Raw genomic sequence first — 72,089 nt, 5'->3', positions numbered from 1 at the left:
AATGTATAGGCTCCAATTTGACAAAAAAAATATTTAAAAATGACTCAATCGAGGAAATATTCAAAATCATATAAAAAGTTGATTAAAGCAAGGAAACATGAACTAAAGCATTGCTTGCATTTTATTTTCAGTTTAAAATAAATAGACAATGATTTGAAGTTTAAGTTTAAGAAGTCCAAGTAGTTTAAGAAAAGATATGATTTGAATTTTTGCTCAATGGATGTGTTGCAACACACACAGAGTTAAGCTAGTAGCTATAATGTTGTGTATGGACATGAAAAAGAGAATCAGCTTTTGCTGTAAAAAAGAGATACCATAAACTGGGGGAACTTTGGTCAGCGGGGTAACTTTGATCAACATGAAATTTTTGCAGATAATCATCATTAACTATGTATAAAGTTAAAATATCTGAAAATTGTTTACTACGTTTGAAAGCCTATAAATTGAGTTACAAATAAGCTAAATTTGGTTTTTATTAGAAGATTTTTTTATACAATTTAAAATATAATTTTAAAATCTTAAAATATCTGGTTTTTTGAAGGCTCACAATCTCTCCTGATCATATTTAAGCATTTTAGCATTTGAGCAAATGGGTTGTTTAATGTGAAAGTTCAACTATTTTTCTTGATTCTGGTTAAGTTTAAGTGTTATTTTTATGGTCATTTGATGATAATTTTTTGATATTGAAAAAAACGGTCATTTTCCATTAAAAAGCCTGTATAGGAAAAAAAAACCCTATCAAATGGTAAAGTTTGTAAAAAAAAAGAACGTGGGAACAGTACGAGGACTTAGGGAATCACATGAAGGTAACATTTTATTTGTTTTCGAGGCCAAAAAATATTGAGAAATGTTTATCATTTTATCCCCTAAATGTATGCAGCAACATTGTCCATCTTTCGAGTATATTTGTTTTTGAAAGAAAACGTTGAAAAATTCAATTGAGTCCAAACAAAAATTTTATACTAATTAAACTTGAAAACAAAAATTTAATTTGATTTTTTTAAATAAACGATTTCTCCGATTTACACGCGTTTTCCCTTGACTAAATTTTGACCGTATCACCCTTTATCTCATATTTTGTTTCACATGAATCATTAGGTATTTACATGGGTGACAATTTTCTTTGAAAAATGGGATAAAAACTGTTGTCACTTATCAATGCGATGAATGATTTCAAATGAATGCAAAGACTAGCGTGTCCCATACTAAGTATCCCGAGAAACAGATTTCCTAGAAGCTCAGTTTAAGTAAATTAATTATTCCTTACACATGAATTAGCTTAACGCCTCGCATCACTTATTCATTTGAGCACCGGGAGAGGGAAAGGAGCTGAAGTATTGCCTCAGCTAACAATGTGCCAGGAAGACATGTTTTGCTTATAAACTGACTGACTGAAGTGCTCGCATACCCACACATTTTGTGAGGAAGATTGACTGACGTCCCCTGCCGACTTGCTGCTACTGACTGAATGGATGGCCCAAGCTCAGCTGGGTGACCAAAGTTTGCGGACCTGAAGGATACTTCACACCCGAGGTCAAAGTGTCGCAGTTTGCATTAATAGGCGGAAATTAATTTGCATTTAATAGTCCACTTTGCATTAGCAGCTCCTTGTGAGCATAATACCATGGAAGAACAAGGTGATAAGTTTGATCAGATCTTAGGCCAAGGAGAGAATAAATAATGCACGACTCCTATCGAAAGAGAAATTTACACTTCATCAGCAAATTTGAAGACGTATACATCAGAAGTGAAAACTGATAAAAAAACGGAATAAAATAAATCAATTAAACAATTATATGGATTGATTAAAATTTTCAATATGAGAAAATAACGTGTATAGAAAGCATAATAATTGCAAAATTTTTAACTGACAATACAGAGTGAATTTCTACCAAAATAATTACTTAAACGTTAAGTTGTTAACCGGTTGATTCCATAGAGATTCTATATCCTTTTTGTGGTTCCTTGTTCTTCTACCTTTGTAGATAAAGCTCGAATCTAATCAAGACTTTTTTCTATCTTAATTTGCATTATTTTTAAATTCAATTTCCAGATTCAAATGTACTTTACAAGTAGTTTGTCGTTGGTGCGGAATTGCTCATTTCAATAGAAGCTTCTTCCATGTTTAACTAACGAAAGGTGTCCCCTATAAGAAGAACCAAGCTGCACTATCCGTGAGGTTTTGTTGCCAAATTATCTGTCTTCTATAGTTATTCCTTAGTATAGTAAGCTTTATCATATTGTTGTTCTTAGACAAATATCATTTCACTGCGACAGCATGTGAGTTAATCATATTATCAAGAAATTTGATAATTTTTCCTGAAATCCTTTTTCCAGGACCACCCGTTAAGGGGTTTAGAGCGCTATCTAAAGGTGCGATCTCTTGCCCACTTTCGGTGCCCACTTCCTTGAGCGTGAATGTGAGTTGACAAGTTCCCATTCACACCGAAACTGAAACCGTTTTCGTCTTTCGATGGCACTGGGGGCACGATGAGACTGCATTTCATTTGAATTTTTCAGGTCCCATCGTGAGATCCTGTCCAGCTGTGTTTCGGCCCTCCAATAGTGGCAGGGAGCGTCCATTGTTTAAGTTGCATTTTAATGTTAAAGAAGCAGAAGATTTGGAAAAACGTACAATATGTTTCGTACGGTTAGGGAAAATTTAACGGATATTCCTACGTTTTTTAATAAACTTTATTATTCTTTAATGTTTTGTTAACCCCACGATATACACAATCAGAGAGTTTGCAGGAAGAAAGTTAGAGTAGATAAAAACATTGATATTTATTAAACTAATCAAAGTAATTTTGTACCCTAGCAAAATGCAAGTTTAAATAATGAAACTCGAAATTGTTCCCAGTGTAGGGAATAAAGTGAGGATAAATAACTCTGATGAAATATACGTTAAATGGTCTGCTAGAAGACTGGCAACACCTTTACATGAGAGAGCATGTCCCAGTTCATGTTCTAGGAAACTTTCGGTTTTTTAAGAACATTCGTTCAAATGAGAGGGGGTGAGGGGGGAGAGGGGTGCCAGATGGTTTTGTCAAAACTCAGGACAATGACAATTTTTCAGGACACCTTTTGATTCATGAAAATATTAAGCAGGTCTGCTTAGATAGGATTAATAAATGCGCAACACAAAACGCCTCGATTTATGTATCAGTAGTACGCTGCTACGTACGCTAGTACGTACCACTTAAATATCTTCTGAAGAAGATGACCATCTGTTAAATGGGTTTGACTATTTTATTACAGCTTCATTCGATTTTCTCTTAGTTTAACTACAAATTCGATTATATTTGAAAAGTTCTTATAAAAATCAAGTCAATTCAGGACATTGTAGAGACCAATTTTCAAAAATCAGGAAAACTCGAGTTTTTAAAAAATCAGGACGGTCTCACGCAAAGGGCTGAAGCAACTGTCAAATCACATACAAACGGACCGTACTAACTTTTTAGAACCAGAACGTCAGATCCCCTTTGATTTCAATGGTATTTTGGTTCCAAAACGTCAGTGCGGTACTGAAATTTCAGTTCGTAAATTTTCTTCTCTTTCAGCCCCTTGGTTTCACGAAAATCTGGACAAATCAGGACACCTGGCACCTCTAGTGTAGAGTTTTGCAAAGGGCGACTACAGCTACGGGTGTAAGCATTTAGAGGAAAAGTAGGTAAGGGGCAATGAGGTACACTAGATACAGAAACGCACACTATTGCACGTCGGAGAGAAAAAAGATAAATAAACATAAACAAGCCCTGCTTCGCGACGCGTCGTTGCTTCATTTATCCTAGGCAAAATGCGTCGCGAAAATGGTCGGTAGTGACGTCACTTTTGTCATGGTAACTATGTTCACGAAGAAAAAACTTTACTTCTACTTTTGCAACGTTTCTTTCTCATCACCTCTCTTTCCACCACATTGGGCAAGGGGTACCAAAAGTTTCTTAGTGGTGGCGAGTGAAGACGGAGCGCTTTTTGACAGCCGGTTGTTCGCCTACCATGCCTACTATTACGATTACCTGTCACAAGATGGTCGATTCCGTGTTTTGGTATATTTACACACCCGTAGCTGTAGTCGCCCTGGTTTTGGAAGAAAAGACGCGTACGCGGTACGCAACCAGTTTAAGGTGTACTAGGGGAGATGTTTGCCCAGAAAAACATTGCTGTTTACCACGCCTTTGGTCACCAAGCCAGCAGAAATGCGCAGAAGTGCGTAGGCGTAAACGAAGGAAATATAACTGGATCCAGATCCTACCTTTGCTTACATTCAATTAACCTTTGCCTTAATTCCGATTAGACCCAGAAGAACGCACTTTGGTGGATGGGAGTTTATGTACGACATCAATCATGGAGTTAGGAATGTTATTAAATGTTGATGTTTACTATGGACATCAACTTTGATACTTTGACTTTCGGATGTTTTATCACAAGCGTAACACAATTAGAGAGTTTATTTAACACGTTTATTCTTCTAGGGTTTACACTTATTGAAAGCCATTGGAAAGTTCTGCTTAACACTTTTATTCTTCTAGGGTTTACAATTATTGAAAGCAATTCTGCTTATCACTTTTATTCTTCTAGGGTTTACAATTATTGAAAGCAATTTTGCTTATCACTTTTATTCTTCTAGGGTTTACACTTATTGAAAGCAATTGGAAAGTTCTGCTTAACACTTTTGTTCTTCTAGGGTTTATACTTGTTGTATGCATTGAGCAAGTTCTGCTTAACACTTTTATTCTTCTAGGGTTTGCACTTATTGAAAGCAATTGGAAAGTTCTGCTTAGCACTTGTATTCTTCTAGGGTTTGCACTTATTGCGGTCTAAACTGAACGAACTAAACGAGAACGATTATACGACGGACTGAACGGCGTATTTTCTCCTGACTGCCCTTTTATTGCTTAGCATCGGAATGTTATGCGAATGATTAAGCATAACGATTCCCACGGGCTAAGAGATTTGAGACAGACGAAACAAAATGCGCGTTCGGTCGCTGTTTTGTTTATCGTCCGACCGGGTGGCAATTTTATGCTGTCGCGAGCAAAATAAATGCGCACAGCATAAGCCGCGTTCGTTTCCTAATCGTTATATTTTCACGGTCGCTGTTTTGTTTATCATCCGACCGGGTGGCAATTTTATGCTGTTGCGAGCAAAATAAATGCGCGCAGCATAAGTCGCGTTCGTTTCCTAATCTTTATATTTTCCAAATAGGGTAGGCGTGCTAACTATGGCGTAGGCTTGTGAACTAAAGACGGACCATTGGCCCGCAAAGCAGATTCCGTAATGTATGCCACTTCCCACTTTTCATCGGGTGTTCTAGAGCCATCGGTATAGATGTGTTTGCAGTATTTGTTTTCAACGAGTTGATAAAAGTGTGGCAGGAGGATTGCTGAAGCTTTGCCGGCTTTGACTACTCTGCCTAGGCTGGCCGGACAATTCTTGGCCCGGTATTGTGGAACATTGGCTACGACGAACTGGTGAGACTGCGTCTCCCCACGGGGGTGAGACTTGTACGATCAAGTACCTGGGGGTGATGATCAACGACTAACTGAGCTTTACGACCCACGTCGACTACGCCTGAAAAAGAGGGGCAATCGTGACAGCAGCCCTCTCACGAGCCATGTCGAATAACTCGGCGATCAGCTGCAGCATAAGGATGGTCCTAGTGTGACCTCGTCCATTTTGCGGCCCGGAGCGGCAGCCTAGAAGACAGCCTTGAGCAGGCAGTGTAACCTACAAAAGCTCTGCAGTGTGCATCGGCTGATGAACCTGCAAGTAATCAGCGCATACCGAACGACGTCCTCGGTAATCGCTGATGTTGTGGCGGGGGTTATTTCCATCTCGGTCTTGCTAGAGGAAGATATCTTCCGCTATGAGCACAGACACATGATCGATGTACGGAAACATGCCAGAGAGGCCTCGATGTCCAACTGACAGCACCAGTGGGACAGCTCGGAACGTGGCCGGTGGACCCATCGCTTGATCCCTAACGTCGGATTCTGGATGGATCGGAGACATGGAGAGGTGGATTTCTGCACGATACAGTTCTCGACTGGTCACGGATGCTTAATGCGGTACCACCATCGGTTTGGATACATAGCATCGCCATTCTGCCCAACCTGCGGTGACACAGTAGATACACCAGAGCACGTAGTGCTCAACTGTTCGAGGTTCGAAGAGGTACGCGCTAATATGCTTGCCGCCTGTGGACCAGACACGTCAGCCGACAACATCATGCGAAGGGTGTGTGACGATGCCAATACTTGGCTCGTGGTCAGCGATGGGTCACCCGGATCATGACTGCCCTGCAGAGAAGTTGAAACCAGCAACAGTCCGCGACCGGTGTAGAGTGACTCCTTCGTCGGGGAGCATCTGTGTGTGTTTGTGTGTAGGATACCTCCAACGTTACGGTCACGGAGTATCTGAGTCGAACGCGCCCTCTGTGACGGAGGCTGTGGGGATAAGACAAGACCTTCTCCACAGTGGAACTCGTAGGGGGAAGAGTATTCACGTCGCGGAGTACTCTCGGGTAGAGTGGTCTCACGTCGCCGTCGGATGAGCCACTCGAGTCGGGTAGGATGACATCACAGATAAATGACATCACCGTCGGGATTGACAGGTGCGAGTCTAGGATAAGCTGCTGCTTTCGATTCGGTACACGGCGGACAAAAAGTCTAGGGTTGCCAGCCCCAAAGTTGCAAGCTAAAGGAAGAAGGAAGACCGGACTACGGTCGGAGTAGATTGCCCTTTTGACGGGGGGGCATTCGAGCAGTGTGCGTCCGATCCTAGCAGTAAAGCATAAAAAGATAAGACTCTACCTTCTGCGTATTCCGAGCTGTTAGGTACGTCGCGAACGTTGTGTAGGATACCTCCACCGCCGCGGAGTGTCTGAGTAGAACGCGGGAAGCTGCGGGTATAAGACTTGACCTTCTTCACAGTTGAACTCGTAGGGGGAAAAGAATTGACGCCGCGAAATACTCTCGGGTAGAGTGACTTCACGTTGTCGGCGGGTGAGTCACTCGAGTCGGTGTAGGATGCCGTCTTTGCCGGGAATCATCCGAGTAGTTTCGTAAAGCCCCGGCCGTGTGCTATGACAGGCGCGTGTCCAGGATAAGCTGCTCTCGATTCGGCATACGGACGGGCAAAGAGGAGAGGGCCTCGAACAAAACCAAGTGGAGCCAAGATTTCGAGTCGTTAGATGAGAGGTCATTGTTCGCTTACAGTGGTCTCGAACAGAGGCGGAGCGCACGATAGTCAGGCAAACCAAGCGAGCCTAGAGTTACGAGTAAACGCCGAACCTCAAGTCGTTAGAGAAGAGGTCCTTAGTCTTGAATCGTAACAAAGGGCAGGGTATATATGCTGGAGTTTTGACTTGAAATTAAGCAGCAGTGAAGAGAGTTAGCAGCGAGAAGCAGTTCAAAGCAAACTGGCGAAGAAATTGGATAAAGTCCCTCACAAAATCTGATGGCAGGCTTCAAACGAAAGGCTCGCCAATTTGGACTAGATCGACCGGAATCTTAAGTGAGTATTTTTTTCATCTTTTATACATATTGAACTTTAAGTTGAAAGATACTTTGATTTTATTACTTAATATTATATTTTAGTACTTAATTATAATTGAATTACACGGAGACTGGGAACACTGCCCTAGTTGAGTGTAGTGTAATTCTTCCAGCTATTGAAAATTTCTACATTTTTTCCGAAGATTCAAGATTTTAAATGGTTACCGATAGATTAAGTTGTTCGTTCTTGTGCACTACAACTCGTAAATGTGAAATTATAAGTGAAATAAAGTGTAAAGTGGGATAAAATGAAAATTTCCCTAGCGACGAATTAAGGGGGCTGGTACTGCGCCCTCCTGGAGGTGCCCTGCATTATTTTTCGGAGTGCTGAGCGTTTATCTTGGATGGAAAACTCAACGTAAATCTTTAAGATGAGTGTTTTGTTTCATTATTACTATTTACTTAATTTGTTTTTTTTATTTTGACAAATATTTCTTGAAATTTAAGATAAAACTATGGATATGTTGGCAGCAAATGTTATAGCAAACCATGACATTATTTATCTTATGCAAACTTGTATGCAGGCTTGGATGCGAAAATGAGTTTTCGGATAAAATTCTTCGAATGGAAAGCATCGTTTGATTTTTTAGGTATACATTCAGGCGTTTATCTTATGCAGACAGTAAAAGCATTTAAATGCAATAAGATTACCATTCCAAACACAACGTAGGAGTTTAAAAATGGATGTTTTTTTTTTATTTCACACCACACTGCTTTCAAAAAATTATAATAAAAAACTTTTATGTTGTATAAATATAAATGTATAAATTGGAACAAATGAGCCATCGATGATTAACGTATATTTTTAAGTTGTGTGAACACAAAGAACTTTTCAACACACAAAGAAGAAGTTTCTATTTTCCATTTGCATTAAATCAATTATTAGTGTATTTAAATATGACTGATCTTTACAGGGCTTACAGGATGAACTTTTTAAGAATTTTTGCTGTGCAGTTTTTTTTTTGCAATGATTTTACAAAAGTTTTTATTGATAACTAGCTGATCCCGTACGAACTTCGTTTCGCTTTAAATCATTGGTACGTCAAAATGAGTTTAGAAAATGAATTCGAAACAATCTTTCGACAATTTTGGGGAAAAAATTCACCAGTGTTTAAAGTCGCTACTATTACTATTGCTTGAATATCAAATTAAACGGTTGATTGGCTTTTTATTGAAATTTATGTGAGAGTGTTTTCTTCTCGATCGGTTGCAAAATCTAGACATTATGGCCGAAACATGTGCTATTTGTTTATGTGCACGACTCTTTTGCTTGACCTTCACACTTAAATTGGTATGTATGTATGTATGGTTCCCCCATCGGTAGCAAGGTCCTGCCTATGGCTGTGTGGCTTGGCCTTCGAATTTCTTCTAGGGCTTCCACGGTCCGATGGTTCGTCGAAAGAAGGCATCCAACCCTCAGAAACCTACAATGGCCGGCTACCCGTGCCGCTTGCAGTGATTTCTTTAGGCTATCCCCAGATGCATTCCCTCTAATGAAATATGTATCTTGATAATAAGGAATTTGAATATTATTATTGGAAATGTACAGTGGTTTAATAACAATGGCATATAGTTATGAAATAACAGTAAAATGTTGAAATAAATGAGACATATAATGTTTATAATGTTTAGCAATAACAATAGTTTTCAGAAGGATACAAACCGTATATGCTTAGAAATAATAAGATAAAATTTATAATTAAATGCATATTGAGTTTTAAAAGGATACATTTATGAACGGATACCCTGACATATCCATTCAATGGTACATCTGTTGTACAGACTGTGGTAAGCTGAAACTCAAACAATAATATTATTCACCAGCATAATGGGTGTGTGTGTGTGTGTGTGTGTGTGTGTGTGTGTGTGTGTGTGTGTGTGTGTGTGTGTGTGTGTGTGTGTGTGTGTGTGTGTGTGTTTGTGTGTGCGCGTGTGTGTGTGTGTGTGTGTATGTGTGTGTGTGTGTGTGTGTGTGTGTGTGTGTGTGTGTGTGTGTGTGTGTGTGTGTGTGTGTGTGTGTGTGTGTGTGTGTGTGTGTGTGTGTGCGTGTGTGCGTGTGTGTGTGCGTGTGTGCGTGTGTGTGTGTGTGTGTGTGTGTGTGTGTGTGTGTGTGTGTGTGTGTGTGTGTGTGTGTGTGTGTGTGTGTGTGTGTGTGTGTGTGACCTTCACACTTAAATTGGTATCAATTAAAAAAATTATTGCACAAAACACTGAACTTTCAATGAAACCTTTTTTTTTCTTTCCCATGGCCCGAAATTCGATCATTGAAACCAATTTTACGTTCCTCAAAACTCCCTTGTGCCATTTTTTCTTTTCAAATTATTTGTAAAATAACGTCAGGAACTTGAAAACAGTGAACAGTGAATATAGACGCCCCTTTCGAAGACCCTTGATACGGAACATGCTACCTGGAGTCAATTGCTCATAGTCTATAACCCTCATCTGAACATTTTCATCTCAATCCGATGCATGATCACGACAATATCGCGAAAACAGTGAGCAATTAACATGGGCGGCCTTTGTTTTGCCAACGATTCAAAACTTGACACCTGAAATCAATTATCTTTTCTGTTAAACTCCCATGTGTCAATTTTCATTTCAATTCTATGCTCAATCAAGAAAATATCGTAAAAACAGTGAACAGATAATAACCCCTTTTGCCGACCCCTGAGTCAAGATTTGAAACCTGAAAGCAAAAGAGCGTCCCTCAAAACTCCTATGCGGAGATTTTCATCTCAATCCAATGTAGAATAACGTCAAAATCGCAAAAATATTAAAGTTGGGCATGGACGACTCCTTCAGCCGATTTCTGATCCGCAATTCGAAACTTGAAATCGATTGCTCGTCCCTCAAAACACTCATGTGCAAATTTTCATCACAATCCGGTGTATAATAACGCCTATATCGCAAAAACATTAATCAGTGAATATGGACGACCCCTTTGGCTGACCCCTGACCCTAAATTTGATAACTGTAATCGATTGCTCGTCTCTCAAAACACTCATGTGCAAATGTTCATCACAAACCAATGTAAAATAAAGTCAATATCGCGAAAACATTAATCAGCGGATATGGACGACCCCTTTTGCCGACCCTTGACCCTAAGTATGATAACTGTAATCGATTGCTCGTCTCTCAGAACACACATGTGCAAATTTTCATCACAATCCGATGTAAAATAAAGCCAATATCCCAAAAACATTAATCAGTGAATATGGACGACCCCTTTGGCCGACCCCTGACCCTAAATTTGATAACTGTAATCGATTGCTCGTCTCTCAGAACACTCATGTGCAAATTTTCATCACAAACCAATGTAAAATAAAGCCAATATCGCAAAAACATTAATCAGTGGATATGGACGACCCCTTTTGCCGACCCCTGACCCTAAATTTGATAACTGTAATCGATTGCTCGTCTCTCAGAACACTCATGTGCAAATTTTCATCACAAACCAATGTAAAATAAAGCCAATATCGCAAAAACATTAATCAGTGGATATGGACGACCCCTTTTGCCGACCCCTAACCCTAAATTTGATAACTGTAATCGGTTGCTTGTCTCTCAGAACACTCATGTGCAAATTTTCATCACAAACCAATGTAAAATAAAGCCAATATCGCAAAAACATTAATCAGTGGATATGGACGACCCCTTTGGCTGACCCCTGACCCTAAATTTGATAACTGTAATCGATTGTTCGTCTCTCAAAACACTCATGTGCAAATTTTCAACACAATCCGATGTAAAATAAAGCCAATATCCCAAAAACATTAATCAGTGAATATGGACGACCCCTTTGGCCGACCCCTGACCCTAAATTTGATAATTGTAATCGATTGTTCGTCTCTCAAAACACTCATGTGCAAATTTTCATCACAATCCGACGGAAAATAACGTCAATAACGCGAAAACAATATTTGTCTTGTATGGACGACCCCCTTCGGAAGGGGTCATCCAAAAATCTATAACATTTTTCATCATTCCTGGTCCTAATGAGCATCCATGCCAAATTTCAGATCTCTAGCTCTTAAGCCGGCTGAGTCTATAGAGGACAAACAAACAAACAAACAAACAAACAAACATACAGATAATTGCTTTTTATATATATAGACTAGTCTTTCGAGAAGTTCAAGCTTGAAAATTGTATGAATATAAACTGTATATATGTATAAGCCCGAGATATCTTGTAAAGATCCATATACTTTAACAAAACTCGAATTCATGAATTATCGTTTTAAAATATTACAATGCATTAAAACAAACATTTTCATGAATTGTTTGACAATCTAGGATATAATAGTTTTAGTCTTGGAATCAATAAATATTGGGAACACTTGTTGTGGAGTGTTAATATGCCACCATATGAATATGAGAATGATATTTCAGCATTAACAGAATGTATCCTCTAATAGCCCATTGTCAGTAGAATCATCATTCGCTTCCTTATCCCATTGATGTCGAGACACAGAGCTACTCAATCACTCGAAAGAGAACTCATTGATGATTCATGATTGCATGCGTCAAACGGTTAACGCATCTCGCTCTCGCACATGAGAAACCACATACCGATAACGTGCATGATGTCACCTCAGGCATTTCTGTCGTATTCATACAAACTTCCAGCCAGTCGTCCGTCGGCAGTTGAGCATATAAGCAGTGACACTTAAGTTCCGGCAACGTTGGCATTTGAACATAAAAGGAAACACAAGAGTCCTCGCCAATCGGGAAACGAGAGTCCGCCATATTTGGTACGAGCGCATCCTGAGTAAGTGAACAATAATTCGGTGTATTTCTGCTATCCCGTAACCGGACCGCACAATTGGTGATCCTGCCAGGTTGTTTCTTATTTTAAGGAACAATAATGTGAATGCCGACAAGAGGAAATTTAGCTAACTTCTTGTTTTCGTCGCCATTTTGGATGATGCGTAAAGAAAAAATATTTTATATGTGGTATCCCTATTTACTATTTTTTTATGTTGTAAGAAAGAGAGATAAGATTTAAAATGTATCCTATTTTTAACGAAGGTATTCTGTAGATGGATAGCGCAACGGAGACCTCCGACAGTGTACGTAGATGAGGCGCGATGACTTCCGCCATGATACAGCCGTGATGAGTGACTCCCGGCTTAACAGAGGCGCGATGAACGACTTCCGCCGTGAAAGATCTGCGATGCATGACTTCCGACATACATGAGGCGCGATGAATGACTTCCGCCGTGGTGAGCCGCGATGAATGACTTCCGGCTTAGAAGAGGCGCGATGAACGACTTCCGCTATGGTAGAGCCGCGATGTACGACTTCCGGCGTAACACAGGCGCGATGAATGACTTCCGCCATGAAAGAGTCGCGATGCATGACTTCCGACAGATATGGGGCGTGATGAATGACTTCCGCCACGGTAGAGCCACGATGAATGACTTCCGGCTTAAAAGAGGCGCGATGAACGACTTCCGCCATGATTGAGCCGCGATGAATGACTTCCGGCGCAACAGAGGCGCGATGGATGACTTCCGCCATGAAAGAGTCGCGATGCATGACTTCCGACAGATATGGGGCGTGATGAATGACTTCCGCCACGGTAGAGCCGCGATGAATGACTTCCGGCTTAAAAGAGGCGCGATGAACGACTTCCGCCATGATTGAGCCGCGATGAATGACTTCCGGCGTAACAGAGGCACGATGAATGACTTCCGCCATGAAGGAGTCGCGATGCATGACTTCCGACAGATATTCGGCGTGATGAATGACTTCCGCCACGATGAATGACTTGCGGCTTAATAGAGGCGCGATGAACGACTTCCGCCATGGTAGAGCCGCGATGTACGACCGACTTCCGGCGTAAACGAGGCGCGATGTGTGACTTCCGGCATAGAAGAGGCAGGATGAATGAGTTCCGCCGTAGAAAATATTGTTCGTGATAAAACTGCTACAAAAAAAGTCTTGGCCTTTAAAGTTTTCAGGGGTCATCCGCCTATTCAATTGAAGGTTTTGTAGATTGTTAAATATGTGGATCGGTGCAGCTTCCACATTTGGGCTGAGTAAAAAAAATAATTTTTTTTTTGTGGAAAAAGACTTACGTCAATAAATTTTGACTATAGCAACGATGGACCTTAGAAGCTGGCCAGATGTGTTCGTGGAAACTTTTAAAATTAGTATGAGTCTTTGGCGATAAACTTGTGTCAACCAACAGCGACGGGAAGTCGAGCATGAAGCTTTTTAAAATTTTTGAACAATGAACTCAAATATTCATAAGTTGTGAGATTGATAAACTTATAGTTAAATTCATGCGGAATTGCGTTGATCGAAATAATCCAATTTATTTCATTAGATTGGTACTAAAGAAGTCTAATATATTGCTGTAAAAGAAATAGAGCTATTAAATTTAACGTTTTCCAAAGTTTATTGAGCATTCCCAAACAATGGTAGCAATAGAAGAACATTTTAGCATTGACAAAATGATAATATTACTGAAGTTGAGAGGAACAGAATCATGAATTGCCAAATAAACGAAACACACGACATTAGCAACAAAGGCCAAGTTGTAAACCTTAACTAGCCGCATGTTAAGTAAAATAAAATCTTTAATCAATAAAATCTGCTGCACAAGAACGTAATTGGTAAATAAATTGAACTATGCGTAGACAAACAAGAACTGTTCCGACCATGACAAAGAGTAGCATCTAATTATTTATTTAGATCATCTAAATACGACTTAATGTTTTCTTTCCAGGGTACATTCTGATAGAAAGATATCAATCGAAAGTATTAATTTCTTTAAGGGTGTTTTGAAATTGTTCGTAGTCGCAGGAATTCATGAAAACTTTTAATCCTCGCAACATTGTTGAAAAAATTTTGAAGCACAAAGCCGCTTCATAATGGACCTCAAAGATTGGAATGCACTTGTGAGAAAACATTTTTGATAACTTTTCATTAACGAAACAGAATCATACTTTGTTCAAAATTATTGATTGTGTCAACTCGGGAAATGTCTCGTGCTCGGAAATTGTTGCACACACGTCAACCCGAGGGGGTCTCCAGTTGGGAAGTCCTGAACTCTTGAATTATAAAGCAATAGCCATTGAGAAATTATTGGCATGTTACACCTATAGTCAGCCTTTTTTTTCGCAGTCTCCAAGTCATCGAATTTAATTAAGCTCACAAATGAATACTCGAATGCTACCTGAGTTGCACATTTATGTTATTAACTGCATCAATTAAGAGCTGTGCTAGTTGAAGGTTAAATTCCTTCAGCCCTTGTACTTCTTTGAATGAGTCCACTGCAGAATGTTTAAAGCTGTTAGGGCACGAGAAAATCGCTATGAAAAAAAAACCACAGTGCGATATCTTCTTGCAGTTGAAACAATAATTGTTGAATATGGTCATAATATGATAGTGGGTCGAATAATGAAATCTCCAACACATTTGGTCTGAAGCTTACCACTAGATGCTGAGCGTAAACTGTCAGCAACGTTGTTGTTCTTGCTTCTGTGGCGATGATTTTGAAAGCTCCAATCATATCACAGAGGAAATCTTCACTGGCAATTTGGCTGTTACACCGATTACTGTTGCCTTAATTCCCACGTTGAGAGCTGACAAGATACGCTGCTAATTTCAGCTTTATAATCTCGTATTTTCCGGTAGCTTTTTCAAAAGATTTTTGTTGAAATGTATCCGACAGGGTTATTTGGAGCAATTAGAATGTTTTCTTCGGATCAGGAACGCTTTAATCGCCATAAGTTGATCAGGACCATGGGGTTGTTAAGATTTTTCTCTTGGGCATTGACTTCACGGAACGTCGGAGTTTTTTTTATGAACACCCTTGACTGTATCAACTTTATCGTAGTAGGGCCGTTATCGTAGAGAACGATCAATGAGTTAAGTAGTACGAAGAGCAGCATCTCAATCTGTTAAGTATTTCTTAATGAAAGAAGGACTCATTCCAACGAACCTTAATAACTTACCCGAAAGTGATTAATCTTTATCCCGTTAAGCATCTGATTTGCGAAAGAGAGTTTAATAAAAATAAATTGCAAAAACTTTCCAGTCTCTGCCAGCCTGCCAGCTTGGTTTGTTTACATTTCGTTCTTACACGACAAAACGAGTCAATGAAATTAAGATTAATATTTACCCATGAATTCAGTGTCAATGGAGGAATGATAAGCGCCAATGAGTTGCAACGAGAGGTGAGGAGGAAAACGTTTTAAGAAAAGTGAATAGTAATGTTTTTCCTTAGTAAGCATAGTTCTCATGACAAAAGTGCTGTCACTTCACACAATTTTTGGGACTTGCCTAGGATATTTGGAGCTTCTTGACAGCAACACGTCGTGACGTAGACTTTGCTTATATTCATTTTATGTTCGATCGGATGAGAAATAGTACACTCGGGATACCTTCTTAGAAGTGTTAAAATTAAATATTAAAGTTGGATGAGCATGAGCGTCAAATCAGGAGACACTTTTGGAAAGGATATATTCGTATATCCGTATAAAAAGTGCAGAAAGATTAAATTATTCAATATAATTTCATAAGTCATTTCACATTAATGTCCATAAGCATCACTAATGAAACACTAAGTATATTTAGAATTTCTGAGAACTTTGTGATACGATTAATGCAATTAGCCAAAAACTAAAGTTTTCAGGCTAGGTTAAATCGGATTTTACCTATTCAAATGCAAATCATATCAATGTATGTGTCAAATGAAGAAAACTCGTGTTAGGAATAATTTAATAATTTACAGAGGCACGGGACGCCATATAGCAAAATAAGCTGTTATTTTTTTTTTAAGTGGAAGGTGGATGTGGAGTGTTAATATGCCACCATATGAATATGAGAATGATATTTCAGCATTAACAGAATGTATCCTCTAATAGCCCATTGTCAGTAGAATCATCATTCGCTTCCTTATCCCATTGATGTCGAGACACAGAGCTACTCAATCACTCGAAAGAGAACTCATTGATGATTCATGATTGCATGCGTCAAACGGTTAACGCATCTCGCTCTCGCACATGAGAAACCACATACCGATAACGTGCATGATGTCACCTCAGGCATTTCTGTCGTATTCATACAAACTTCCAGCCAGTCGTCCGTCGGCAGTTGAGCATATAAGCAGTGACACTTAAGTTCCGGCAACGTTGGCATTTGAACATAAAAGGAAACACAAGAGTCCTCGCCAATCGGGAAACGAGAGTCCGCCATATTTGGTACGAGCGCATCCTGAGTAAGTGAACAATAATTCGGTGTATTTCTGCTATCCCGTAACCGGACCGCACACTTGTGTACAAGATAAGTTAAAAGTAAAGGACTTTGGAGAAAGTTCCTTCCAGCGTCGATTAATACTTGGGAAGCTTCTTGGATTCGTTTTCGAACACTCAGCATATATTTAGGCGTTTTTTTCTGCTGATAGCTACCACCAGTTTCGAATAAATTTAACGAGTAAGATTCATTCGAAAGAAACGATTTTTGCGTGATGTTTACAAAATAATTTACATATCTTAAATATAAAATAATAAAAAATTTAAAACCTTTTAAGTCTCTTCGCTTCTGATTCCAGCACTTTGCTGGGTCAATTTTATTTTCCGGAATAATTTACTATTTTAATTGTATCTTTAGTGTTGAATTGAACCCCCTTTTTAATTACTTTTTTTTTTAATATCATATCATTCGAAATGTTCTTCTTTTTCTACGAAAACAAAACGTGGCCTGTATTTTACATGAAACACAATTCCCAATGTATGATGTTCAAAAAGAGTTATAAATATTAATGGAATGGCGAAAGTCTTGATTTAATTGTTCTTATTACCAATTGAAATATTTTTTTTTCTTTTCAATAATCACTTTATAAAACCAATTATTTGAATATCAGTTGCTATTGTCACTCATAATAATAAACATTTTTTGTGCTGAAACTGGTTGATATTATCATCTGCTTTATTCTTTTTATTTCCATATAAATTAGACCATGACATGTGTGTAATTTTTTTTTCTCTTGTCAAATGTTTGTTATTTAATGTTAATAATTGTTATTTTAACATATCAATTGCTGTTTTATTTCCATCACAAGATCTGCTGTTTGTTTTCCATGTTTCTCATCGAAATCATTCCTTATTGTCAAAATTTGTTTATGTTCATCAGATTTATTCCTTCATTCCACAAGTTGAATTCAATCATTAAAAAATACTGTATCCATGTTGTTTCAAGTTAATTTGAAAAAGTCGCGTTTTGTTTTGTTTTGTTTTCTCAAAAAAATCCAGCATTCAAAATAATAAAATATTCTGATTGATCAGTAGTCGCTCGAATTGGTAAATCGAAAAATATCAGATCTTTTCAAAAGAAGCAAATATTTGAAAATTACTTTGTACATGTTATGAAGTTCAACAAGAGGCAAGGAGAAGAAAAAATTGAAGAATTTTCAAAATGGTATTAATCACGAAAAGCAGTTTGTGAAGTTTGTGTCGGCATATTATGGAAAATACATTCAATTCAAAATATTGTTTCACTTCAACCATAAAAGCCTTTTGCAAATTCTTTGATTAAATAGGGTTCACTGTTAGGGGAAAAAGCTAGTTTGATAGGGATGAAATGTGGTTGGTAATAATACTCTTACAATACTTAACTCAATATCTATATATATTTATTTAACGTTTATCGAATGCCTCGTAGAAGTAGGAGTTTCCTTATGAAATGTCTAGGAGCATAGAAGGTGTAGGAAAATACGATCGCACCATTGACCAAAATGGATCCTGATCTTTACCTTTTTCTAACTAACACAACCCCTTCCTTGGATACTTGAATATAGATTCGCAGACGTACAGACGGTTTCCATAGTTGGTGATACTTACTTATTTCTGGTTCTGACTATTTCAAAATTATTTTTGAAGTATGCAGGAGCGTGAAGTTGCTAGTTGAACCTAAAGAGTATCAAACTAATATTCCTTCCTTTCTCCCCATTGACTACTAGGACGTGGCCGGCGCCGTTATTAATCATTTTAAAAAAGGGAGAGCATGGGTTTTGTACATTGAGAATGAACTGCTAATCCCAAGCACCATTCTTTTGGACTTTGTGCAAAATTGATGGCCTCGATTAATCACGGAGTAGCAACCATTGGCGACGTGGAACTTGTTCTGCTTAGCCACGCCAGCGATCATGGAATTCGAAATGCGCTTGAATTGATAAAAATAACAAGAACATTAACATTTTTTAAGTACATAATTAGATAGCATGACAATCCGCCGAACAATTAAACAGCATTTCGAGTTCAATGATTTAAGGTGGATATGAGTAGTCAAACAAGCTAAGCTAAGCTAAGCTTAATTATAATTGAATTACACGCTTAAGTTCGTCCACTTTTTGTTCAACAGCGTGACGTTCCCTTTTAGTTGCCGCATTTTGCGCGATTCCTTACCACGACGAATTGACTCAGGATTTCAAAATCGATTATTGTTTTTTTTTGTATCAGCTCACCAGTATCCCCCACACCAAAAGTCACATCTCAAGAGTAAGAACAAGAAAATCTTTTTTTACAGTTGCATACACTGAAAATAGAAAATACCCAAACTTGAGAACTGCCACCCGCCAAACCTAAGTTCAAGATTGACAACTTAAGTTTGTGAAAAAATCACAGCTTGCCAATACGCCAAACTTGTCCTTCAAGCGGAGAACTGTTTTTTTGGGGGGTTTTTGTTGTAAGCGCATCTGATTCTGCTACCTCCATCGTGGCAGATTTAGGTTTGGGGGGTAAGTTCAAAGCGAGGAACTGTTTTTTTTTGGGGGATAACTTTTATTCCCGCTTCATTTGCAGAAAGTCTCGCATATACGATGATGTAGCTGCCTCTCTCAACAACTCTCCGGTGGTCGAGCGGTTAGCATCCTGAGATGGTAAGCGCAAAGCCATTTCAGGTATGGGTGTAATTCCCGTACCTGCAGTAATTTTTGTTATTTTGATTTCCATTTTATTGCGGTATCAGATTTTGGGGGATGAGTTCTCTTTCAAAAGCTTAACTTTGGGTTATACGTCCAATAGCCAAACCTGTAGGGAGGGAATTTCATTCGGGTTGGCGGGGAAAGTTCTCAAGTTTGGGTATTTTCGAGGTTCAGTGTAGTTTTCATACACAGCAAGAAAAATTCGTGTAATTTTAGATTGAAAACGATGCACGAAAACGGAACATCGTTTATAATCTAAAATTACATCATCATTACATTGAGGCGTGTAAATTTAGACCAAAAACGATGCACGGAAAGGGAACAGCTTATTGTCGTGTAAAAATACACAGCGATGTAAAATTTTAGATTTGTTTTCGGGATACTTGCATTTTTATGGAATATTATGAGCCTTTTGAAAAGAAAAATTACACTAGTTTACTACTATTAAACATTTATTTAAAAAAACATCAATAGTGAAGAAAAACAAAGTACACCCACCATCGTGAGCACCACCAGACTGGGGCATTCTGCTGATATTCTAACCAGTTAGCGTCACTGGGGGACCAAGGGGAATTCCGTTCCGGACTGTCATGGTCCAGATCCATATGTCACTGTCGGGTCAGGATAAATTTTGCTTTCAAATGCCTCGGATTGTTCTGGCAAATTCCTCTCCTGGCAATCAAATTCCGGATCCCTGCCACTTTAAAACCTGCCCTCGCTGTAATCAAGAAACAAATAATCAATTTCAATAACATCATTCGTTTGTTTGCTAATTTAAAAACCTACCACTTTTACCATAGAGATGATTGAGCTTCGTCTTGGAACGAAGACACTCGGTTTCCGAAAAATGACTTGACTGGCAAATGGCACAAACAAACAGTTTCAGTCAATTTTAAATCAAACAGATATAATTTTACACTACTTGTGATATAAATTTCATTGGCTGCCTTATTTTTACATCACGGAATGTAAAATTATACCAAAACAATTTATTTTTATTCGCTTTTTGAAAAAAGACAAAAATTACATCAAAAGGAGTGGAAAATTACATCTTTTTTTAATTACACTTGTAAAAAAATAGATCACTCGTGTTTTAGATTGCGTATACTTTTAGAAATTTTTTGCTGTGTAAGGTTGGTGGCCTGACATGCTTTTACAGAATCTAGTAGTTACCTTACAAGATTCTCAGCAAACTCTACAGATTCAATCTGTTTTCCAGTGATGTTCCAATTCTTTATTTTTGAAGATTATTATCGTATCGTTATTTATATCTAACGATTTGCCGATTTTTGTCAAAATTTTTGGATCAAAAAAAAATGGAGGCTTACTATACATAGAAGAAGTTGCATTTATGACACAAATACACTCCAAAAACATTACCAAAACGTTACGTAATTTTCCTCCGAGCAACAGCTGCGGGAAAAGATTATCGTCCCAAGGATCCTCCTGGGCCGGCATAACAATGAAGAAGGCAAACTCATCAACAGCCGGGACGACCTTTGGCTGGGAACTCACGTAACCGAGTCTATATGTTAGCCAAGTCTCATCGACGACGGTATCGCAGGAAATCTGCTGGATATCCCATTATTGTGCAAATTGTGAGCTGATTTCCGCACTCACTTTTCTTCTAGCACTTTTTTTTTGTTTAGCTGATGCAAAACGACAGCGCCTGCAAGAAGGCTTACATTTTGAGGAGCTCATAATGGGCACCACCATACCAGAACAGGTCCATTGACATCGTCATCATCATTGACGTTCGCGAAATATCCCGGAAAGCACCCTGGAGATGGAATTAATAAAAATCCTTGGCCGTGTGGCTCTTGAATCTCTCGCAAGTAGGTAGGTATGCAAAATTTGCTGGGAAATGAAGCACACGCAGCTAGCTGAGATGGGTTGCTGGAAAGTGCCCGGAAGAAGGGTGCATAAATTTGCATAATGAAGTAGGCGCGACAGTTCCGGGATACTGCAGCCCAGCAGAAAAGAAGGTAACCCAATGCTAAAGGACTCAGTTCAGTTACAGTTCAGTTCAGGGTTAGTTATTTTAACGGAGAACTTCTCCTTCTGAAATTTGCACTTGAAGGGATAAATTTCTCTTTTGCTAGAATCATGATATGGTCAATTGACCTGTCCATGCTCCTGTCTTATCAGATAATTGTTTAATTTTATTGTTTCCGTTCAATTTACCCTGGATATGAAACTCAGAAGATTTTTTCCTTCATTCGCCTCTCAGACTAACCCAGTTAGAAAAACTCATTCAGGAGTGGCTATGTATTAGGGGCATGATTCACTTTTTGAAATATTATGGATATGCGAAAACAGTAATTATGCTTTTATATCAAGACAAAAAAAAACTTAAAAAGACTGTCTGTCTAAATGAAAGCATTGTATGGAATTCCTTGGCCGAATTCCTTATTTCTACCCGAGCAACAGAACATCACGTTGCGGTGGGGCGGAAGTGTTTTTAAAAATTTATCACTGAGACAACACCAATGCAGACGAGGAGGGTTGTTCGGAATGGGTCAAATTTATACGATTCGGAAGCAGCCATTGAACGCAGCCTCCCCCATTTTTAACCAGTCGGATATCATTTGTCGAAGGCGAAGGGAGAAAAAGGAAGACCACCAGCGACAAATGAGTCGATTCGAAGAAGACAGTAATTTTCCGGATGTGCCGTAAAAATGGCTATGAATTTTAATTGCCTTATCACGAACGACACTCAGAATTGGGAGGTTCCTGAAGATTGGTCATAAGATTTCTTTTACTGCAAGGGGTGAGCGGGCGCTTTATCAAAGTGAATTGAAATTTATTTTTTCGGCTCCTTGTCCGGATTTCGGCTACATGAGTTGGTCTCCAGAATATTAAACAGCTCCCGCGCATGAATTAATTTCTTGAAACGGAGAATGCGGGAAACATTGAAGGTATGCGAATGTTTCGATGAAAAATTATAAATTTTTACTATAATGTTTTTAGTAACAACTAAAAAGATATTGTTGGTTTAAAAATTTTTGAAGAGCTTGATGTTGAAACAATAATAAAAAAACCAATATAATTCTGTACGCTATTACATAAACGCTGCGCTACTTATGATTCACTCGTGATAATCAACACATTTTCCGATCGAAAAATAGTATTCGTTTTGTCAAAAGTATCCGTATGCTATTTCTAATGAAAAGTAGAGAGGTATCGAAAGAGAACAAACAGTGAGATTTTAAATGATTCCAGTTTGATTATAGAATTTTATAAATTTTAGTATTAATTGCTAAACACCATGCATGTCATTAATTTATAAAACACTTATAAGCCTTAGCCTAGAGATGTTCTAATTGAAAATGAATTTCATTAAAGTGGCACATACTATAAACAAAAAAGACACAATATTTCTCAATGCTCCTGACTCCGCTAGCACCAAAGACTCGTACGGTCCCAGTAAAAGATTGTTTGGATTAACCGGCTGGCCTTTGAAATAACGAGACTTCGTTCCAGTCAACCGGACGAATGAACTGTTTCCAAGTTCATATAACGCATTCACATCAACTTCCACGGTGTCGGCGGCTAAATTTACAACCGTTATCAAGTAGGGTTCGTACATTTTTTCCGGATCATCTTCTGGTTTCAAATATCGAACGAAAGCAAACACATTTTCTTCTAACGCTCGTGATTTGAAATGTCCATGGGTTAGTACTTTGTTTTTACGAAGTTTCGCAGTTTCCACATAGAATTTATAGGTACTTTCGTCGGCCTCTTGTTGCTTCCTCAAGTTGAACTGACGGAAGTAAGGATTAAGCGGAAGCCAAGTTCTATTTGCTGCGGAAAACCCAGCATTGAAGGTATCATCCCACTGAAAAGGGGTACGCTGGGGATCCCGGGATTTAAATTTGTAAGCCTCTGGTCCCACGTTACATCCTTGAGGATCCCTACTGTCTTCGTAGGAAATGTCCCGGTAATCGAGCATACCGATCTCTTCTCCATAGTATGTTACTGCTACTCCGGGGAGAGTGAGGAGCATCAGTAACATCCCGTCGATCCGTTCCGGTCCATATCGGCTACCAACTCGAGGTTGATCGTGGTTACCGAGCTGCGGAAAATTAATAAGAAAATGAATGAAATATTCGGCTTATTTCAGATGAAATGCCATACTTACAACCCAGTTGGTGATTTTTCCTCGAGGTTTGTTTTCCAGGCCCCGGTCGATGACATACTTGAAGTCCCGGGCATTGGAGCGGTCGTTCAGCTCAGTGATCATGGCGAAGTTGAACGGGAAATGGGCCCGTTGTTCCGTGCGGTCATCGGATTCGTAGAAACGCATTATCATATCCATGCTGGTATACGCTTCGGTCATCATAATTCTGTGGATTGTTATAAGAGGTCACTCTTTGTTTATAACAAATTCTGAGAAAATCGAGAAATATTTTTATGAACATCGCGAAATACGCTTCAAGAACTTTCAATAGTAAAGTCTGCTTCATTTAATATTGGAACAAATTTCTTTTGCTCATTGTGGCGCTCCTAGTGGACGGATTTGGAAACTTTTTTCACCCACGTGTCGGGAAATTCATTACCTTTCACCATGTATTTATGTCATAACACCAAACGATAGCATTTTGTAAACAACCGCCATGGAAGCCGAACGGAGAGATCAAATTGTGCACAGTTTTCTTACGAGTACGAGTAAGAGAATTTCTTCGAAACAGCAATGAATAATTTTTTTAATTTTTTTTATGAAAGAGTTAAGAAAATGCTACATTTGTATGAAAAACAAATTATGAATTCGTTAATAAATGACTGAACTACACGCAATTGTTTGTGTTCCAATATTAAATGAAGCAGACTTTACATCCGTCGAACTTGGTCAGCACTTGGTCGTACAGCTTTCGAGCACGGATTCTGGCCACATTGTTCTGCTTCAGCGTCCGATTTGGCTGTTTGCTGGCTCGGAATGACCTTATTCCTTCCCGGAGACGAATTCGTCGCACTGTGCGTACGGTGAGCGGCCTGGAACTTATTGGCCAAACCGCGGTCTGAAAGATTGGGATTCCTCTTGACGGCCTTGATGACTTTCCCACGCAGTTTCCGGTCGACAGTTCCACTCCGACGCTTCGAATGCGGCTTCCGAGCCGTCGTCAATGTTTCCTTGTACTGCTTGATAACACGCCATACGGTATTTCTGGGCATTTTAAGCTGTTTAGCTAGCTTCGATGCCGACAACAATGGATTTTCAAGAAAACTGTGCACAATTTGATCTCTCCGTTCGGCTTCCATGGCGGTTGTTTACAAAATGCTATCGTTTTGTGTTATGACATAAATACATGGTGAAAGGTAATGAATTTCCCGACACGTGGGTGAAAAAAGTTTCCAAATCCGTCCACTAGGAGCGCCACAATGAGCAAAAGAATTTGTTCCAATATTAAATGAAGCAGACTTTATTTGGACATGTTAGTCTGATATTTAGGTACATAGTGCGCTAACCGCAGCAGTTATTGGTACCGAAGATGTTGCCAGATTATGTAAATAACCGTTTTCTGGGCGGAATTTAGCTCTTAGTTCAAAAATCTACTAGAGCGCCGTAAAAAGATTAAAACCTTGATTTGGCTCTGTTCATTTTAATCGATTTTCTACATTGACGAGCTGCGGCAACACACACAAGCTTGGAACAGCTTTTATAGTAATGGAAAAGATGCAAAAGCGCGTGATCGGGTGGTGGCCGATCAACTCACGAATGTGCCGGTTGAGAATCAAGGGCCGGCTCTTCAACATCAGCATCATCAACGTGCACAGCCCTCACCTCGGAAGTACCGGTGAGGACAAAGACGAATTTTACGCGCAGCTGGAGCGTGAATTCGACCGTTGCCCGAAACATGATATCAAGATCGTCATCGGGGATTTTAATGCTCAGGTCGGCCAGGAGGAGGAATTCAAACCGACAATTGGAAGGTTCAGTGCGCACCAGCTGACTAACGAAAACGGCCTCAGACTTATAGATTTCGCCGCTTCCAAACGAACGGCCGTACGTAGTACCTTTTTCCAGCACCGCCTCCCACACAAGTACACCTGGAGATCACCGTATCAAACGCAATCACAATCACAACCTGAGGTCGCGGCAGACTACGCGCAATCGGTCGAAGCAGCGTTGCCGGCAGAGGGCGAGCTTGACGAAGCCTCTCTCGAGAACTGTTGGGATACCATGGAGACAGCCATCAAAAGTGCTGCGGAGGAGTGTAGGAGAGTGATGGACGAAGAGGAGGAGGAGGAGGAGCTCGAGGAGCTGGAGCAGCTGCATCGTTCCCAAGAAACACGAAAGTTCTATCAGAAATTCAACGCATCCCGCAAAGGCTCCGTGCCGCAAGCCGAAATGTGCCGGGATAAGGACGGGGCATCCTGACGGACAATCGTGAGGTGATCACAAGGTGGAAGCAGCACTTTGATGAACACCTGAACGGCGCACATGCAGGAGATCAAGACGGTGGGGGAAGGTACATCGCCGGCGTAGCCAACGACGTAGAGGGGCCACTCCCAACGATGAGTGAAGTTAAGGAAGCCATTCGCCAGCTGAATAAAAACAAGTCGGCTGGGAAGGATGGCATCGCAGCTGAACTCATCAAAATGGGCCTGGACAAGTTGGCCGATTGCCTTCACCGGTTGATAGTCCGAACTACCGAGCAATCACTGTCCTCAATGCCGCCTTCAAAGTGTTGTCCCGAATCCTACTCCGCCGCCTAACGCCACAAGCAAACAGATTCGTGGGAAGTCATCAGGCCGGCTTCATGGAGGGACGGTCAACGACGGACCAGATATTCACATTACGGCAAATCCTTCAAAAATGCCGTGAACACCAAGTCCCTACGCACCATCTATTCATCGACTTCAAAGCCGCATACGACACGATCGACCGTAACGAGCTATGGAAAATCATGGACGAGAACGGCTTTTCCGGGAAGCTGATCAGACTGATCAAGGCGACGATGGATGGAACGCAGTGCTGTGTGCGGATTTCGGGTGAATTGTCGAGTTCATTCGAATCGCGCAGGGGGCTTCGACAAGGTGATGGTCTATCCTGCATGATGTTCAACGTGGCGCTAGAAGGTGTTATTCGACGAGCGGTGGGCGAAAAGCGCGGCACGATTTTCAACGGATCCAGTCAACTTATCTGCTTTGCCGATGACATTGATATAGTTGGCAGATCATCTGCGGCGGTGGAGAAGATCTACCGCAAACTGAAACGCGAAGCAGGAAGGATTGGGATGATGATCAATACGTCCAAGACGAAGTACATGCTGGCATGCGGATCCGAGACCGACCGAACCCGTTTGTCCAGCAATAACAAGGTCACAGTCGACGGCGACGAGCTGGAGATAGTCGAAGACTTTGTCTATCTCGGCTCGTTGGCGACGGCAGCCGTGAGATCCGGAGGCGAATTATCAGCGGAAGTCGTGCCTACTATGGACTCCACAAGCAACTGCGGTCGAGAAGACTTAGGTCGAATTCACAGTGAGCGCGAAGCAAAGTGCGAAGCGAATTTCCAATTCGCGCGGCAAACCGCTTCTCATTGAAACACGTTGAAAAAAACATCGACCGGCCACAGTGCAAGCGAATTTTCATGCGAAGACCCGGCTAGATCGCGCGAGTTCATCCTGTTCATCCGGACAGACACTGAAAATATTCTCTCGGATATTTTTTATCGTTAAATGATTTATCTAAAACATCTTTTTCAACAGTTTATTTAGCCGTTTCTGTGTTGGTTATGAAAAATGCACGGTTTCTTAGCGCGGATTTTCGAAAAAAACGCGGTTTCAGTCTTTTTCAATTAAAACAAATTCTAACTGGCAATAAACGACCGGTGGCATGAAAGCCCCACAATATGTGTATAGGGTGAAGGGGCTGAACGGATAGAAGTTGGAGTTTGCTATACGACGCCATCTTGAAATCCAATATGGCCGCTTCCACTCAACTTTAAAATGCTGGAAGTGACTGAAAAACACATGAAACTCCCACAATATGGGTATTGGATGAAAGTACTCAATAAGTAAGAAGTCGAATTTGGCTGTCCGACGCCATTTTGAAATAAAAGATGGCGGTTTCCGCTCTATTCAAAATGCTGTAAATAAGTGAAAATCGCATGATCCATCCAAAATATAGAAATGAGTAAAAGGGATCAAAAAGTAGATAAAAAATGACTGACAAAAATTTAACAAAAAATTTGAGAAAACTGCAAAAAAGCACTGAAACAAATAAACAAAAATATGACCAGTGTTATAAAAAGAAAGTCACATTGGCAAAAATATAACAAAACTGTGGAAAAATATTAAAAATATTACTAAAATTTAAAATATGACAAACAAAAAAGAGATAAATGACAAAATTTTGAATAAAACACGACAAATGTAGTAAAAAAAATTATGCCAAAAATATGACAGATATAACACAATTAGACAAAAATATAAGAAAAAAATCACAAAAACTGCAAAACTATGACAAGACAAATGAGAAAAAATATATGACAAAATTACAATCAAAATTTGACCATAAAATGACCTGACAGAACTTATATAAGGACAAATATTTGACAACAAATTTACAAAAATGACAAAATAATAACAAAAAATTTACAATAAAATCAGAAACATCTGACAAACATAAATAAAACTATAAAAAAATTATTACAAAGGTGGTAAAAATATGGAAAAATTTGAAAAAATAATGGCAAAAATTTGACAAAATTATGAAGAATGAAATAAAAATATAACAAAATACTTTCAAATATACATGTATGTAAGAAAAACGACAAAATGATGATAAATACGACATTAAAATTACAAAATTGCAACAAAAAACATGACAAATCCGAACATAAAATGATGAATATGTTACAAATAAATGGCATATGACAAAAAAAAAAATGACAAAATATGACAAAATCTAGACAAATCTATGGGCTTGTGATATGTGTAACTTAATTGGCAAGTTAGTTCCCTCCTAAGCCAATGTCCGTGAGTTTAAATACAAGAGTAATCATCGAATACAGTTGTACCGGATAAGACATTCAGTATGAAGAGAAGATGGTAAAACAACTATATATAATCGAACGGAAAAAAGACAAAACTATCAAAAGAAACTTACAATCAAATGAACAAAAAAACTGACAGAACTATGACAAAAATACGACAAATGAAAACAGGACAAAATAATGACAAAAATTAAAATAAAATGACAAAAATCTTACAGTACTATAACAACCATTGTCAATTGTTTGTCATAATTTTGTTTTTTTTTATCATAGTTTTGTTATACATATTTCTATCATATTTTTTAATAGCTTTGTTACATATATTTTATCACATTTGTAAGATTTTTGTCATAGTATTGAAAGATTTATGTTATTTTATTACAAATTTTTGTCATATTTGTAATTTTTTATTAGTTATTATATTTGTTAGAGATGTACCGAATAGTGGTATTCGTCGAACGGCCGAATACCGAATATTGACCTTTTCAACTATTCGGCCAAACAAATATTCGGCCGAATATTCGGCCGAATATTCGGTCGAATATTCTATTAAGTTTTCAATGAAAAAATCTTAAGCGATTATTTCAATGGTTTCCATTTCTTCCATATTAATGCCCCTCATGTTTTAAGTCGATTATTCTCAACCAGATGATGTTATCGGATGATGTATTACAAGATATTTTTCAAGAAGGGGTCTTTTTTGTTGTCGTACGTTTATTTAAAGAGGGTTTTAAGCCGTAAACTTTTACCCTCAGCAGGTGTCTTTCTGATTTTTAAAATGTTATTAATAACTGAAAAAACATCAGATGACTAGTCTAGAGCGTTTATCACCAAAGAGATTGCGTTCCTATGAAATCTGGTGCAAAACATGTCGAAACAGGTGCCAAGCTATTTGAAATTGCTTCTCTGATATTGAATTTGATGAAGGTCGAATTTTAGCTAGGTATTTTTAAAAGCATAGCATAGCATCAGCATATCACTTCTTCAATACAGTTAATTGATGCGGGACAAAGAATTTAGCATGTGGTCAAGCTTCTATTTCAAATGCTCTTCGCTCTTTTCACCACCTTAGAGTTTTCTTCTGTTCTTCTATCCGTCTTTCATTTCAACTCTTTAACCCTCACCGACAAAGCCGCAAATTCATTTCATAAAACAAATTCACGGTGATTTCTCCTCTTAAAAGCATATCATACTTTCAACCACATGTATCCAAACAATCAGGCATTCAGGACGATTGTTGAAAAAAAAATTAAAAAGTTCAAAATTTATGCATGTTTTTAAATTTATGAAAAATCGTCATTGAAGACAAGATCTAAATAATATTAAAGACCAATTTGAGTTTTTGATTTGATTTAGCAAATAATCTGAATAAACCCGAGCAAATCTCGGGAAGTTGTAAACAATATCTGGACATCTCGGCCAGATTTGACTTATCTAGATTCTTTACTGGATTTATGGGAAAACCTGAATATTAGACTGAGTCGATTTGGGGTCATTTTCGAATTTCTCAAACCCTGGGGTCTCAAAAGTTTCGTTTTGGTCCAAAACTCATCCATGATTTTTTGCAGAATTTTTAAGTAATGTTTATATGAGTAAATTTGGACTTTTAGGTTTGTATGGGAAAATTGAATATTTTGTACTGAAAAATCAACATCCTTTTTTTTTCTTCTGTGGAACCGAGCCTGCTTATGGTTTTTGTGCCAATTTATAAATTTCTTACAGGAAATTTTCCGCTGAACAACTTTGTCGAAGACCGTAAATTCGTATCTTATTCGACAAAAAAGTTATTAGCTGTTCAACAGAGGTATGTCTTTTGGCATTGATAAACAATAAATTCAATAGACACCACTGCTTGTGCCCCGCGAAGTATTGCATGAAAAGTGGTCATGCAATACCTCGCAAGGCACACAACAGTGGTGTCTATTGAATTTATTGTTTATCAATGCCAAAAGACATACCTCTGTTGAACAGCTAATAACTTTTTTGTCTAATAAGATACGAATTTACGGTCTTCGACAAAGTTGTTCAGCGGAAAATTTCCTTTAGGAATTTTATAAATTAGCACAAAAACCACCAGCTGGCTCGGTTGCACAGAAGAAACAAAAATGATGTTGATTTTTCAGTACAAAATATTCAATTTTCCCATACAATCCTAAAAGTCCAAATTTACTCATGTAAACGTTACTTAAAAATTCTGCAAAAAATCATGGATGAGTTTTGGACCAAAACGAAGCTTTTGAGACCCCAGGGTTTGAGAAATTCGAAAATGACCCCAAATCGACTCAGTCTACTGAATATATCCAGAAAATCTGGAATAAACTATAATCAAAGTATGAAGCGATACTTGTCAGCCTTCTCCTGAACGATCTACAGTGAAAGATACGCGGATACATCATAGATGTTTCGCTGAAACCATAAGTTTTTAATGATTGTGTAGCTTTTACATAATTACTTTTGGATATTTGATAAATTATCCAAAATTATTTGAAAAATTTACAAGTCTGTAGTAGATATTCGGCCTATTCGGCCTATTCGGCCGAATACTTAGCTCAACTATTCGGTGAGCCGAATATTCGGCCTAACGGTTTTTCGGCGGTATTCGGCGCCGAATATTCGGCCGACCGAATATTCGGTACATCTCTAATATTTGTCATATTTTTAATTTAATTTTTCATATTATCCATAATGTTGTCAAATATTTGTCAAAGCTTTTGTTTCGGGTTTTGGCATTATTATTAATATTTTGTTATTATTTAGTAAATTTTTATTTATTTTTGTCAGATTTTTTTTTAAATTTAGTCATGGCTTCGCCATTTTAACAGTCAAGTTTTTCATAGATTTGGTATATTTTTCTCAAATTTATGTAATATTTTTATCACCTTTACCATATTTTTTATCAAAGTTTTGTCAGAGTTTCGTAATTTTTGTTGTTATAATATTTTTATATTTTTTTTTCTAATTTTGTAATATTTTTGTCATAGTTTTGGTAGATGTTTTTTCTTTCGATTTTCAGTCATTTGAAATATTTTAAAGTTGAGTGGAAGCCGCCGTATTGGATTTTAAGATGGCGATTCATAGCGTCAGACTGCAAAATTCGACTTTTACTAATTGATTCCTTTCACCTAATACCCACATTATGGGGGTTTTATGCGATTTTCAGTCATTAAAAGCATTTTGATTTTAGGCTTAAGCCGCCATCTTGGATTTGGGTGTCAAAAATCAGGTCCTTATTCCGGTCCTAAGATTCCTTTTCACAAATCCTGTGGTCCTAGTACGTGCAAGGTTTTTTTCCGCGGTTTTCCGGAATTAACGTGGTTTTTCGCGGAATTAACGCGGATTAGTTTTTTTACGCGGTACGTATCCCTCGCTCACAGTTTTGATTCTGCAAATTAAATTTGCAAAGATTTTTTCACGAGTGATTAATGTTTGCAAAACACCGAAGGTTTTTTTCAGTGTTGAACCGCTTCGCAATTCGCGTACACTGTGGCCGGCCTTCAAAAACGAACTTGCGAAATTCATCCGGTGAATGAATATTTCGCTCCGCAGTTCGCTTCGCGCTCACTGTGTTCGTACCCTTAGCCCTCGCACGAAGTGTAACCTGTATATGACGCTCATTAGACCGGTTGTTCTCTACGGGCACGAGACATGGATATTGCTCGAGGAGGATCTGCGTACACTCGGAGTATTCGAGCGACGAGTGTTAAGAACCATCTTTGGAGGCGTACACGAGAACGGAGTGTGGAGGCGAAGGATGAACCACGAGCTCGCGCGACTCTACGGCGAACCCAGTATCCAGAAGGTGGTGAAGGCTGGCTTGATACACTGGGCGTTGCGAGAATGGCGGACGACTGCCCTGCAAAACAGGTGTTCGCTACGAATCCGGTTGGAACAAGACGAGCGGGGCGCAACGAGCGAGGTGGTTAGACCAAGTGGAGCGTGATCTGGCGAACGTGGGGTGTCCGAGAAATTGGAGAACGGTTGCCATAGACCGAGTGAGTTTTAGGAAGTTCGTCAAGTTCTGTCGTGAGACGGAATGCCAATGATGCTTTGATATTGATTACTCACGATTGGCATAGAGGCTAAATTTTGGGTGTACTTTCGTAGCGGTATACTATTTTGGTTCAAATCTTGTTTAAAACGAGAATTTCATTTTGGTTCAATTGTTTTAATAATTTTGTTGTTCCTGTGATAAACCTTTATGAATGTTTGCTTAGAGTACGTTCATAGTGACATAGTGGCATAGTGGCAAGTTCCTCAGTCCAGATTAATATTTATGTCCTACTTATTACTCACATTGTTTCACGATTGTTCTGCTCTTTATATTCATCTATGACCTTTCTCCAATGCCCGATCACATTGTAAGTTTCTAACTGTCCAATGAAAAAAAAAAAATGAATAGTAAATCAATCGATTGTTAATACAATGCAAGTTACCAGGTTATTTGTATACATGTGATTGGTGTATCCATAGCTCAACGGATCGGATGGATCCGCTATCGGTTCGTCTCTGAACTGATCATCCTCGAACATATGATTGACGGCATCAACCCTGAATCCGGCAGCTCCTTTACCCATCCAGAAGCGAAGGATCTCATCGAACTCTGCAATTACAGCCGGATTGCGAAAGTTCAAATCCGGTTGACCGACTTCAAACTGATGCAGATAGTACTCTTTACGAACGCTGCTCCACTCCCAGGCCGATCCGTAGAACACTGATCTCTGTTAGAAGAATGTCGGGTTCTTAGATCATAATCAATTGTTACGAAGTTTTTAAGTAACATACCCAATTATTTGGAACATCTGGTTTAATCTGACCCAAAACAGGCTTACCCGGATGCCAAACGTAATAATCTTTGTACGGTTCAATGCCCAACTCCGACTGTTTAAACCACCAATGTTCGATGCTGGAATGATTTGGCACGAAGTCCAAAACTATCCGAATTCCCAAACGTTGAGCCTCTTCGAAAAGCTTTTCCAAATCTTCGTTGGTACCGAACAGTTCGTCTACTTCCATGAAATTACTGACATCATAACCGAAATCCCGCTGCGGAGATTTAAAAACCGGACTGAGCCAGGCCGCATCGAATCCGGTATCAACTAAGTATTGGAGTTTTTCCGTTACACCTTGGATATCACCAACTCCATCCGCGTTGGTGTCGAAGAATGATCGTGGATAGACCTGATAGAATAAAGCCGTTTCCCACCAGTCTTTCTCCGGCAGTTCCGAAATCACCGAAACAGTAACGGCAAAAAGAGTCAGTATTGACAAGAGCTTCATCTTGTACTGCCTTAAAGTTCCACAAGCAAATTCTGGCCACTGGACAAACATCTCTGATAAAGACAGACAATTGTCCAAACGATTAAGCTGTCGGTAATGCTGTTATCAAATCTGATTGAAAATCATTCTACAGCCTCAACAGACAAACACCATAAAGATAGTGCCTTAGAAGTGATACCTACTATCGTATAAATTGTTCACGCTAAAAATACTGTGATATCTAGTTGTAAACTTGTACAGAAGGGCGCTGCCTATTTTGTAAAACTAGAGATTTCAAAACTTATGAGCACAGCTTAAAACTTTGGTTTTCAAAAACACATGCCTAGAAAAATGGTGATATCCTTAAAAGGTTTGTAGGTATCAGTTTTCGATTCGATACCTCTTAACATACAGATCGTCGGAATTGTCTTGCTGGTAACAAATACAAAAAAGTTCCTGGAAAATAATCTTTGATGCTTCCTCTGAACAGTGGCAAATACTAATGGCAGAGCTAATTGAGTATCAAACCTGCCCCTCGTCTCCGTACCCAGCCAATGCTGAGAAAACTTTTTCGGAATATCTTAAGATTCTAATTTGACTTCCGAATCGGCCTCGAAACCAGCTCCGATGAACCGAAACCGGTCAACAACCCTGGCAACATAAATAAGTTGGCATAAAAATACTAGAAAAAGAACCTATCGCTTTCCTCGCTGTAAGCCATTTGCCCAATCAAACATTCATGAGTCGAATTAAAAGCGCCAACTCGGGCCAAGATAACATAATTTTAATTTTTTTTGCTTCCTCTTTATTTTGGCATCCTTTCGAAAAACTCGATAAGGAAAAACAAAAAGTTCTCTGATCAATTATTAACGCCCAATTTACACTTTGCTTTCGTTTGTGTGCCACACTGATTGTCATGCGGAGGGCTTCCGAAAAACCGGGCACTAATTAGGCAGTCGGTATTTTCAACTGACACTTTGCTGTGCCTTTTGCTGTCTCGGGCCTGCGGATTATATTGTGTTCATTATTGACAGATAGCAAAAAAAAATGGAAGAAAATAACCAAGAGAAGGGAAAAGGTCACACTTTGTTATTCATTCCATCACCATCGGTTTTTTGCTCCTCCGTTGGAGCTCCGATATTAAATAAATAAAATTTTGTCAATCTCTGTTTGTGGGAAGAAATCCTTGTTTATTGATACAGGAGAGATAGCAACTTCGGTTTGAAAAGAGAACAAAAAATTTAAAACACAAACCAACACAATCACATATTCCCTACTCCGGAAAATAAACACCAATGTTCGTTCGCTCGGAAAAATTTCCCTGAAATATTGTAATGGCGCAGGAATGTGGTTTCTCGATTCCAGAAGCACACTGCTGCAGCATCACATCCGGTTGCAGGCAGGCAGCACACGACAACGACGACCGTCACGTTAGAATAACGGGGAAGTAGTAATAATGTTATTACAGGGAGAGATAAAAATACGGCCAATACGTCCTACTCGACTATTCGACTACGATCGGGGCGAGGCGAGGCGGGCAGCCACCGCATGAGGCTACCCGGTAATAAAAATAGCACAGATTCTAGGCTTCTAGGGCGCCGATTCGCGAAAAAGATGATTGGGGCAACATTTTTTTTTGTATGTTGGTAATCCACCATGGGTGAACGGATTCGTTGCAGTTTTATCAAAGTATGTTCCTTCCTGCTTTCCTTAGATTAATGTTTCGGCAAATCTTAAATGAAGGTGAAACAAACCCGATATCATGCCTTCATATGAACTGTTATGAAATGTTGTTTTTGTGTGACTTAGTACAAGGTCCCAAACAAAATTCGGGCTTTATAGGACCACAGGAAGTTTGTATGGGATTTTGAGACATTTTGTTCGAGAGGAACATAAAAACCAGCTTTTCATCAATAACTTTGGTCTCTTTGAACCGATTTCTTAAGTTAGCTTAAGCTTTAAAAATGGGATAACATTTTTGGTGCAGTTTTCATCATTGTCTATGAAGCGTCTAAATGTTCGACCGCCCCGAGCGGAACACTAAACTTGAAATGCATGCCATTTAGTCGAATAATGACCGATTTCAACCATTTTTGTTGCGATAGACTGCAAAACCATTATATTTTTTCAAATATTTGGTTGCAAATCAAATTCACATGATGATTTGGAGGGAAGTTCAGGCGAAATTGTGGAGGAAATTTTGATTAGAGGAGAATGGGGATAATTGATCCCCTTATCTTATGTTCAGAAAATTTAGCAACTTGCTGTCTTTTGTATTTTCTGACAGCGGGTAATTTAAAGTTTATATGCTCCAAACTTAGAACGATACATGAACTAGAAGCATTTTCGTGAGACTAAAAAAAATGTAATATTTTTTTAAGTTACAGGAGGACTTGAGGACTAAAGGAGACTTGATCCATAATTCAGGGTGTCCTAAACCTATGCAAAAATCTATTGAAATCCGAAGGCAAAAGGCCCGATGACTATTTTTGCCATATTACTAGTTCTCATTTCACAGTTTGTAAGTATCAGACAAAGAGAATCCTAAAATTGTGTGTACTCCCCTAATGTAATTGCATACTACAAGGCGCAGTTTTCTAGTTTTTTGATAAATACAGTATTTTTAGTCCTTTTTAACAGATAATTATTGGATAAACATTAGATTTTGGCCAGATATTGATTATTTCATGATAACCAATGATCACGAAGAATATTTTGTTTTTTTTTTTAACTCTAGGGATCAATCATACCCATAACACACATTTTTGAAAACTTCTTCCTAAAAAATTGAGAATTTACTATTGCTTTGAAAATATGTCTTTATGAAGTTCATATCATACTGTTACTATTGACATTTTGGAATTAATTTTTTTTTCATTATTCATTAATTGAAATGAAATCTAATTTTTCTCGTTTAAAAATCACAATTGCGTAGTTTTACGATTATAAACGATTTTTGTTCAACGAAAAACTTTCGCTAAAAAAATTTGTTTTGGCATTTTTTAATTGCATAACCACAGGGGCTAAGAAAATTTATTTTCAGTACTTTTTAGTTATAGTTTCTACACACGTCAATCTGGCTCATAGTTATATTGTGTTATAGTTTTTGTTAAAATTGTTCTACAAAGAACTGTCAACCGGAATCTTAACTGAGTATTTTTGTCTTTATACATATTGAACATCAGAAAGAAAGATACTGTTTTTTTAATAAACAAAAACTCGATTTACACGATTTACATTTAGTCTGACCACGTTTTGTTAAGAACACCCTTCACCATAGAAAATATAAAAAAAAAAAACAAGTTAGGTAGGCAGCCGAAATTAACATAAACCTCGTCTAAAGGCGGAGTTGGAAAAAACGACAGCAATTCGAAAAATATGTTAATTCACATTCAATATGCGTTGCAAAATCTCAGTTCTTTATAGTACAATTTTATCAAAAATAATATAAAATTTTAGCTATGAGACAGGTTGAAGTGTGTCAAAACTACAACCCAAAAAGTATTGAAAGTCAAGTTCCTCTTCCCTGTGGTTATGCAGTTTAAATAAAGCCATAAAAAAATTCCGCGAAACTTTTCCGTTGAACAAAAGTCGTTTATATTCATAAAACTACGCTTCTGTGATTTTTAAGCGAGGAAAATAAGGTTTCAGTTGGTTTATTTTCCCTGAACGATATGACAAAGGAGATCAGTAGGTAATCCAAATCTCCTCCACAGTTTCGCCTGGACGACTCTCCAAACCATCATGTGATTTGCAAAGAAATATTTGAGAAAATCTAAAGATTTTTCAACCTATCGCAACAAAATGGTTGAAATCCGTCATCATTTGACGAAATGGCATTGATAGTTTAGTTAAGTGAAAAAAACCTTTTATAGTCATTAAGTTTATTTGAATGGTGAAATAGCTTGTTCGATTTGCTAGATTTGCTGAAATTGAATTGCTGGATTTGATAAATACAACGTCTTTTAAAAATGGTGTGAAGGGGTGGGATGCAAGGTTGCTGAAAAAAAATTCTGTGTTTTGGCGAAAGAAATCCTGACTTTCTGTGATTTTACCCAAAAATTCTGTAATGGTTTTCTGTGACGCTGTTTTCTTGAGTTTCATTGAAAATTTATGAAAAAATGGGCAATTTTACATTTTACATGAGAGAAATCAAGTACGATTATTTATCGTAACATATTTTAACAATCTCAACTAAGAAATCCGAAATTCATGTTGACATAAAAATAATAAAATTTTGGGAACATATGCAAAATTTTATGAAATCTGTGAATATTCTCAAGGCTCAATGTTCTGTGACATAGGTTCTGTGATTAAAATTTGCTCAAAATTGGCGAGAAGGACGCTAACTATGTAGCGTGTGGGCGAATCTGAGGGACAAAAATATGACAAAAAATTGGCAACAAAATGACAAAACATGACAAAATCACGACAAATGTAGTAAAAGTAAGGCGAAATAATGGCAAATAATTACAAAAATATGACAAATCTGACAAAAATTTTACAATACATGATAGAATGTACGTCGAAATAATGATAAATGTGATAAAAAATGACAAAACTTTGACCAAAATATGACAAAAATGACAAAATTATGGTAAAAATATGACAAATATAACAAAAATATGACAGTAAAATGACAAAACTATGACAAAAAATTGTTATAAAAATGTGACAAATTATGAAAATTACCAGAAAAAAATTTAAATTTGTGACAAAAATCTGACAAGTAGGCCAAAATCATGATTTTAATATAACAAAACTTTGAAATTAAAAAAACAAAATCCTACCTTTTTTCACCATATTTGTCATAATGCCATGTTTTATCATTTTATAGACAGGTTTTTGAAATAATTATGTCATTTGTTGTTAAATTAATGCTTTTTTCATAATTTTGACAAATTTTAGTCATACTTTAAACAAATTTTTGTCGTATTTGCCAGATTTAAGTCATAATTTTGTAATTTTTTTGTCATGTTCTGTCATTGTGTTGTAATTTTGGTCATGCATATTCAATACTTACGCTATATTTTCGTGATATTTGTCATATTTTTATCGTTTTTCTCAAAATTTTGTCTCATTTGTACGATTTTTGTCATGGTTTGTAATTTCATATTTTTTGTCATATTTATGCCCTTATTTTGTCATAAATAATCACTTCTTGAAAAATTTGTCAAAAATCTATTATTCATCTGTATAAGGAAATGAAATAAAAAAAAACTTTTTTTTTCGAAGAAGTCGTAATCAATTGCGATCTTGGAGAAAGTTGATAATAACCTAAATTATTTAAATTTTTCTTATATTTAAAGTTTCGTTAGAAAAGTGCAGAATTCATGGCTTTGTGTAATTTATCAAAACCCTTTGGAATGTGGAGCTTAGCTTTAAGAATAACAAGAAACACAAAATAAAATTGAGGCTTAAATTTGTTGTCGTGAAAAATATTTCACGTAAGTATAAAATATGTATAGGTATAAACTTTTTTTTTATTAAAGTTATTAGTAATAAAGAAATGAAAAAAGAACTCAATTAGATGTACTTAAAAAAACAAAATGGACGAAGCAGGGTTTTTAAAGTCTGCTTCATTTAATATTGGAACAAATTCTTTTGCTCATTGTGGCGCTCCTAGTGGACGGATTTGGAAACTTTTTTCACCCACGTGTCGAGAAATTCATTACCTTTCACCATGTATTTATGTCATAACACCAAACGATAGCATTTTGTAAACAACCGCCATGGAAGCCGAACGGAGAGATCAAATTGTGCACAGTTTTCTTACGAGTACGAGTACGAGAATTTCTTCGAAACAGCAATGAATAATTTTTTTAATTTTTTTTTATGAAAGAGTAAAGAAAATGCTACATTTGTATGAAAAACAAATTATGAATTCGTTAATAAATGACTGAACTATTTACTTTTTATTACTTTTTTAGGACAATTCATTTGGACATGTAAATAACCTGAAAGTGAAAATTTAATTGAGCTTCACTGGAGCTGTTGAGAGGAACACATCATACACGGTTTGAGTGAGTTTCATAACGATTCGTTTTGTTTCAAAAAAGTTAAACGTGATGAAAGCCGCGAGACGAAAATCAATTTTGAACACCCACGTTAAAAACCCGACGTGGTCGGGTTAAAAAATCGCGAAATCTGTAAAGATGGTTAAATCGACTGTGTGCAGCGTTCTTAAACGTTTCCGTGAGATGCATACTATCGATCGGCAGGTTGATACCAAGTGTTATAGTGGACCTAAGGATCGGAAATTGCGTTTGAAGGTGTTGAGAACGATCAAAGTGTTTACCAGGGTAGCGGACTATGACACCGTCAGAAGGATTCGTCTGCGCGAAAGAGTACGATCTTATCGGGCCAGTAGGCCACCAAACCGAACATTGAAGAAGAATGTAGAAGCCAAAGGACGGGCTCGGAAGTTATGCAACAAGGTTCTAACGAAGTACGACGGATGCATCCTTATGTATGACGAAACGTACGTGAAGATGGATTTTGGGCAGCTTCCTGGCCAAAAAATGTAACTATAAAGCCACTGCAGTGGTGCAGGGGTGATGTCCCCGACAAGTTTGAATTCGTTTTTGCCGATAAGTTTGCAAGAAAGTGATTGATCTGACAAAGTATTTGCAGCTGCGGACAAAAAACCCCGATTTTTGTGAAAAACAGGACCATGGACTCCAAAATGTACAAGAAGGAGTGCCTGAAGAACTTTTTTTCCGTACATTAGATCTCACAAAGGACCAGTAAAGTTTTGGTCAGATTTGCCAAGCTGCCACAACAGCAAAAGGGTACTACAGTGGTATCGGGAAAACCGGGTGGATTTTGTCGAAAAGGACATCAACTCATCAAACTGATCACAGTTCCGCCCTATCGAAAAATATAGGGCATTAATTTGTCAAGTAGAAGAAGAAGAATAGTAGGACGTCTCGGGATGTAACAGAGATGAAGAGATGGTGGAACAAAATGACCGCTGAAGTTAGCGAGCAGGGTGTCCAAACTTTGATGAGTGGTTTTCGACGAATAGTTCGAAATTTAATCAAACCACACCGTTTTAATGCGTCCAGATTATAAATGATCCATGCTTTATGTTCCGCAAAATCCGGTGCTAGTTGCTTTTCGAACTACAAGATAATAATTTTATATTAGCTCTCCTTAGCTCTTCTTGAACAGGATTTTTTAACAGTAATATTTTTATTTGCACATGTTTTAAGTAAGTTCAATAACCAAGTGTTGTTTTATATTAAAGGTACTTGTAGTTTCCATTCTAGGTGGTTCTTTCTACTTGAAATTTGAGTGTCCAATCCAATTCCGACCGAATAAACAATACTGCTACTTGAACATTTAAAATTATCATATTGATAAAGTTTCGTATGTAAGTAGTAGAGTATTACATTCCTGGAAAAAGGATAGTCAGATTTCCCGAATCTCGGGATTGTTAAAATGACCGGGAAATGGATATTCTACTTGAAATGCTCGTTGATGATTTTCGAATAATTCAGCTTTTGCAGATTACTGGCAACACTGCAGCGTGCCAATGTTTTATTTTGAATACCTAAACAAATTAAAAATTATCTAAGTAAAATTCATCTTGCTCGGCATTATTCGATTTCTGTGTTCTTCTAAAGTCCTGAGGAACCCGCGTGAGTCAAAATTTCTGCGTTCCGGCCAATATTGGAGCTTATTTTCGAATTTGACTCCATCGACACTAAAAGCCGCCATTTTTGCAAAATTTAAAATGGGAGGTGCTGCTGAGAATAGTAACTCTGGAATCAATTCGAAAGGCGGAAAAGGGGCCCAGAAACCACTCAGGAAGTCGACCGATAATAATCCGGGAAGTGCAGGATCATTAAACATTGCCGAGCAACTGAAAGCTATTTCTAGCAAACTAGAAAAACTGGACGAGTTGGAAAGTCTCAACAAAGAGCTTCTAAAGACTGTACTAAAGCTCTCCCAGCGCGTGGACACAATTTCAGCGGAAAATCGTCTTCTGAAACAGGAAGTACAAGATCTTCGGCAGGATAAGCTCAAGGAGGAGATTATCATCAAAGGGATAAAACTGCAATATCCTAAGCAACATTTGGACGTTTGCCATAAGATAACCGAGCTCATTGGCCTCAACACACAGCAGCTGGTTAAGGACGTGCGGCCGATTGTTTTGAAATCCGAGAAGACAGACGCAATTGTGGTCAAATTCCACCACTTGGACGGGAAGCTGCAATTTGTGAAGAAAGTGAGGAGCCTCGGCAAACCATTATCACCTCGACAACTGGACGTTTCATCGGACAACAAGTCGGTCATAGTTCAGGACAATTTGACCAAGCATAAACTGAAGCTCCACAACCGAACAAGGGACCTTGTTAAACTGGGACTTCGAAAACCTTGGATATATCAAGGTTCGACGTGGATTTTTCATCCGGAAACCAAGCAGCGACACAGAATAAGGGACGAACCTGACATTGAAGAAATTGAATTCCTTCTAGTGACTCAAAAAACAACAGAAAACGACGGTCAAGCCAGCTTAGACAAAGGAGTATAGTAAGTCTTTTTCATATTATATTATTTTTTCTTTAGATTTAGGATATGTCAAGTTTTGAGCAGTTCATTAAATCATTTCATGATGTAGATTTTTCTTTGCTTTTGAATAATAATAAGTATTTTAGAAGTGTTGATGATTATCTTCATAATATTCATAAGAACAACTTTTTATCGATACTTCAAATTAATGCACGAAGCATATCTAACATTGATCGTTTTGATAACCTAAAATTAGATATTGACAAACTTTTAAAAAAACCAGACGTTATCATTATAAGTGAAACATGGTTAAAAAGTAACCTCACACAACTTTACCAAATTGACGGTTATTGCAGTATTTTTTCTTGTAGAAGTAGAGGTGTTGGTGGGGGTCTTGCGGTTTATGTTTCTAAATGCATTAATTTCGATGTAATTGATTGCAATGAGTACGTTTGTGATATTTCTAGTTTTCATTCTATCCAAGTTAAAATCAATTTGAACAATAATTCTCCATTGAAAATATCTTCTTACTATAGACCACCTAACGATTATACTTTCAATAAGTTCCTACAACATTTAGAAAACAATTTAGATTATTCAAAAAATATTCCTCATATTCTTCTGGGTGACATCAACATTGACATGTTTACTCCGTCTGATAAAGTGAATGATTATTATAATATTTTAGTAAGTTATGGATTTCTTATATCCAATATACACGAAACTCGGCCTGCAAGTCAAGCACTTCTTGACCATGTGTGTTTTAACCTTTTTGAAAAATTTCCCATTTTGAACGACACTATATTTAATTCTAATAGTGATCATAATTACATCTACACTCATTTTCCATATGCACCTCACAGGCAGCACAAGGAAAGACTCAAGTACAGAACCGATTTCCAAAGAATGAATCAACTACTTACAATGCGATTTTCACCAGCTTATATGTGTACTTTTGAAGATCCGAATCAATTTTATGATTACTTTTCATCTACAGTTTCAAATACGCTACACGAGTGCACCAAAATAATAAAACTAAAATCATCATCCGAAAGAATCAGCCCATGGATGTCTGAACAATTATTAAAACTTATTAACTGGAATAAGAATTTGAGGAACAAAAAGAAGAAATATTTAAGACTGGGGAAGTCAGTTGACATAATCAATATGAAAATATATGAATTAAATAACAGAATTAAAAGCTATTCGCAAAGTTTGAAAGAATGTTATTATACAAAGAAATTCACCAATTCGAAAAGCTCAAAGGAAACATGGAATAACATTAATGAAGTCTTAGGTCGAACGGTCAGTAGCTCTTCAGTAAATGAACTTCATTTATTAGATTCTAACTCAACAGTTACTTGTAAACAATCAATTTGCAATGAGTTCAATAAATATTTCTCTTCCATTGGACAAGTCATGGCTTCCAAACATGCATCTAATAGCACCGATTCAATAAATAAATACAATACACTAAATCACAACAATAATACATTGTTTCTTGTACCTACAGATGAATTGGAAATAGCTTGTCTTATAAAATCGTTTTCTAATAACACGAGTGCTGGCCCAGATAATTTTAGCGTTTATCTTCTTAAAGCTGTTATTGATGTTATCTGTCCAGTTCTTAAAGATATTTTTAATCTTTGTATGCAAAATGGTATATATCCTAAAACATTAAAAATTGCTAAGGTTACACCAGTTTTTAAATCAAGCGATCCGTCACTTTGCAGTAATTATAGACCGATTTCAGTCCTATCAACAATAAATAAAATTTTTGAAAAAATACTTTCAGCACGATTGACTTCCTTCCTAAATAATAATTCTTTCTTTTATTCCATGCAATATGGCTTTAGAGAGAAATCATCTACTACTAACGCTGTAATAGAATTGACAAACAGTATACAATTAAGCCTAGATAAAAAAGAACATGTATTAGGACTTTTTCTGGATCTGTCAAAAGCATTTGATACCGTAGATAGAGATATTCTTTTAGAGAAGTTGTTTTTTGCTGGCATTCGTGGTACACCTCTTAGCTTATTTAAAAGTTATTTGACTGATAGATATCAATACGTCAAGTTAAACAACTATCAAAGTTCTACTCTACCTATAAACATTGGTGTTCCACAAGGCTCAGTCTTGGGACCATTATTTTTTATTATTTACTTGAATGACATGGCTCTCTTGCCCCTGAAAGGAGTACTGCGACTTTTTGCTGATGATTCATCCACATTTTACCACAGCGATAGTCATTCAACCAACGATATCAATTTATGCAGTGACCTTATTTTATTGAGTGATTATTTCCGAATCAATAAATTAACTCTAAACTTGGATAAATCAAATATTTTAAATTTTAAATCTAGCCATCGTTCATTATCAAATCTCTTACCGGTTACTAAATTAACATTTCCTAGTATTAAAGTTGTCTCTGAATGTAAATATCTTGGAATTATTCTTGACGAGCAATTGAATTGGAATCAACATATTAGTCACCTTTTAAAAAAATTAAATAAAATAAATGGAATTGTTTGCAAAATAAGAAGAAGAGTGCCACTGAATGTATTACTTATAATTTATCATTCACTTTTTCATTCAATGTTGACTTACTTAGTTTCGACATGGGGTACCGCAAGCAATAACCTAATTAACAGAGTTCAGATCACACAAAACAGAATACTACGCATAATTTACCATCTTCCTCCCCGCAGCCATACAATAGATCTTTACAATAATGTCAATAATATAATTCCTGTAAGAGGCTTATACATAATTCAAATCTGTAGCTTTATTTTCCAATGTCTTAATCAAACTACTCACTGCAATATTACATTTAGTCGCACTAATCACCACTATCTCACACGAAACAGAAACATGCTTGATCGACCCACCATTATTTCTACCATAGGTGAACGTTCTCTTGCTTTTCGTGGAGTTAAATTTTTCAATCACTTTGAGGGTAAATGTGGAACTTTTAATGATAACGTACACCTTAAAAAACAGATAAGAGTATGTATTTTGCAAACTAGCTACTTGTCAACACTTCTGAAATCTTATGATATCTTTTCATTGTAATTTCGATATTGTTCAAGATCATAAATGAGAGAAAACCCAAATGTATTAGAGAAAATTTGTTTTTGTAATTGAAATTTTGTTAGAATGTAGTGAAATTAGTTTAGGTATAGATATATAGGATTTAGGCACTCCTCAAGCGGCTTGACCAATGGAGTGTTAAAAAAACCATGTAAATAGTACACTTATAAATAAATAAACCATTAATTCAATTCAATTCAAAATAATCGCGGATTCCGACGCCATTGACGCTGAGCAAATAACTACCACTTATAACATCCGGGCCGCCACAACCGGCGTCGAAAAAGAAACGATGGGTGACTCATTCGCCAACTGTCGTCTTCCGGGGTTCCTAGAAGCTATCATGTGTACCGCTGTTGTCCGGGAACATCCGGGAAATATCTCTACTCTTTGGGGCCACGGGAAGATGGGAGGGCAGTAGGGCGTACAAAAGGTTTTTACAACAACACAACCCGAGAAACAAGCTTAACGGAAGAAGGACGAAGAACGGGAGAAAAATATCCCTCAAGCTTTTCTCTTCGCACATTGACAGTCCCGGGCCAAAGGGAGAAAAGTCCCCTGGGGAAGAATATTAATGACCTCAATTAAAATGAAATTATGATATTGCACAGGTGCATAGAGCGCTGGTAATATAATTAAAAATATATCCCGGTGAATGCCTTCGCCCCGCCGTCAGTCGGATTGTTTTTTTTTCTCTCGTTGCCAACGACCGCAGCGGGAAAGTTGGTATCAGGACCGTGCACCGGCCGAATCCCGATTTCAATGGCTGAGAAATATCATCAATATATTTTTTTGTTTTGGAGCCCTGTTTACGGGATGTCGTAGCAGATTGAAAATTGAATTTTGCATGCTGACAATTTGGCGCCGCATTTAAACTGCGATTCCGAATTGAAAGATATTTAAACCCTCCGCCTTTTTTTTCAAATAAAAAAGTTTTAACGTTTTTGTTGCTGAGTACCCATCAATTTTATTTGACATCCTAAACGATAACAAGCCCTTTTGTTCAATAACACAAAACTTAAAAGTATTGCGGACGGCTTGTAATTTAAAATCATCAGCAACACAAAAGTTGTTGTATTAAAACAGGCATTCAAAAGTTGATAAAACTGAATTTAACAAAAAGTCAATAATAATGTTCACTTCTCCAACAGCCTCAGATAGATACGTTTGCAGAACACTCAGCTGGTTAGAAAAAGGATTGTGGTCGAGCAATTTTACTTCGTTTTGTGCACAATCCGTTCTCTTTTTAGATCAATTATTATATTTCTATTTTAACATACAGGTAATCGTTCGTAAGGAAATTAAACTTTTTTCACAAATACTCACTGCATTTTATCGATTTTTTTCGAATAAGCTCAAATTTGATGTTCGTTTTAGAAATTGCTTAAAAAATCATCCCTGAAAGTTTGGTTGCGATCCAAAAAAGATTGCGAAGTTAAACCAGTCTAAGCACTAGTATTCAATTGTTTGACATTATTTTAAGATCTCATAGTCGTAAATTGAATATTTCTCACGAACGAATATGTTCAAGGCATACAATAATTGATCTTAAAAGAGGATTGATGCACAAAAATAATATATTTTCCTGTCAGTTTTGCTTAAAAAGTGTCCGTCATGAACGTTTTGGCGTTAAAATTAGTGCTGTACGGACAATTATTTTTATTCTCAGTACATTTCCAGTACCGTCAACTGGGCAACATGCAACACTTTTCAACTTCAATGGCTTCTAAAATCTTAATGCTTACAGACAATCATACCTCTTGTACATCAAAAGTTTAAAGGTTGGTGGGACACCAAACTGACGTAGTCAGAAAAAATATTGGTTTTGCCAGCTATTTTTAAATTCACAAAAACATACGATTTTCACCCTACTAAGAAAAAGGGGGAAGTTGCAACAAACTCTGTAATTAATAAAAAATCAAATGAAAACATTTGAAACTTTAAAGTTTTTGATACATTTGTGATGACATAACGCGTAAAGCACCAATTGCAGTTATTTTTAGTTTTGATCAGATTAAATTTTACTTTTTTTCTGACAAAAATGTTTTTAAGAAAAAAGTGTTAATCTGCTGCATACATTTAGGGGTAAAAATACTACAAAATATTCTTTTATCTTAAATCATGTAAATAAATCTTAGGATGGATGAAATTTTAAAGTTAACAAACGCTTAATGCTAAACAATCATATCCCAGAATATGGAAACGCGATTTATGAGATTTAGTTCTTATTTGCATTTTGTTGCATTTTGCCCCAGTCAGCTAACTGAATTTTGAAAATATTTATTTTAAAAAATTTGGTGATTGTCTGAAAAATATTTATACACCAACAATGTTGGTATTGTATAATGGAAGCAATATTAAGTTTAAGTTTTTTACGGCATCGAAAAATGTAAAAATTTAAACATCTATTCCTCGATTTTTTTTTTAATTTTTTTTATGAGAATCAAAAACTTTAAAAAACTCTTTCACGATGTTAAAAGCTATGTCATCATCAATTTGTTATCATTGAACGATAACTTTATTGAAATAAAAATTGAATGAGTGTTGTGGTATACAAATGTTGCATCTAACCCTACTTTTGCATGATGCCCCGTTTCACGGCAATAAATTTGAATCTTAAATAGTAAGGACTAATATCGATTTTTTAACCTTATGATACACCTGTTTGAAGTAATGAATATATGACATCTGCTCAGATTGACGGTGACTGGGAATTTCATGAATTTCATAGGGATGAGGGATCTTTTCCAATTTCGTTAAGTTTTATTCTAATATTCCAGAAATATGAAATCAAAATGTGATGGAATTTTTGTTACACTTTCCAAAACAATGATTATTATGAAATAGGTCTATTTTATTTTATATTTTTCGTATTTTAAGCTTAAAAAAGGAAATGTTAACTGAATTTTTGGTATCTTTAAGATTTAAAAATATTATTTTATCACAGAAGAGATTTTTCAGTTTTGAGCATCTGATTGAAAAAAATAATCTGTGCCTACATTCCAGGATGCTCTAATTTGTGCTCGCAATATCCAAGGTAATCATTTAAAAGTTTGCGGTTTGAACAAAATCCGTGACAATACTCTGGCAAATTTTAGCATGGATGTCAATAGACTCAAATATGTACTTAAAAATTCAACTGTTTTGTTATTTTTGTAATTTTTGTAAATTTTGTAATTTTTGTCATTTTTGTCATTTTGTAATTTTGTAATTTTGTAATTTTAGTAATTTTAGTAATTTTAGTAATTTTTGTAATTTTTGTAATTTTTGTAATTTTAGTCATTTTTGTATTTTTTGTCATTTTTGTAATTTTTGTAATTTTTGTAAATTTTGTAATTTTTGTAATTTTTGTAATTTTTGTAATTTTTTGTCATTTTTGTCATTTTTATCATTTTTGTAAATTTTGTAAGTTTTGTTATTTTAGTAATTTTAGTAATTTTTGTAATTTTTGTTTTTTTTTAATTTTTGTAATTTTTGAATTTTTTGTAATTTTCGAATTTTTAATATTTTTTGTAATTGTTATCAATTTTGTCATTTTAGAATTTTTTGTATTTTTTGTCATTTTTGTCACTTTTGTCATTTTTGTCATTTTAGTCATTTTTGTCATTTTTGTCATTTTTGTCATTTTTGTCATTTTTGTCATTTTTGTCATTTTTGTCATTTTTGTCATTTTTGTCATTTTTGTCATTTTTGTCATTTTTGTCATTTTTGTCATTTTTGTCATTTTTGTCATTTTTGTCATTTTTGTCATTTTTGTCATTTTTGTCATTTTTGTCATTTTTGTCATTTTTGTCATTTTTGTCATTTTTTTTTCATTTTTGTCATTTTTGTCTTTTTTGTCATTTTTGTCATTTTTGTCATTTTTGTCATTTTTGTCATTTTTGTCATTTTTGTCATTTTTGTCATTTTTGTCATTTTTGTCATTTTTGTCATTTTTGTCATTTTTGTCATTTTTGTCATTTTTGTCATTTTTGTCATTTTTGTCATTTTTGTCATTTTTGTCATTTTTGTCATTTTTGTCATTTTTGTCATTTTTGTCATTTTTGTCATTTTTGTCATTTTTTTTAAGTATGAATGTTAATACTTAAAAATCCAGAGTAAAATATTCTAATCAGTAGAATATGATTGAACCATTCGATTGGCGATTTGCAGCTCAAAATGACACTCAGAGGGCTCTGCGATCAAAATGATGATGTTATGGACGCAAGTGTCAAAACGCGTAGTAGTTTTCCAAAACACAAGACGGTTTTTGAAAATTTCGCAGTTAAACAAAGTATTCAGTCAGTTTTGATTAGATAATATGGTAAGAAAAAGTGAATTCTTGAATCGCCTATACTTTTCGCAACATGTTCATCAGTTTATCTTCATTAATTTTTAGTTCTCCGGAAACACATGAAAAGTGTCAACTTGCAGCTGCTTGGAAGGCCTACACGCGGGAAGAATATTTAAAGTGCCGTTTTTTATGCAAAAGTTTTCGAAAAGGGAAGATTTATCAAAAAACGGCTTGGGAAATATTTTTGTTTGCATCATCTTTGAGACGAAGATTTCTTAGTTCGTAATATTTTTATTTATTTTTAGCAAATTCTTTTTCATATAATATTCCTTAAAAATTACTTTTAGATACGTTTCAAGTTTTGAAAAAGAAACCAGTTAAGGATGAAAAAATAGCTTGAACCTCTTTCGGAAAACAAGTGCTAAAGAATGTGACGGAACGGACGGAACTGATTAGGAACTGCCTTGGCAAGGGATGTTTTGTTTTTCTACGGTACCTATCAAAAAGATTATTCGCATCGGCCAGACGAAACTACACATCAATGACAGATTTTTGCGAGCCGCTTGCGACCCAGCATCAATTTTTTTTTTTCTAAATATTTACGCATAGCTATAAAAGTATTCAAAGTAGTTTTGAGTCATTTAGAATTTAACAGTTATCCTTGTATTTTGGTAAAAAAAAAAAGTTAATAAACGAACAAATATACTGTTCATTGTTCTTTACTTTCACATAAGGTTCAATTTTCAAGAAAATTATCAGGACGTGTCTTTTTTCTGATTTGTGTCTGCGACCCTTCAAATTAGAAAAAGTATTTACGCAGCCCGGACATCGCTCAACATCTTATTGAGCAGCCCATTCACCCCCTGAGTTTTCCAGGTGCTTTTTGTGGTTTGAATTTGAAAATTAAAAATTGAATTTGACAGAAAATTTGTGCGAAACTATATTTACTAATCAAAAAAACATCAAAACTAGTAAAATAATGATTTTCTAACAAGATTTAGCAATAATAATGGTTGGAAACTTGATAGTTTCCACAGAAAACTTAGTTTTTAAAACAATTTGTATTCCCTGCCATGTTGAAAAACTACTATCATCACCCTTTTGTTAGTTCCATTAGTGACAACAAGTTGGCGTTGCATGTGAAATAGCTTTGCTGCAAATCGCCAATTGCGTCTTCAAACAAGCCTTGGGACTGCAGAAGCACAAAACTGAATACGATAAAAATACGCTAACTTTGATTGCTCGAACGGCGCACACAGGGGTAAATGAACCTAATAAGCGATCAAAATTATTTGCGGACAAACGGTAAACGATAGACATTTGATGTCTTCGCAACATTTTTATATTTTTTGATGATCTATCAAATTCTTGAAAGAAAAAAGTGATTTTTTCATCTGGAAGGGAGATAAAAAAATTATTTCTTGAAATAATTAGTTTACCGTCTTGATGTCTTCACAAAAGTTGTAGATCTTATTATTTTAAGCAACTTTGTTGAAGACATCATAAAGATCGCATGAAATTCAAAAAAGTTACGAGCATTTAAAAAATAACGAGAATTTTAACAAGTAATTTTGAGTTTTTATTTAATATCTTTTTAAGTACACGATTTACAAACTTGGTATATTTGAGAAAGTTGTTCGAATTATTAAAACACACAATTTTGTAGAACATTTTAAATACATATTTCAACTAAGAAAGGAGATATACTGCAAAATATCCAAAATAATGCATTTTTTCAGTAAGTTATAACCTTAAGAGTTCGGACGAGTTCGGATAATTTTTTAAGTGGATTTTGTTGGTCAAGTTATTGGCTTTCCATTGATATATAAATTAAACATTAGTTTTGAATAGATTTTGTTCAAACAAGCAATCAAAAATGAGCTTTTTGCTCTAAAAACAGAAAAAATTGAGGTTTTTTTTCTTCGAATTTTAAGTGTTTCTAAAGGAAAAAGCTCATTATTGATTGCTAGTTTGCAGAAAATCTATTCAAAACTAATGTTTAATTTATATATCAATGGAAAGCCAATAACTTGACCAACAAAATCCACTCAAAAAATTATCCGAACTCGTCCGAACTCTTAAGGTTATAACTTACTGAAAAAAGGCATTATTTTGGATATTTTGCAGTATATCTCCTTTCTTAGTTGAAATATGTATTTAAAATGTTCTACAAAATTGTGTGTTTTAACAATTTGAACAACTTTCTCAAATACACCAAGTTTGTAAATCGTATACTAAAAAAGATATTAAATAAAAACTCAAAATTACTTGTTAAAATTCTCGTTATTTTTTAAATGCTCGTAACTTTTTTGAATTTCATGCGATCTTTATGGTGTCTTCAACAAAGTTGCTTAAAATAATAAGATCTACAACTTTTGTGAAGACATCAAGACGCTAAACTAATTATTTCAAGAAATAATTTTTTTATCTCCCTTCCAGGTGAAAAAATCACTTTTTTCTTTCAAGAATTTGATAGATCATCAAAAAATATAAAAATGTTGCGAAGACATCAAATGTCTATCGTTTACCGTTTGTCCGCAAATAATTTTGATCGCTTATTAGGTTCATTTACCCCTGTGTGCGGCGTCACAAATGTTCGTATGTGTATGATAAAACGCTTCAGGAGCCCACGTGAGAAAAATTCCAATCATCTGTAGTTTCAACCTTCCGACTTTGGATCATCGACAAGACTTATTCGGCCCCCCAGACAGTTTTGGGGCGAAAAATTTGTACAGATTGTCGAGCAAAAAACATCATAATAGTGATAGCATGACGACAACCGACATGAGCAGCAAAGCCAGCCGAGGTAGAAAGTGTGGAAAGTGTGGGTGTTGGCTTGGATGCGGAGATCTGAGCAATATCTTACGCCTGGCCGCACCGGTTATAGTATTTATATTAAATATTTTCCTTTCAAACGAGTTGATCGGCTCGAGTCGTGCAGCTGTTCCAGATTTCAGCATTCTTTTGAGGCCACAATATGAGTGAGCTAGGAGAAAAAAAAAGGGAAAATAAAAGGATCAAGCAATCGGGAACAAAAAGAGCATTCCCAAAAACGGAACGCCGAGCCAGGCCTGGCCAGGTACCAACCAGAAACATGATGAAAACTTTCACTTTTCCCAAAACACATCCAACGCCGAGCCAGAGAAACGATGGGCTTTCACATCACGGATGAGTCGTTTCAGTTCAACGGATGAACAACAAATTGTTTCTTTCATGCTTCTGTTGCCCTGTGGGTTTTATGGAAAATCATAATACTTTGATTTAGTTTTTTTTTTTGGACGATGATGATGGCAGGGAAGGGAAGGGGCTGCCATGTAAAGGCTTTGAAAGAGATTGATTGGATCAATTTTGAAAGTCTGCTGCTCGTTATTATTTCAACATTGATGGTTACGAGTGTTTGCGACTGGAGGCTGCGATTTTCAAACAGATGTTAGAATTCTTTTGAAGTATTGATGCTTTTTGGTGAACGTTGAAATGTGGCTTACAAAATCAAAAACATGAAAAGTAATTAGCGGTTTGAGATTGAACTCGTTATCAAAAATCGGCTGATTCAATGTTGTTCTTTCAGATAAATACAAACCTGACTTTCCAAACTGTGGATGATATGTAGAGTTTTATAAGAATTTTAGATTAACATTGACCCTTATAAGGTTTGACGAAACGGTTTCTGTTTATCTCCCTTTCACAGATCATTCATAAAATTTTTCTTCCTTGAAGGGGAGAGCCCACTGCGACCAGTAGTTGATCTATTGTGGTATTTACCCTGCGTTACTAAATGCTTTCAGGTTCACCTGCACTATTGATTGGAGTGACAGTAGATTGCTGACTAAGCATTTTATCCCAATCGGGAATGATATCAAAGATGTATGATATAACCTTCTGAGGGCTGATATGCAACCATATGTCTTGTGCGCTTATTAACTTTGCCCAAGTACACGCTCTCTCCTATCTAGTAGGGCGCAGCAGTTGCATAGAAAATGCTCTGCAGTTTCTTTTCCGGTCAAGACACCTGTGTAAGTACTTAACTCGTGCTTACTTAAGTTCAACATGTTTTTGGAGAGTCGTGCGCTTGGTTCAATGAATCTTTTTGCCTGAGTTGCTCCCTCCGCTGTTTTCCAGTTGGAAACAATAATGGTGTTTTACCAGTTCTTGAGCTCTATAGTCAAGGCACTCCTCTCCGCAGAAAGGTTCAGGTCCAATCAACAGTCCCTGAGATCCTTCCCTAGCTGGTTGGTCAGCTTCTTCGTTCCCTAGGATACTTCAGTGGCCTGGTTCCCAGAATAAATATACTCTGTTCCTTAGAGCAAGTTCACTGGCGTTGGGAAAAAGTGGGAGAAATTTCGACACTTACGGCACATTTTGAAAATTTTGCCATGCAAAAACATTTTCAAGATCTGTGGCCTTCTAGTTTTTTTTACAACACGTGTTGTATTTTCACATGCTGTGATGCAAAAATAGCAATATTTCTATCACATACGGCTAAAATAGAAACAGTGTTGTAAAAAAATACAACGCTCCAAGATCTTGAAAACATTTTTGCATGGTTAAATTTTCAAAATGTCAAAATTTCTACCACTTTTTCCCAACATCAGTGAACTTGCTCTTATGACCAGGTTTCTTAGTACAACTATACACTCCCATAAAAGTACCGCTTCATAACAAAGACGAGATCGATTGACCTTCCATCAAGACAGCCATCAACAGCGTTGCGGAGAACGTCATCGGTTATGTGGAGCGAACTCGACGGAACGACTGGTTCGACGAGGAGTGTAGGAGGGTGATGGACGAAGAAAATGCCGCGCGGGCGGCAGTAGAGCAAAGAGGCACCCGTCGAAATGTGGAAAATCACCGACAGCGGAAGAGTCAGCGAGTCCGAATTTTCCAGGAGAAAAAGCGCCGCCTGGAGGAGCTGGAGCAGCTGCATCGTTCTCGAGAAACACGAATGTTCTATCAGAAACTCAATGCATCCCGCAAAGGCTTCGTGCCGCAAGCCGAAATGTGCCGAGATAAGGACGGGGGTATCCTGACGGAAAATCGTGAGGTGATCAAAAGGTGGAAGCAGCACTTCGATGAACACCTGAACGGCGCATATGCAGGAGATCAAGAAGGTACATCGCCCGGCGTAGCCAACGACGAAGAGGAGCCACTCCCAACGATGAGTGAAGTTAAGGAAGCCATTCGCCAGCTAAATAGAAACAGGTCGGCTGGGAAGGATGGCATCGCAGCTGAACTCATTAAAATGGGCCCGGACAAGTTGGCCGATTGCCTACACCGGTTGATAGTTCGGATCTGGGACATAGAACAGCTACCGGAGGAGTGGAAGGAGGGTGTAATATGCCCCATATACAAGAAGGGCGACAAATTGGACTGTGAGAACTACCGAGCGATCACTGTCCTCAACGCCGCCTACAAAGTGTTGTCCCGAATCCTACTCCGCCGCCTAACGCCACAAGCAAACAGATTCGTGGGAAGTCATCAGGCCGGCTTCATGGAGGGACGGTCAACGACTGACCAGATATTCACACTACGGCAAATCCTCCAAAAATGCCGTGAACACCAAGTCCCTACGCACCATCTATTCATCGACTTCAAAGCCGCATACGACACGAACGACCGTAACGAGCTATGGAAAATTATGGACGAGAACGGCTTTTCCGGGAAGCTGATCAGACTGATCAAGGCGACGATGGATGGAACGCAGTGCTGTGTGCGGATTTCGGGTGAATTGTCGTGTTCATTCGAATCGCGCAGGTGATGGTCTATCCTGCATGATGTTCAACGTGGCGCTAGAAGGTGTTATTTGACGAGCGGTGGGCGAAATGCGAGCACGATTTCCAACAGATCCAGTCAACTTATCTGCTTTGCCGATGACATTGATATAGTCGGCAGAACATCTGCGGCGGTGGAGGAGATCTACCGCAAACTGAAACGCGAAGCAGGAAGGATTGGGTTGATGATTAATACGTCCAAGACGAAGTACATGCTGGACTGCGGATCCGAGACCGACCGAACCCGCTTGTCCAGTAATAACAAGGTCACGATCGACGGCGACGAGCTGGAGATAGTCGAAGACTTTGTCTATCTCGGCTCACTGGTGACCGCAGACAATGACACCAGCCGTGAGATACGGCGGCGAGTTATCAGCGAAAGTCGTGCCTACTATGTACTCCACAAGCAACTGCGGTCGAGAAGACTTAGCCCTCGCACGAAGTGTAGCCTGTATATGACGCTCATTAGACCGGTTGTTCTCTACGGGCACGAGACTTGGATATTGCTCGAGGAGGACCTGCGTACACTCGGAGTATTCGAGCGACGAGTGTTAAGAACCATCTTTGGCGGCGTACAGGAGAACGGAGTGTGGAGGCGAAGGATGAACCACGAGCTCGCGCGACTCTACGGCGAACCCAGTATCCAGAAGGTGGTGAAAGCTGGCCGGATACGCTGGGCGGGACATGTTGTGAGAATGCCGGACGACTGTCCTGCAAAACAGGTGTTCGCTACGAATCCGGTAGGAACAAGACGAGCGGGGGCGCAACGAGCGAGGAGGTGAGACCAAGTGGAGCGTGATCTGGCGAACGTGGGGTTTCCGAGAAATTGGAGAACGGTTGCCATGGACCAAGTGAATTTTAGGAATTATGTTCGTCAAGTTATGTCGTGAGACGGAATACTATGTAAATAAAAAAATAATAAAATGACCTTCTATAAATATTCACTTTACCAAGCTGTAATGCAGGCGCAAAACATTTCGCTGCGATCCCTACATAGGAACGATTCCTTCTTTGGGACGACTGACTTACAAAACATTCATCAACTGAGTTCTTGATCAATGTGCATATCTGATCGCAAAATGTGTGCAAATTGTATGGAAATTTCATATTTATAAATTTTTACATCTTTCATAACTTTTTATTGTTGTCTTTACTACCAAAAAAAAAACAATAAAAATTTTGGAAACGATGCATTTAAATAGTCCCGAATAAGCACTACACTTACTCGAACGGTGTACCAAAACGATATCTAAAAAATTAACATGAAAGGATGTCATATGACTTACGGATTTTGATAAACATGAAAAACAACTATTTGAAACGTGTAAAAAAACATCCCAGTGATACTCACCTCAAAGAAATGCTTCAACATATCAACAAAAAACTTTATCTTAAAAAGAGAACATGTAAACGACTATACTATGAAAAATTACTCAATAATACAACGCACTCGAAACTTTGGAAAAATATAAATCAACTATTGGGTAGATCCAACAAATCGCCTACTATTAAACTAACCGAAGGTTCAAACCTTAGAACTAACAAAAAAGGCTAAGGTGATAAGTTCAACAGTTTTTTCTCTTCAATTGGATCCGACCTTGCCAAGGAAATACCTAATGAACCTGAGTTTGACGTTTTGTCTAATATAAACGAGATAGGGAATTCAATTTTTCTCCAACCAAAAGATGAAAATGAAGTTAATCTGATTATACTGAACCTCAAAAACAAAAAAAAAGTTGTGGACCGGATTGCTTCCCAATAAGTGTTATAAAAAAGAACAACCTCTTATTTTCTCATATTCTTGCAAAGTTTTTCAACTCAATAATTGAAACAGGATGTTTTCCAGATTGCCTCAAAGTGGCAAAAGTAATTCCAATTTTTAAATTAGGTGATCCAGAAGATATCAACAATTATCGTCCAATTTCTTTGCTGAGCGTCATCAGCAAAGTGTTCGAGAAATTATTAGTAAACAGAATCATGAGTTTCCTCAGTAGTAACAATATTTTATACAAAATGCAATACGGGTTTAGAGAAGGATCAAGCACTCTTATAGCTATTTCTGAACTAGTTGACTCAAGAATAACAGAAATTGATTCTAAAAATATTGTCGGAGCCTTATTTCTTGACCTGAAAAAAGCTTTCGACACTTTGAATCATGAAATCTTACTAGACAAATTGAACAAATACGGAATAAGGGGCAAAGCGTTCATTTGCTAATTCGAAGTTACTTGAACAACAGAAAACAATTTGTTGTGGTTGAAGGAATAGCCAGCGGATTGAGAAATATTAGTATAAGGGTTCCACAGGGCAGTAACATTGGTCCTTTACTCTTTCTTGTGTACATTAACGATATTTGTAATCTTCCCCTTCTTGGTACAGCACGACTTTTTGCAGATGATTCTGCTTTATTTTACCCAGGAAAATCCCCAAATGTTATAATCGAAAACCTGGAACATGATTTGAAATTGCTATCTAAATTTTTCAATAGCAATTTGCTCTCTTTAAACTACGGAAAAATTAAATATATGTTATTTCACTCGTCCAGGAAAAAAATTTCTCAACATAGGGATCCATATATGAATCAGTTTGCTATAGAAGAAGTGAAAACTTTCAAATACTTAGGTATTCATTTAGATAGTACCCTTTCTTGGAGTTGTCATATACAACATTTAGAAAAAAGAGTTTCTCCCCTCTGTGGTGTACTCTGGAGATTGAAGAACTTTGTACCACAACATGTTCTGTTAAAATTCTATTATGCAATTATTCACTCTCTATTTCATTATCTCATAACAGTCTGGGGACGAGCATCTCAATCATATTTACATAAACTTCAAACTCTGCAAAATAGATGCTTAAAAAATATTTACAATCTTCCTTTGCTGCATCAAACTAGACTTATATATTCATCCAGATTTCATAATATCTTACCTTTATCCGATCTTTGTGATTTCCAAACTGTATTGTATGTATTTGATAACCTGCATTCATCAACTACCATTCAAAACCTTCGTTTCACAACATGAACAAGAACACATAACACTAGATACTTAAATCTTATTCAACGCTGTCGATCCTTAACTTCCTTAGGACAGAAAAGGATTTCGTTTATTGGACCAACAAAATATAATGCCTTGCCCAATGAGTTATAAGAAATCAATTCTCGATCCATTTTCAAAGTCAAATAGCTTCAAATGTTCAAAGATAAATTAAGTCCGAAAAAAAGTCGAACAAAGTAAGCCTTGAGTATTTTTGTAGCATTGTAGCGTTAATTTTTGTTAGTTTTTAGTCATAACTTATTCTATTGATTTTAGTATTACTTCTTACATAAACTTTAATTTTTTGTTATCTTAAACATGAATCTCTTAAAAGGAAATCTTTTTCCATTGAGATTCATAGTGTAAATTAGTTTAATGTATCGCCGCATTTCCCGCATAAGATTATAAACTTTGAGTTCTCAGCATGAGTAATGTTTTGCCTGCGTCGCATATTAGTTATTTTATTTGTTTTGTTGCCAGACGTGCTGAGAACAGTAGCGTCCATTACCAAGGGGCTCAATAGAGCTTTTTGGTATGGGGGAGTGTGGTGGGCCGCTACAAAATATTTAAAAAAAAAAGCAACAAGTTTAAATTTTGTATAGAAATTGGTATGAGAATATGAACTTTTTCTTTCATAAATCATCAGGGAAGCACTTAAAGTTCAAAAAAAAAAAAATACAGCTTTTTATTTTGAACATTTCTCGATTCTTGCAGTTCATTTTATGTATACACGAGCAACTAACCTCAGTTGTACTCCAAAAAAGACATTGGATGTTATACACATTTTTTAAATTATATTTTTTAAATTTTACCGACTTTGACTGCTTATTGGAAAGCTGGTTAACCGTAGGATGAAAAAAAAAGAAGAAACAGAAAAACGGAAACGGATACATTCCATGCGGTCATTGAAAAAGCTAGCATTCAAAATCTGCAATTTTTCAATGAATGCTGAAAAAAATTTGAAAAAGATCATAACTTTTTTATGGAATACATAGCTTCTTCTTATGTTAACAAAAATGGCTGGCGAATGGTAAATAATGTGCAACTCGTAACAGGGGTTTTTTTTGGAACCTTTTGATTCGTTTGCTATGGACAGAATGATAGGGTGCCCAGACTGGTATCGCATATTCCAGAGCACTGTGTACCAATGCGCAGAACACTGTTTTCAGAGCACAAGGGTGTTCAAAGTTGATTGTATTTCGACGCATGAAGCCGAGCAAAGCGAAGGCTTAGGTTGTGGTCGCAGTGTGTTGTACGAATGAAAGCTTTTGGCCAAACGTTACTTCGAGGTCTTTAATGAAGGTTACTCTTTCAAGAGAGGTGCCACCTAAGACGTAGCCGTAGACAACCGAGGCTCTGGTCCTTAAATAGCTTTTGCACTTGAATTTTGCGGCGTTCACTTCCATACCGTGTATATCGCACCATGCTAGTAAACGGTCAGTGTCCTCCTGAAGCGCAGCACAGTTCAGTATTCAGTTCAGTCATCGATCCGGTAGATTTTCAGATCATCCGCGAACAGTAGTTTCGGCGACTGCAGGAATGTTGCCAGGTCGTTAATAAAATGCACGAAGATATGCGGCCCAAGATGACTACCCTACGGAACCCCAGACGGCATTTCGAACACGCAGGAGTGGGTTCCTTGAATGTTAATAACGAGTGGCAACTAAAATTTTGAATTTTTTCGAGGCCCCAATACTCAAACATAAACTACTTCTTCTCATCTGTTCGCCAGTATTTTTAGTTTTGTGTATGTTTGTCCAGTTTTGCTTCAAATGCCGCCGAAACAAGATGCGTTTCGCGAGCGCGTTATACAGTTCTCAGCAGCAAGTTTATAGTACAACATTTTAAAAGTGAAAATGTGGTGGCTTCCATACAATACACTGAGGATCAGATTTCGACTCTTAAATACCAATGCCGCTGGATGATAAAAAATATTCCGGAAAATGTTTTGTTTTGAACGACGAAAGTTACTTCCCTCTTTCGACCACAACCACAACCCGACAAATCTGCCTCAGTGTCGCCCAATCGAAGATTTTTTCGGAACTTTGAGCTCATTGGTGTACAAAAATAATTGGAGAGCCAAGAACTGCAAACAATTAATTGGTAGAATCGAGAGATGTATTCAGAAAGTTGACATGAAGGCCATACAACGCTCCTATTCCGACATCAAACAGAAGCCTCGGTGAACGGTGCGCATACAGCCGATTGACGATATGGCTGAAGATTCATCATATCTAAAAATTCCAGATATTATAATTTCGCGGCTTCTTCCCAAACGCTCTACAGCTTCAGCAGTTGTAAAACATTCCTCATGCAAAATATTTACCTCAGAGTTTAGCGAGTTAATTTGGGCAAAACACTGTTTTCGGAAGGAAGAAACCTCCTGTTCGATGGTGTCTATTCTTTTAGCAAGTTCGGTATGGCAGTTGTCAATTTTTTCTTCGAGGCGCGAATGAGAATCAGTTAACTTAGCCTCGATTTTTCTCCTCAATTCGTCGAAACTTCCAATAGTTTCGGTACCAGTCAAGTTGATGTCTTCTCTGGAGCGCTTTTTTGCTTGCGACTCCAAGTCAACAAGCAGAGATGACGGCGTTGTTGAGCGAGTTGACTTCGACATTTTTTTGGATGTTCGAAAGGTGGTGTTTTGAAGTACAAACTTCTGAAGGGAGCTTTCATTAAACTCTGCTTACAGAAAATTATTTTCTGGGTGATCACAAAAACTTAACTATTTGTCCTTTTGTGTCCACAGTCGCGCTTAACTTTATTTGGCAGGGCTTGAATATTCACTTATAACAGATTTACCAGATTTACACGGTTCAAACTTTCCGATGCAGGTTTTTTATTTGGGTGGAATAACTGTATAAGTCTAGAGCTCTACGAAAACGCGTTTGTCTAAACATCCCTTCAGGATTAACGATATAAAGTAAAAAAAAGAATTAAAAATTCAAACAAGATTTTTGTCAGTTTTGTTAAAATATATTGAACTTTAATTATCGTGCGTACAGAATCTGTAAACAAAAATGTTAATGGTTTTTCTTTCCTATTCATCTGGAAATCGGAAATTCAACAAATTGGAGCTTTTGGCAAAGTTGTAAATTTACGGATATTGAAATAAGAGACAGGTTTTGAATGCCCATATAAAGCAGGTTAAATGGCTGTATCAAAAAACAACAGATAAGTCTTATTTTTTTTTAACTTTTTATCATTGAAACATGAAATCTACGCCTATATCACAATCTTACAGCGAAAAAAGAAGAACTTCCTACTGATCCGATAAAAATACAATATGGAAAAAATATTACCCTGAAATATGGCCATATGGCATACCTAACTATGTTTCATGCAAAAGAACTAGTGATGTAAAAAATTTCACTAAAATTTCAGCCTTGACGTATGCTTAACATCCGTTTCTACCATTTTCAATTAAATAATATCAAAATATTGGAAGCGTTAATGAAATATAGCTAATATCATAAAATTCGCGTTTAGCCCGGAGTTTTCGGGAATCGGCTGTTTTGACTACATTTATTATAAAATTATTTTCACAAAAATTGTAAGAGAACAGAAAAAATGCTCTTACTTATTCAAAACAGATGTCCGTTCATGAGCATATAGTTTTAAGACTGGGAATATGGGAGAAAATAAGTACTTTCCTCATTATGTGCATTTAGCCCGCCTCTCCCCTACCTTCATGTCATGAAATCATGAAAATTTAGTAGAAATTTATTTTCCTATTATTTGTAGGTTAAAACATGCAAAAATTCAAGATTATATAATACTGTGTGAAGTTTCGTTGAGGTTTAATGTTTATCAAGTTATGTCGTGAGACTGCTAAATAAATAATATAAAATCAATAATGTTTTTCAAAAATTGAGGCTCAAGAGTTGGCAAGGACAGTAACGTTATTTCAAGCTTCCAATATTTTTTTCTTCATACAAAATTCAATACAAAATTGAAACTCGTTGCGCTAATTCAGGAATAATCCAAATCACCACTGATGCTTGGTGACCTAAAAGGTATTGATAAATTATATAAAACTCGAAAGTCAATTTCCGCAGTGGTTCAGAACAAAATTACCAATCTGAAATATTAAAAAACTGTATGTTGGTTTGAAGATTTGATAATATTTCTAACATTTTGATTTCAAAGTCCTTAAAAATGCTCAAAAGTTTTGCAACAAACGTTCATATTTATTCCAAGTAATTTTTCATTGATTTTTTTTTATTTGCTTCAAAGTTGGCATATATTTGGACGAATACTTAGCGCAATTATGCTGTGGGTTGAAAATTGTGCTAATTTGAAAAAGGAACGTTATCGAATATAATATAAGATACAGCTTCAATCATATTAAATAATTTAAGATGCGCTACTGATATTTACAATTTAAAATTTTAAATCAGTCGTTGATCATAAATTCGTTAAAGGATACCGTCTGGTGCAATTGGAAGAATCTTTGAATTAAGATCTTTCCGCTGTAGTTTCGTACAGCAAATCTCGTTTCATAAACATTAATTGAAGAAAGAATTAGCAAAAGTTCGCGTATATGTCATCGTAATTCGATTCCAACCTAACGTCATCGCCGACGGCACACACATTTTAAATTCCGCTCGAGAATTATGGCAAACTGAATGTGATGTAGAGATGTGTAAAACCTTGGCAGCCGGATGTACGAAATGGTGGAAAATTGCTGTGTTGTCCCGATCCGATGTTCTTTTGCCTCGCCATCACCGTTGTTGGGAACCAAGCGAAATCTGGCCAGACGTCGAAGTCGTCCTAGTCGAGGACCGACGCCGTGGAAGCAGTGTGAGTCAAACTCTTTGCCCGCGCGCATTTCCCAAAAAATAACCCGGTCGCATGTTGTTCCGGCTGGCGACGATGATTCGACGGATTTTCGACACATTTCCACCAACCGACGCGCAACGGCAGGACGACCGGGTGATAAATGAACGGAAAAGGGTGATAAATCACAATGTGGAGTAAGAGACGGCTCCAGTTCGAAGTCTACGTTGGTACCTACAAGGGAAAATCGTAGGTAAATGTGTGAGAACGAATGTATTGCGTATGACCTACCACCATTTAGGACTGAATCGTTATTCGATTAGAATGAAAATAAGGAAAAATCTAGACTCGAGTATATAAATGGATGAAGATTTTACAAGCAATTAGAAACTTATGTTCCATTGGATAATAGCATTACAAGATCTCTGAGCTGAGTTTTCCAATCCAATACAGAATTGGCGCTAGGAACGATAAAAGAGAGATGTTAGTTCATTTTTTTTGTTATCTGGCTCAGTCAGACACGAGCAAAGAAATGAGAGTTATAATTTATCAGTGGTTATAATATTTTACTGTAATTTTCGAATTCCTCATTTTCAATCTCAAATGGATAGGAATTTATTGAAAAATTTCATTTGTGAATTCCAACAAATATGGAGGGTGTATTCGAACTTGAATAAGCGAGAGTTCAAGAGACTGATTTTTATTCTCGCTTAACGAGGGTTTTCACTTAGCCAGTAGTTGAAATAGAATTGTATAAATATTTTGGTAAGTACATTATGTACAATTCATTACATTTTGTTGGTACCATATTATCAGTTTGGTTCTTTCCATTTCTTTATTTTCCTTATCTTTCCTGGAAAATGACTCTGGCCTTTAACCTATACATTCTCACTATTAGAGGTTTTGGGCTATTTTTCGTCTAACCAGTTTTCTTTTATCCAGGTTCGACTCTTATTGGTTATTATGCTGACTTTTGTAAAGCTTTGTAAGTGTTGATGGAAACTTCATCATATTTCATAGTAGAATCGTTAAACTAAGGCGTATTTACCATCGTGCCACAATAGGTCAAAATATGATGTTTTTGAATTGTTTTCCCAAAAACTCCCGTTTTCAAATCATATAAAAATTGTAAATTGCGTTCGTTTCGTTCGCAGATAGTAAAGATGTAAGTGTGCAAAATATTGTTGAATAATAATAATATTTGAAGAAGCACGGAGAAAATATATAGATATTTCAGTTAAATTACGCGTCTACTGTAACATAAATATGGTTGCTTGGTTCTGACCCGAAAATTCGATCAAGCCAACCATCAGATGATACTTTCCAACTAAAAACTGATTTAGCGATCGCATCGATGCTTAGCAGCCAACAGGAAATTTTAGTTGATCATTCGTATGGCTGATTCAACTTTAAATGCTGCTCCTCGTGAATGTGGTACTTCGTAGATTCAAAATATTTATAAAATTAATTTGAACAGACATTTCGGAAATTGCACCTATTTAGACTCCTGGCCAAATAATTTCCACGCAGAAATATTTCCGCACTGACTCATACATAGACAACCAGTGTCAGTTTTTAAAATCAGCCGTTGCTCGCTTCTGATTTTCGAATCACATTTCCAAACGGCATGATCGTTATTGTTTTGGCGAAAATTATTATGAAATGCGAACCAAGGAGTTAAATAACGAAAATTTACCGATCAACAAATGAAAAGAAACGAATAGAAAACAGAATGCATTCTGTACATTCGGGTACAAGAATGTAAGTGGAACAAATAAATCATGCATTTCGGGCGTTTTTCGAATTACTGAAATTAGCCAAAAAATTATGGATTCACTGACAATTTTTACTGACACACCAGTCGCAATTGTTTTTAATACAATTTATCCAAAGATGTAAAGAATATCGATATGTGTCATTGTCTATGTATAGGTCTGTGAGCAGATTTTACTGCGCGCAAATTATTTGCACGGGGGTCTAAATAGGTGCAATCTGCGCAGTTTGTTAAAGACGGCAACGGTGCGTATGAAAGTTGATTTTTTGGTAGAAATAATTTAAAGTAACTGAACTCTGATGTTGGTCCTTTTTTCATATAGTCCCTTTTCAACTTTTAGCACATGATAGTTTATATAAACAATGTGATGGTGTTAGTGAGTGCGGAATTGTTATCTTTCATATCAGATTCTCTCAGTAGTATAAAAATTCATGAAATTGACAATAAAATGGTGTTTTCCTTTCTGTTTTTAATGAAACACATTTCTATATTTAAATTGAAATTATATATTAGATCGTGGCATGATTTCTCATTGTAAACACTGTACTGTTTGATTTTTTTTGCTGCTGCTGGGTGAGCCGCCGCCTTAGCCTGAAACAAAATGCAGTTTTTTTCTGGTGGAAGTTGAACAGCCGGCGCGCTGAAAGAGAATAAAAGCTCCTGTTAATATATGATTGTGATGAAAATTTCAAAAGTTTAAGAACACTTCTTAAGTGATATTTTCTTATTAATCCTTGGTTTTTTATTCCACCTTCCGGATCCTCGGGGGTACCCTCTCTCTATGAATCTGAAAACATAAAATATTGTTTTTGATAAGAAAATCAACTGAAAAAAAATCATATTTCCGCTTTGTGCAGGTCGACTTCTTCCATAAGAAATAACTTCTGCTTTTTTTTCATTTTAGTCAGACAGTTTCTTGCTTTTTCATGTAAAATTCGAGGTCTAGTGTGGTCTAATCAAGCATCGGTGATATTTGAGAACTAACTATGAGATTGTACAATGTAGACTATAAAATAAAGCCAAATCTACCAGCTGCTGAGTTATTTTAGCGATATGCAGTTGAGAAATCCTTTAAGAGCCAGATCAACTTTATATAAACGCTAGTTTATCCGTCGTTATCGACGTTGATTTAGAAATATTATGGGTTCAACCAAAAATCTGTGATATGGAAGAGCCTCATAGTCACCCCTTGAGAAACAGAATTCCTATTTATATTGATTTTTTTCGTATTGCCAATTATTTTATGTTTGGTGCACTAAGCCTGTCTATCAACCTTTCTTTCATATCTGTAAATATATTTCTCTTAAAAATTTCATATCGCCGAGCTTGCCATGAAAATTTGAATCCTATTCGGAAAATTGTAATAACTTAGGATATTTTCAACCGATTCTGAAAAACAACACTGTTCCTGTTAAGCAAATCGTAATGCATATATTTTACAGAAATAGAACCTTGTAATGTGTTAATATTTTCTCCTACATGACAATTTTATGGCATGTTGTAGGTATGTCAATTTTATACAGAATTTTCAAGAATTTTAGGATTAAAACTTGTTGAAAACACAGGTTTTAGTGGTTTTATACAGTTATCTCTATTCACACGGAGAAAAAAAGTATAGTACTGCCATCAATTTTCCACTTACATTTAATCGTATTTCTGATTAATACTCTATCAAGTATAAATATTGCACTTTCAACATTATGATATTGTCCATTCAACGAAATATATAATAGATTCAATTTATGTGTATGATTGATTTTTCGCACTCAACCATAAATATAATACATTCAACTTTAGTGCTATGGTTGATTTATTTATTCCTATTCTTTTTTCATCTCCAGGCTTCTTCGGCCGGGAGTTTTGGAGGAAGTATTGAACGTATTTTCATGGTACTCATAAAAACTTTTTTCCGGATAGTCCACTTTTCGATCGGTCAGCTGCGATGGAGGGCCATGTCGAATTCGGGATTTTCAGGTTTTGCTGGTAACCGGAGCGCAGTTTGTCTAACGATTCCCAAAACCAGCCGAGATTGTACATTAATACAACTGCTGTCACAGCTTACACAACAATAAAGTTTTCTCCTGGTCGGTTTTGTCTGTGGAAAACAACCGTAAAAGCAAGTAAAAGTATAGTAAAATTTATGCTATTTAGAGTTGAATGTCTCAAATCAATCATACAATTGTTGTTGAATCCATCATATTTATAGTTAAATCAATCATACCACTATGGTTGGTTCTAAAATATTTATAATTGATTGTATAAGGTTTATCAGCATTATAGGTGAATCTATTATTTATAGTTGAACGCCTGAATTCAATCCTACAATTGTAGATGAACCAATCATATTGATAGTTGAATCAATCATATCATTATAGTTAAATCTATCATATTTATAGTTGATTACATAACGCCAATCAGCAGTATACATATAATTGAATTAATTATATCTAGAGTTGAAAGCGCAAAAATCAACTATACTTTGATGATAGTAAACAGCTGAAGTAATTGGAACATATGTCGTCTTTTTTTTCGTGGTATCATACGATCCATCCTTAAAATATATTTTAATTTACTATGTTTATAGCTAATTGCTTAGTTTCAATCAAACAATCTTAGTTGAATGTATATTTAAAGTAGTTGAATCTATTACATTTATAGTTGAATGTCTAAAGTCAATCATACAATTGTAGTTGAATCTATCATGAAGGGCGATACGGTCAAAATTTGGTCAAGGGAAAACGCGTGTAAATCGGTGAAATCGTTTATTTAAAAAATCAAATTAAATTTCTTTTTCAAGTTTAATTAGTATAAAATTCAGGAAAAATACTCAGGTCGGCTACCGCTTTTCCAAATCTGAATTTCCGGGCCTTACGCTTAACCCCTGCCATCAGATTTTGTACAGCCACCTTGTCCACCTTCTTCGCCGCAGAAAGAAAGTTTGCATTGAAATGCTGCTCGTCCTTAGCAGTTTTTTTGGTCTTCTTTAGGTTCCGCTTGACAATAGCCCAGTATTTCTCAATTGGGCGGAGCTCTGGCGTGTTGGGAGGGTTCTTGTCCTTGGGAACCACCTGCACGTTGTTGGCGGCGTACCACTCCATGGCCTTTTTACCGTAATAGCAAGATGCCAAATCCGGCCAAAACAGTACGGAACAACCATGTTTCTTCAGAAAAGGCAGCGGACGTTTATTCAAACACTCTCGGAAGCTATGAAAATGCTGCTTTTCAAGCCACAGGTACAAATGGCTTGCCAAACCAGATATTTCTTTGCGAACTTTGACAGTTTCATGTGCTTGAAAATATCTGCTACCTTTCCCCTTCCTTTTGCCGTATAAAACTTCTGTCCCGGAAGCTGCTTGTAGTCGGCTTTGACGTAGGTTTCGTCGTCCATTACCACGCAGTCAAACTTCGTTAGCATCGTCGTGTACAGCCTCTGGGATCGCGCTTTGGCCGTCATATTTTGTTTATCATCGCGATTTGGAGTCACTACCTTCTTGTAAGTCGCTAGTCTGGCTCGTTTTTTGGCTCGATGCACGGTTGTAGACGATACATCCTGCTTATTTGCGGCATCTCGGAGAGAGAGGTTAGGGTTTCGCTTGAAACTACCGGCAACTTTCTTTGTCGTCTCAGCGGCTTCCGGTTTTCGATTTCTCCCCGATCCAGACTTCCTGGCTGTCGACAAACGTTCCCCAAACACTTTAATTACATTTGTAACGGTTGATTTGGCAACTTTTAGCGATTTTGCCAGCTTTACGTGCGAGTAGCTCGGATTTTCACGATGCTCTTCTTCCTTGGACGGCATTTTGACAACTGAAGAGTGAATTCAAAAATCAAAATAGGAGCAATATTCTACTCACACACACCTTCAAAATGAAGGGTGTTCAGGTTTTTTGAATGCAAAATGCGTCAAGTTGATATTGACCTAATTTTGACCGTATCACCCTTTATTTTCTTTGAAATCTATTATACCATTACAGTTGAATCAATAGTTTGAAGTTGAATCTATTTTATTAAAAGTAGAGTGTGAAAAAATCAACTACTCTTTGATGATTAGTATAACAAGCTGAAATAAGAGAATTTAAAGTCGTTTTTTTTCTACGTGCATGTTTCGTCAGTCTAAATATTCATTACATAACTACACAATTCATTAGCGATTGCTTTTCTCTCTCCACTTATCAATTTCGTTTCTGAATGCGTACTTTGAAACTCTTACCCAGAATATCTGGCAACACTATTGTGTTACCACGAACTCAATTTGAGTATTCTCGCTTTATCGTGTGATGATGTAATCATTTGTAACGCGTTTATCATCTCTGTAGTGATAACATGTGAAAGAAAGATAAATATCCAAAAATGAGTAAAAGCATGGTTGCATTTGGTAATGATTAACACGCTTAAGAAAAATCGATAGTATGTTCTTTATCGTGTACACTCGTAATGCTGTCAGAATATGGAATGAGAGCTAGAACTAAAATTATGAGACATTCTCGCGTGATCAGTCGTGCAAGTCGGACGCTTTTTTCATTTACTCGCGCAAATTAAAAGTTTTGAGATAATTGTGAAGACGAACGGAATTATCGAATACTGAGAAAATTTTGAATAGTGAAACGATGAGTGTCTGGAACGGTGCCCCACAGGGGGTACCGATTGAAGATGGGGAAAATTCGAAAGAGAAAAATGTGCAATTGCCAGAAGAATCGGTTGCTAAAATCCAAGATGGCGGAGTGAAAAAACCGTTTGAAATTTTTTCATATAAGGAGAATGATGAAGGGCCGTATAGAGTTGTTGTGCTTAAAATTGAAGAAAGTGATGAAAGCGATGTTGGGATTAATAAAATCTCCGTGGGCAAAGTTCTTAGCCAGAATGGCTTTATGGAGGCGGTGCTAGATATAAAGAAAGTCGGTCGGAATAAGGTGATCGTTTATCTTTCCGATCTCAAGGAAGCAAACCGGATGTGCCATTGCCAAAATTTTGCGCTGCGAAAATTGAAAGCTTATATTGCGAAGGAGTTTGTTACCGTTAAAGGTGTAATTGGAGGCATCCCGTTTGATACTGATGATGAACTCAAAGAGGATCTGGTAAGCGAAAAAGAAATAGTCGAGGTATTTCGTATGTTCCGCCGAGACCAAGGTAAGAAGATTCCAATTACTAAGGTGGGGGTTGTCTTTCGGAGCAGTCAGCTTCCTCGAATAGTTCGTTTATACGGCGTTAACATTCGAGTTGAACCATATATATCGAAAACTGTCATGTGCAATAAGTGCCTTCGTTTCGGCCATGTTGCTAAACATTGTAAGGGCAGACCAAGGTGTATAAACTGCGGTGAGAGTCACAAAGGATCTGATGAATGCGAAAGGGAGACGAACTGTGTACACTGTAACGGAAAGCATAGAGCGACAGAAGTGCTATGTCCAGAGCGAGAGAAGCAAAAGAATATCAAGCGTATAATGGCTAACAAAAATTTTACATATCAAGAAGCGAAAGATGAGTTACGGGTAGCAACAAAAAACGGTTTCAGCATTTTAGCAGATCAAAATGAGTTCCCAACTGTATATGAGAGTTATGCAAAGGCAGTTACGCAATCTAAAACGCCAATTGCACCTAGTAGTCACAACTTAGGTAAACGTAAACAGGTAGCACCAAACAGGAAGGAACATATAAAAGTAGATTTAGTGAATGAAATAGCCGGAACTAGCAAGGAAAGTGGGGATGAGTCCATTAAGAATAAAAAACGTAGAGCTACATCACAATTGGTAGTAGCTACAGATGAAATTACGATGGAGCAACATCTGGAATTAAGGAAACGCTGGGAGGATAAATTGAAGGAAATGATAGAACAAAAAGAGTCGTATAGGGCAGTGATGAGTACTTCATTTCAAAAGCTAACAGAAATTCTTTCGGGAAATGAAACTTCGGGAGCGTATTCTATGATGGTTGAACTATACAAAGCGATCGGTCAGATCCTTGGAATGAAAATAAGCGAAGATATTACGGGAGATATGATTAATGATGAGGAACTTCCGAATACTACAGAATAATATACAAAGCTTAAAAAGAAATAAAAATGAATTGCTGTACGAACTACATTCCAATGAGTTCGATGCAGCTTTAATATCAGAAATCTGGGGAAACCAGGATGAAATAAGCTCTTTGAGTCTCACAGGATATCATAAAATTCTAAACCTGAGACATGGCAGAATAGGAGGAGGAGTTGGTATATATTTAAAAAATTGTTACAACTTTTTGGATCTTACACTGAGCACATATGACCTATTTGAGGTAGTTGGAATAAGCATTCCCAGTTTTAACCTCAATATAATCTCTGTCTACATAAACCCCAGAATAACAAATTCTGAGCTTACTCAGTATTTAAACTGTCTGTTCAGAGAAACAAGTGGACTAAACAATGTGTTAATTGGAGGAGATTTCAATTCTCACAACACAGTTTGGGGTTGCGACTCCACAAACCATAAAGGGAGTCTAGTCTATGATATCGTGTGTAATACACCATATTTAATACTAAATGACGGAAGTAAAACGTTTAGACCAGCTTCTGTGAATATTACTCCCAGTGCACTGGATTTAACCTTATGTTCCCCGAGTCTCTTCAATGGGTGTCTTTGGCAAGTAAAAGATCACAGTCTAGGAGGGTCAGGTCATCTATTAATTGAAATTGAAATCTCTACAGTAAAAGCGAAAAAAGATCGGCTTATTTATAACAAAACTAAAATAAATGAGGAACTAACGTCGATTCAGCCTGAGGATTTCTCCTCATTTGAAAATTTTGGGAAGTTGGTCCAAGAATCATTGAAACGCAATTCTGGCATAAGCACCTATAAACCAAAATATTATTGGTGCGACCAGCTTACTGTTCTCTACAAAGAGAAACAAAAAGCAAGAAGACAATTCAATATGGTTTCAAATGAAACGAACCTTATACAAATGAAAAAGGCAGACGCTAAGTTTCTTCGTCAAAAAAAAGAATTTATGAAGGAAAAGCTTTCTGAAATTACAAAAGACATCGATCCACGAAATACTAAAGCCAACTGGTTGTTAGTACGACGACTCAAGTACAATGAAACGAATAAACCCAAAAATAATAAAATCCTGA

General features: G+C 37.0%; 1 protein-coding gene across 1 annotated transcript; it reads right to left on the bottom strand.

Annotated features, from left to right (window-relative positions):
• Positions 1 to 22,625: 22,625 nt before the first annotated feature.
• On the bottom strand, positions 22,626 to 33,766 carry LOC129753141 (maltase 1-like). Its single transcript, XM_055748940.1, has 5 exons — positions 33,272 to 33,766; positions 32,923 to 33,207; positions 32,783 to 32,859; positions 23,630 to 23,834; positions 22,626 to 23,563 (listed from the first exon to the last, which is right to left on the bottom strand). Exons 1-5 carry the CDS (start codon positions 33,764 to 33,766, stop codon positions 22,808 to 22,810), a joined length of 1,818 nt encoding a protein of 605 aa, XP_055604915.1. The 3' UTR covers positions 22,626 to 22,807.
• Between the last annotated feature and the right edge of the window lie 38,323 nt (positions 33,767 to 72,089).

This window comes from Uranotaenia lowii, chromosome 3 (genome assembly GCF_029784155.1).
Source record: "Uranotaenia lowii strain MFRU-FL chromosome 3, ASM2978415v1, whole genome shotgun sequence".
NCBI lineage: Eukaryota > Metazoa > Arthropoda > Insecta > Diptera > Culicidae > Uranotaenia > Uranotaenia lowii.
This window is presented reverse-complemented; position numbering and strand designations above follow the sequence as displayed.

Bases quoted from the DNA above. Each gene is read 5' to 3' on its own strand.
- LOC129753141 (XM_055748940.1), bottom strand. From the start codon at position 33,766: ATGAAGCTCTTGTCAATACTGACTCTTTTTGCCGTTACTGTTTCGGTG. The intron at 33,208-33,271 runs GTATGTTACTTA...TTCTTCTAACAG, and splicing joins CAGATGTTCCAAATAATTGG to AGATCAGTGTTCTACGGATC. The intron at 32,860-32,922 runs GTAACTTGCATT...TTCATTGGACAG, and splicing joins ACATGTATACAAATAACCTG to TTAGAAACTTACAATGTGAT.